The sequence below is a fragment of the Podarcis erhardii genome, assembly GCF_964252035.2.
Source record: "Podarcis erhardii genome assembly, chromosome: 3".
NCBI lineage: Eukaryota > Metazoa > Chordata > Lepidosauria > Squamata > Lacertidae > Podarcis > Podarcis erhardii.
The window spans coordinates 107,126,657-107,198,390 of record NC_138507.1 but is presented as its reverse complement, the minus strand read 5'-3'; the positions used below and the strand labels follow the sequence as shown (position 1 = coordinate 107,198,390).

Below are 71,734 nucleotides of genomic sequence, written 5' to 3'. Positions count from 1 at the left end.
TTTTTTCTTTAAGAGAGGACATCAACTCCTACCACTCCTCTGACTACAGCATCAGCCTTCTGCTAAGCCACACCAGTCCCTGTAGGGTGGAGAGATGCTGCACAGGCCAGTCAACCTCATGCCAGGTGTGCCAGTCCCCAAGATGTCTCCCAACACTGTGCAGGCTGGTGTAAACTTCCACGATGTCACGCTGGGCCCCCGCAACACTGGGGGGCTGGGCCCTCTTCCAACAAGTATTGAGGGAGCTGGAGACACCTCCGCCATCTAGAGTTGGCATGCCTGTCCAACACTCTAACCAGTACACCAGACTGTCTCTCGCCAGTGAGCCCCCTCAGACAAATTCAGAGCAGAACCACATTGCTCTGCCCATCTTTACTGCAGACTCTGGTCTCCTCCTTGCATGAGGCAAGGCTGGGACCTGAAACTGCCCTCCCCCCCAAGCACGTTCAGTGTTGGCGAATAGGTTTCACAGCAGCCAGCTGAAGCGAGTTCATTGGCATGCTGCAAACCACTGATAAGTATAAATACTGTTCAACATTTCACATTAATGAAACTAAGTGTTGTGCAGGTCTGGATGATAATAGACATCAAGTTTTCATTTGGAATATTTTAGGAAAGAACCCCACCGGCAATTGCTGCCAATCCAGAAGTGGGGGCAGGGAGAGATTTGCCCAGAGAATATTTTAGCAGCTCATTAAGCGCAGCTGCATTTTTCTTTTGCCACATTAAAGGAATTCAGTCAGCAATTAACCAAATTCACGACAAGGAATTTAAATCTAATATATGTGTTTTCTCTTAGCAGCGCTTTCCAGTGGCTTCGTGATAAAGGTGAATACATAGGTGGTAATTCAGGTGTAATGCCGAACCATGATTCAGTACTATATGTGAAACTGCACCGGCTGTCAAACCACAGTTTCTGGGGTACTGCAATTCACAAAGCAGTTACGGGTTCGCCTCAAGAGGGTGCTAGACCATGAAAATGAGAGTAAACCTAGGAATGCTTGAAGCTGAAGAGAAGGGAGAGAAAATGAGAGAATCAGCTTGCCTGCTCTACATTTGGAAGCTCAATTCATGGTGTGTGCTCTTCACCATGGTTACTACAAACTATGGTTTGGCATGATGTCTGCTGTGAACCATGGGTTGCAATGTGTGGGAAGTGTTGGCATGCAATTCAGCTTGTACTGGAGGGTGATACATCTGCATGAGAAAGGGGAGATAGCAATAGGAGCTCCTAAGCTTCCTAGACTGTTCTCCTTCAGAGTTAAAACTCTTAGGGCTGCTGATCTCTCCTTCCTTCCTTCCTTCCTTCCTTCCTTCCTTCCTTCCTTCCTTCCTTGCCATGCCTCCCTCTTGAGAGCCGACATATTTGGAGTTCTCTCACTTTACATGCAAGAGCAAACGTTGTTGTTGTTGTTGTTGTTGTTCATTTCATTTCTATACCGCTTAACATTTTTAAGGGAGGGATTTCAAAGTGGTTAACAACACATTAAAACATAAAATAAAACAATCCAGAACAAAACATTGCTGAAGAAAGTAAAAAATAAAGTATACATTCAAAGCAACATAATTAGCATGATTAAAATGCTGGCGGATTTTCAGGAGAACTGGGGGGGGGGGGGAGAGACAGGGAAGGAATTGCAAATTGGCACCGACATGTGGAGAACTGAAGATAGGAGAAACTGAAATTAGCAGGAGCCAATGTGGTGTCCTCCAAAGGACTCCAGCTCCCACCAGCATGCCCAATGGTCAGGGAAGTTGGGAGTTGTAGCGCAACAACAGATGACCCTCTTGGTCCCTTCCAACTCTACAATTCTTTGATCGGTGAAGAATCTGGAGGGCTGCAGGTTCCCACCTCTGCTGTATCATACGGAATCGATTTTGTATCGGATCTGCTGTAAATGTTTGGAATTGATTTTAATTTAACCGGCTTTAGTCTGATGATTGTACTGTTTCACTACTGCTGCACACCACTTTGGGACCTCTGGTGAAAAGCAGCTTGTGAATTCTATTAAATAAAATGACTATCTCCCTAATGTGGTATTATTGCCACAGTGATAAATCTACTATGATGTGAGTGAAGCCTTTTCTTTTCTTTTCTTTTTTCCGAAAAAGAAAATATTTTGCTCCCCCATTACCATGGTGACAGATGCACTGCCTTCTGGGAACACAATTCTTGTTAAATGTCACTTTACTCCTTGCCAATTGCAAGCAAATGGGGAAGTGAGTGACAGTTATAGTTAAAATGTCACTCGCAAGGTGTTTGGCCAGCACACTCATGCCTGCGGTTACTTTATATATCTGGTGAATCTGTAATGCAGATATGATGACACATTTACAAACACGCCACAATAAATTACAGAATTATAGAGTTAGAAGGGACCCCAAGGGTCATCTAGTCCAACCCCCTGCAATGTAGGAATATCAACTAAAGCATCCATGACAGATGGCCATCCAACCTTTGCTTAAAAACCTCCAAGGAAGGAGAGTCTACCACCTCCCAAGAGACTCTTTTCCACCATCAAACAGCTCTTACCGCCAGAAAATTCTTCCTAATGTTTAGTTGAAATCTCCTTCCTTGTAACTTGAAGCCATTGGTGCAGGTTCTATTCTCCGAAGCAGGAAAAAAACAAGTTTGCTCCATCCTCCATGTGACAGTCCTTTAGATATTTAAAAATATTGTATGTCCTCTCAATCTCCTCTTTTCCAGACTAAACATGTCCAACCGGTCCTCAGAAGGCTTGGGTTCCAGACCCTTGGTCATCTTGGTTGCCCTCCTCTGCACACGTTCCAGCTTGTCAACATCCTTCTTAAATTGTGGTGCCCAGAACTGGACACAGTATTTCAAGTGTGGTCTGACCAAGGCCGAATGGAGAGGTACTATTCCTTCCCTTGACCTGGACCCCATACTTCTGTTGATGCAACCTAGAAGAACATCAACCACAGTAGAACACGTCTCCCCGATCCCAGAGAAGAGATGTTATTCCACCACTGGAAATAACTTCAGCACTTTTACAACTGCTTATGAACATCTACAGGTTAAAGCTATGTGCTGGTGATGTGTTCCACGGAGTTTGGAGTAAAGCAAGATTTTCACTATTTAAATGACATCATTAAATACCTACCTACCTAGCCTACTGCTTGATGGATTGAACAGTGTTCTGCATGATAGGGGGGGGGGGTTGTAACATGGTCTCAGAAGAATCACTCAGGAAGACTTAAGCCACCTCTTTGTGTACATTTAATGTCCTAGTAGGCAATCTGTAAAGTAGGTGTGCCATTAACTTTCCTGGCTTTTTCCACATTGCCGTTGAAATCTTGTCTCTTTTGTATTAATATCCTCAGAGCACAAATCAAATATCCAAATATGAATACAGGAATTACCATTAGCGGCTGAAGCTAGCTAAACAGTCAATTATATTTCAATATATTTGATTGCAAGTAGGCAGGCTTTATTATATGAATATTAATAAACGCCATTTGTTCCAGTCTTCTTTCCCCCCCCCCCCGCCCTTCTTAAATGTAATGCGTAACTATGGAAACCTGCAAACCCAGTCAGTTCAAGTTACACACATGCAGATGCACGCACAGCGCTAAGTAGAGGAAGAGAAGAAATTGTGTTTCTTGGCAAAGTTTTGACAGCCTACAAAAACTGTAGAAATCTTCTGAGCACAGGCTGTTGAACTAGGTCTGGGTTTTAAAGGAAGCGGAACCCACACTAGAATGTTGCAGTATGGTGTGCTCCTGTTCAGGGTTCCAGACGCCAACCCAGCCTTTGTTGTTTTTGAAAATATAATGTTTTATATTTTATGTATTTTCATGTTTGCATTGATTATAATATATTTAGGATTGTAGTGGGATTAAAATGGTTATAAGCCTCCCTGACCGGTGTACAAGTCCTGGAAAGCAGGGGGATAGATTTTTATGCGACTAAATCAAAACTTCCTGGGGAAGCAGGTTCCTATTATCCCCATTTTGCAGCTGGAGAACTGAGGCTGAAAGGCTCTGACATGCTCATTTACTGATTGAAGTTCACAGCGGAGGAGTACGTGGGGCATCTGTCTCCAGGGTCCATGCCCACCACTATCTGTGCTACTCTCATTGGTGCAGTAAAACTACATACATATAAAATTGTGTGGTGTCATATGATGATGTCTTCTTCTTCTTCTTTGGCAATCACTCGTAACCAAGTAAGATTGTCTTCCATAAACACGGTTTTAACAATGAGTCCGTAAGTGACTGTGGAGGCCAATTCTAGATCCACACGTCCTTCCACAGTGGGGACATTGGTTTCCAGGTGGGAGTTGATCACGGTGTGGATTTGCCAAGCGTTCCTTCCTCTTAGCACATTTCTCCCTTGCGTCCTGAGTTCGAGTGTCTTCAAAGCCCATGACACCTTTGGTAAAGGCTGTTCTCCAACTGGAGCTCTCGCAAGCCAGTGTTTCCCAGTTGTCAGTGTTTATACTACATTTTTTTAGATTTGCCTTGAGACAGTCTTTAAACCTCTTTTGTTAACCACCAACATTACGCTTTCCATTTTAAAGTTTGGAATAGAGTAGTTGCTTTGGAAGATGATCATTAGGCATCCGAACAACATGGCCAGTCCAATGAAGTTGATGTTGAAGAATCATTGCTTCAACACTGGTGACGTTTGTTTCTTCCAGTACACTGATATTAGTTTGCCTGTCTTCCCAAGTGATGTGTAAAATTTTTTGGAGACGCTGTTGATGGAATCTTTCAAAGAGTACCTATTTATCTACTTGCACTTTGATGTGCTTTCGAACTGCTAGGTTGGCAGGAGCAGGGACTGAGCAACAGGAGCTCAACCCGTCGCGGGGATTCGAACCGCCAACCTTCTGATCGGCAAGTCCTAGGCTCTGTGGTTTAACCCACAGCGCCATTCGCGTCCCTGGACCTGGGTAGAGCAGGGTTCAAATCCCCACTTGGCCATGAATCTAGGCCAGTTACTGCCTTTCCACCTAACCTGCCTCACAGGGCTGTTCTGGAAATTAAAGCAGAGGAACCATGTACATCACCTCGAGCTCCTTGGAGGAAAAGATGAGGTATTAATGCAGTAATTTTGAAGCTGCTAATGTGAACAAACCTTGAAATCCTGGCTTGGCTAATGCCGATGAGCTAGATGAACCATTGGTCTGGCTCAAGAGAAGGCAGCTCTGTGTTCCAGTGTTCCAGCTTGGGGAACTGGGTCTGGCAGGCACCACACCCCTTCTCTTATATGCCCATGTTCTCCTAATTTCCATGGAAACAAGCTAACTAGCAGGCTTCCCTTCATAAAGAAATTGCCTGCGCTAGGAAGCAGCAGCAGCAGCAGCAGCAGCAGGAGATAACCTTGAATGCTGTTTGTACCTCTGACCATGAATGTAAATAAAACCCAGCCAGCTGCCTAAGAGATACAGCAGGTCTCAGAGGACAGCACTACAGAGAATAATAAGTCACATAAATGCATTGATTTTTTTTTTTATTAAAAAACAACAACAACAGCCCACAAACAAATGCTAGTAAATGATGTTTGAGGTCACGGAAGACACTCAATGTTAAAAAAAATAAAAATAAAAAGCCTCTGGGATACTACTCATTCCTGCCTCGACAAGGCTCTCTGCTAGAAAATTAGTTCCATAAATTGAAATTGATTAATAAAAAAGAAATTGATGAATAATTCAGGCTCCCAGTACAAAGCACAATTACTTTGAAGTCAGCCCCATTAAATTCAGTGGGACTTACCTTTCGGCAAATATCCGTAAGATTTCACTGTAAAAATGTAACAACTCCTCCAGGGCAAATAGATAATATTATCCGTAACCCGAGCAGCCTCTTTTCTGATTTAACCTTAACAGGGAGAGTACAAACTAATCAGCTTTCATGGTGTCACTCAAACTCTGGGTTTATTGCCCTCATTCCTACAAACAGGTCTTCCATGGAACTGATGTGGAATTTATGGACTCCTCTTAGTGTGAATATAACCCTATGTTTTATTCTCATTTCCTTATACAGTGGTACCTCAGAAGTCAGATGGAATCTGTTCCAGAAGTCTGTTCGACTTCCAAAACTTTCGGAAACCAAAGCGCGGCTTCTGATTGGCTGCAGGAAGCCCCATCAGACGGCCAGGTTCCAAAGAACATTCAGAACACTCACTTCCGGGTTTGCGGCTTTCGGGAGCCAAAAAAATCTGAGTACCAAGGCGTTCGGGGGCTTAGAAAAAAATCATGGTGGATGGAGCTATTGATGGCTGTTAATCACAATGACTATAGCCCAGGGCTGTGGTTCTATTTGATAAGATGTCAGAATTCAGAGTGGGAGGCGACTCTCAGGGTCAAACTTCGATATCTCTGCTAACCTTGGAGACCTGGCTCTAGATAAATCCATTATGCCAATACTTTGTCCAGACTGAGACTACATCCATACCAAACATTTAAAGTGCTAGGATAAAATTTTAAACAGACATGACTTCCCCCAAAGAATTCTGGGAGCTGAAGTTTGTTCAGAGCATTGATAAGACACCCCCTTCACAGAACTACAATTCCCAGAGTGGTTTTACAATCCCTTTTCAAAGGGAACTTTGGGGAATGTAGCTTTGTGAGTGTTAAGTTGTGGGCAAACATATCAGACGACACAGCGATTCTTCCAAGCAGCTCTTTATTTGTAATCTGGAACAGAACTGAACTGAGGAGCTCAGTCAGCGTGCTTATATAGAGCTCCAGAACAATGTAACTGTTGCCATTTTCTAAAACTATCCAATCAGTGAACATCACTTTCGATCCTTCATTTGCATACAAACTATCCAATCACTGAACGTCACTTTCGATCCTTCATTTGCATAACTATCTACAGTATCCCCCTGCTGGCCCAGGGTGAGAACTTCAGTACATAACAGTAAGAGAAATAGAGGTCTCCCAATAGCTGGATTTTCCCAACTCTAAACTGTTATGCAATACTGAGAAATGGCTTTTATACAAGCAGATAGTGCAGGAACCAAACCCTGCAAGCTTATGCGAACTTAGGCTAGGATTCCCTAAAGCAAGTCTCAAAATTATGTTCTTAACCAAGAGGAAAAGCATAACAGCATATATAAATTTTACATCCAAGATGGAATTAGGTTAGCCGATACCCTACAATCAAGCAGGTTTCTCTGTATTTGCCAACTCTTTGGCAATCAGTAGAATCAATGAACTCAATTCTCTCATATGAATTTGCACCCGCAGAGGAGCTGAATGAGCGGGATAATTGCCGTGAATTTCTATCACTCTCTAATGAAGGATTTCAAACACAGTGTTAAAGAGAGCATAATTTTCAATTATTTGCAAAGGCTGAAGCAATTGACTGTGTAACACTATTAAAATGATTCCACCGTATTCCCGATTTGAATAACTTCACAGTTCACATAGCGACACCTGGGCAGAGGTGGTCCAACTCACAGCATATAGGAGACAATTAGAGAGTTTACATGAGCCATCATGTTGCTTTTTAAATAAAAGATGATTAAGTTACAGACTAACCCAAAGCTTTTCTTTAAGCACGCCCGCGCACATAAGGACCATACAAAAAGAAAGATGAGCTGAAAAGTTCTTGTAATAACTTCTTTCATTCCTGGGGGTCATCAGTAAAGCATTTCGTAAGATCACGTTGTTCTTCACCACTTATCTTTTTTTGATGCCGCAGTGATTGTTCTCGGAAACATTGCAATTTCTTCCCTGTGACATTTCTCCTGTTTCTGCCCAGATAGGAAGCATGGTTTTCTTTGGCACTTCTGAATTTGCCACTACATTACATGTGTGGGATGTATCTTCACTGAAGCAGTCAAATACAACATTTCCTGTTTCCTAGAGTGGACTGGTCCCATCACCTCCTGGCAAATGGAAGGGGAAGGAATGGAGGCAGTGAGAGATTTTACCGTCTTGGGTTCCATGATCACTGCAGATGGTGACAGCAGTCACGAAATTAAAAGACGCCTCCTTCTTGGGAGAAAAGCAATGACAAACCTAGACAGCATCTTAAAAAGCAGAGACATAACTCTGCCAACAAAGGTCCGTATAGTTAAAGCTATGGTTTTCCCAGTAGTGATATATGGAAGTGAAAGCTGGACCATAAAGAAGGCTGATCACTGAAGAATTGATACGTTTGAATTATGGTGCTGGAGGAGACTCTTGAGAGTCCCATGGACTGCAAGAAGATCAAACCTATCCATTCTGAAGGAAATCAGCCCTGAGTGTTCACTGGAAGGACAGATCCTGAAGCTGAGGCTCCAATACTTTGGCCACCTCATGAGAAGAGAAGACTCCCTGGAAAAGACCCTGATGCTGGGAAAGATTGAGGGCACAAGGAGAAGGAGACGACAGAGGATGAGATGGTTGGACAGTGTCTTCGAAGCTACCAGCATGAGTTTGACCAAACTGTGGGAGGCAGTGGAAGACAGAAGTGCCTGGCATGCTCTGGTCCAATGACTAAACAACAACAACAAAGAGTGGAAACACAGGGGAATGTTGCTCCAGACATGGAGGACTTCCTGTCATACCTGCTCTGGAGCATCCTCCCCCTGTGTGTGAACAGGTAGATGGGCGTGACCCTAGCAGACCCTATAAAAGAGCTAGTCACACAACCATCTTCCTCTTTTTTGCCTTTTCCATTTTCACCTTTTGGACACCTCTGCTGGCTCTTAGCCAACAGCACATGGCTCATCCTTACAGAGGATGGACGCCACAAGGTAGAAAGTCTGAGGCCTGTAACTGTAACTACAAGATAAAGCCTGCCTTCCAGACAATACTGTGAAGTGAATGTAAGTAAACTTTATCATTACTTTTAAAAGAAGACTGTGGTGTCGTTCTTGTTTTTAAGAGAGAACTAAAGGGAAATTTACCAGGAACAAATCCAGTCTGTACAAGCCAGACTGGATTGCTCAACTCAAATGATTCTCACGAATCCATCAACTTGCTTCCAGCAATGTGCAAGGGAATGTGCTGTGCTACTAGCTCACTAGTGTGAGTGAGGAAGGATAATATTTAATCAATATATCCTCTCCTACTATCCACCCCATTCCCACAGCATAGTCAATGGTCAGGGATGATGGGAATTGTAGTCTGACAACATTTGGAGGGTCAACAAGTTCCCCATCCCTGCCTTCAGCAAAAATGCAGTAAGAAGTTTGCAAATGGAGTGGTGATGTTGGGCAAGGGATGGGCATTTTGGCTCAGCTCTAATGCAAATAATAATAATAATTAATAATAATAATAATGCAAAGGGAACCAACAATCATCTCATTTTCATTGTAGCACAAATCACAGGGCAGCCTTTGCACCCAGTCCAACAAATGCTTCACTTGCTCAAGTCTCTTCTGCAACTTGGCCCAGGCTGAGATGTTCAGAGATCACAGGCTCTGTTGGCAATGTTCTGATATCCCTGTGAAGTTGTTGTCATACATGGAATTTGAAGAGCTTTTCATCTTAGGAAAGTGGGTCAGGTCCCCTGCATGTAATAAAAGTTAGAACGCATTGTGGAAATCTGTTTGGTTCTTTAAAGCAAAGGCCTATATTTATAGATGCACTGATGGCTAAGCCTAGTGTCCTAATTTTGAAAGGACAGCTCATCAAAATCACTCACACACACCATACCCTAAAGTAAGGATGCCTTCCAAAGCCAAATAATATACTGAATTTATGAAGCATTCTCCAAAGTGCAGGGGAGTGGGGGAGTACCTTTTGGAAGACCGGTTTCCACACCAGATGTTTCCCTCTTCAGATGTTTGACCAGCTAGTAGGACCAATGAGATTAGGGGTGGATGGAGCCCATCCATGAGTTCCTCGCTGAAAATGTTTGACAGATCCTTGAATGAAATAAATCTGGTCTCCCCCAAATGGGATGGATTTTGGAATGTGGTGAAAGTTCTCCAAGCTACCCAAAGCACTGAAATGGCACCAGAAGCCCCTGAGAACGACAGGTTAGTTTTTCAGTGGCCTGCAAATGTGACCAGGCTGTCCCCTTGGCTCCGGATCACACCTTATTTTTGAACCACACTAAGTCTCCCCCAGGGAGGTGGGGGACTCGCCTTCGATGGAGGTTTTAAAGCAGAGTTTGGATGGCTATCTTTCAAGGATGCTTTAGTTGAGATTCCTTCATGGCAGGGGGTTGGACATGGTGACCCTCAAGGTCCCTTCCAACCATAGCTGTCAACTTTTCCCTTTTCTTGTGAGGAATCCTATTTGGAATAAAGGAATTTCCCTTAAAAAAAGAGAGAGAAACATTGACAGTTCTGCTTCCAACTTAAGGTTGCCATACAGTGGTGCCCCGCAAGACGAATGCCTCGCAAGACGGAAAACCCGCTAGACGAAAGGGTTTTCCATTTTGGAGGCGCTTCGCTAAACGAATTTCTGTATGGGGTTGCTTTGCAAGACGAAAAAATCTTGTGACTTCCCACGGGTTTTTTCCGCTTTTTTCGCCCTTTTCCTAAGCGCTAAGCCGCTTAACAGCTGATCCGCTGATAAGCCGCCTCTCAGCTGATCGCTAAAAGCCGCTAGACCACTAATAGTGCTAATCCGCTAAGCTGTCAATGGGCTTGCTTCGCAAGACCAAAAAACCGCTAGACGAAGAGAATCGCGGAACGGATTCTTTTCGTCTTGCGAGGCACCACTGTATTTCAAACAGTGAAAATCCAGACAGACAAGTTGTTGAGCTTTTTTAAAGCAAAATCACACAAAAAAAGTTTTTGAGCTATTTTAATGAAAAATCGGCACTACTGACATGGGCTGCCGTACATCCGGATTTTCCTGGAGATTTCCCCCAATTTCTGCCCGGGCACTGCTGCCAACTGCAGTGTTTTGGATATGTCCAAGAAATCCCAGACAAATAGCAACCCTCTTCCAACTATGGAAGATATCAACTATGGAAGAAATCATATTCTATGATTTCACTATTCCAATCCACCAGAAATCAGCAGGTTCCAAACCAATCAAGAAATCAGTCAACTAGAATTTAGCTAGAGAAGGTAAGCCTCAGTAAGTATGGCCAATGGTTAGGAATAGTTAAATTATGTGACAGATAACAGACTTGGACAACATTCCGGATCGGAACGGAGTCAGAGGAAGCTGCGCTGATAAAAAGACAGTTGGGAAAATATATATTAACAAAGCTGTATTCGACAGATGAAAGTATATGATGTTTGACATGATTGAGAATTGTGGACTCAGGAACGGGAATTATAAAGCGTCAAAATCGAGATGTGGGAAATATGGAAACAACGAGAAGAGGCAGGACTGGGATGTGGAGATATGCTTCAGATATCCAGACCGTGGGGAGCCGTGAAAAATTAATAATTATAATTTGGACTATAATTTGGTCTTTTTTTATTTTTATTTTTATTATTTTAATTGGAGTATTATGGTTGGATATATTAATTGGATGTTTTTTATTGGAAAATCAATAAAAATGATTTTTTTTTAAAAAAAAAGGAATAGTTAAATTATGGAGTCATTTTCCACAGGAGGCACCAAATCAATGGAGGATAAAGCTCTCCACAGCTGCTAGCCTGATGACTATGTTGTACCTCCACTGTCAGAAGGCAGGATTGCTTCTGAATACCCGTTGCCGGCAATTGCAGGTGGGGCAGAGTGCTGTTGCACTAACGTATGTCCCACTTGTGGTCTTCCTACAGGGACATCTGGTTGGCTACTGTGCAAACAGGATGCCGGACTAGATGAGCCATTGAGCTGATCCAGCAGCCTCCTCTTCTTATGTTCTCATGGATGGATCCAACTACAGCTGGAGGACAACACATTGGCTACCTCTAAGCTTGAGTAAAATTCAGACCACCTTTCCTTGTGATTCGGAGTGTTGTCTGTGTCATGGAATTCTACTCAATATTGATCCAGAGCAGATCTCAACATAGAGTTAGCAGAGTAAAAGCTTAAACATGTTGCAGCCTTCCCCCAAAAGATAGACCAGAGGCAATCATATTTCATCCAGCAGAGCTTTACTGCTACTGAAGGCAAATGAGCATAATGGTCACAAATCCAATAGGCACTGTCCATAAGAAATCCATTTGCAGCAGACTTAACTTAAACCTACAACATAGTAAGTCTAAACCAGCCTTTCTCAAGCTGTGGGTCCTCAGATGTTGTTGAACTACAACTCCCATCACCCCTAGCTAGCAAGGCCAGAGCTCAGGGATGATGGGAGTTGTAGTCCAACAGTATCTGGGGACCCACAGGTTGAGAACCAGTGGAAACCTTAACACTAAGAATGCTATGTACAGAACACAAGTATCAGAGGTATCTATTGGAAAGGGCTTGAGACACTGGCAATGACGAGCAGCTACAACCCAATTCCAAATTGTTACAGGAAAGCAAGCCCGCAGGCCAACCTGTAACATATCACATAGGTATCACAGATCCCAACACATGCCACGTTTGAGAGAAAGATGTGTTGCGTTCATTTTTATTTTTATTTCTTTAGTAATTCAGGCTATCAACCCAAATCTGTCACATCAAGGCATATACATTTTCAGCTTCTTGACAGGGACTCTGAATTGCAGTGCAAGGAACTGCCAATTACACAGAACCCAAACCCCCACATTGTACAAAATATGTCTTTGTATCTTCTGGTCCTCGTCCCGTTATTTATTAGCTCGAGATCCAAGTGTTTACAAGAGGGCCTGGATTTAAAGTACAAATCATCACATCTCACAGAAACAGATACTAAAAATTATGTGTGTTTTTCTTTTGTAACATCTAATTTTACAGCGTCATCTGCGCAGGCTGGGGGGGGGGGGAATAAAGGTTTCCTTGTAGGTCCCATTCCACAAAATAGCATACTGGAGCAAGTGTAAGTGCCTCAGGACCTCATAAAGGCCCAGGACTCGTCTGCCTCAGATGTGGTTCTCCATCCCCATCATCAGAAAAATAAGCCGTGAGTGTACATGTGCACGCACACAACACCACAATAAATGGTAGCCACACATCACTCTTAAGGACCTACCGCTAACCTGATCATCACCGTGCAACAGAGCCATTCTGGATTCCTTTATAGGGCCTTCCTCATCTTTTTACTTGCTAGGGTTCATTTGTGGCACCTCTGGTGAGTTCAATGAGCTGAATGTATTACTCCACATCAGGGTGAAGGCAAACGTAACATTTAAAGAGGGGTTTGATGGTGCAGTTGCTGCCCTCCAAACATTTTTCTGTCCCAAGGCGAGTTTCCCCCCCCCCCCAAAAAAGTATGACTTCCTATTTCAATTTGCCCCAGAAGGAATCTGCTGTGATGGGCACCAATTAGCTAGAATCTTTGAGACTACCAGAACATTTCTTCCTCTCCCCACACCATCCCTGGATCAATTCTGCAAGGTTTTGGTTTTTTAATGATCTGGCAGGATAAGGTGGTTATGCACTCCCTAATTCCAAGAAGAATCCCATGGCAGCACTACATGGTTTACAGAGCACTTTTCTCCTGCACTGGTGGGGAACTTGAGATGATGTCCACTTACCTGAGACCAAGCCCCTTCAGTGGGACATAATTCTGAGCAGACCTGCATACGATTGCACTGAAGATTGCTTTGGAGACTTGCACACCCATGCATAAGATTGCATCGAAGGCTTACAGATTTGCCTTATTTGCAAATTATTGGCTTCAGTGAAGGCAAGCAGGAGATCCACTACATCATCTCAGGTCTCCTAAGAGACTGTTTTCAGCCATCTCACAGCTCTCTCCTTCCGTCCCTCTCTCTGGGACCCACTGTAGATTATTATAGTTTAGATAGACAGACTGGCCACATTTTCTTTTTCTGAAGAAGAAGTAACCACAAGAGCTCCGTCTGGACAGAATATTGGTGCTAATCTGGATCGCCAGTACTTTCTAAATGGGGGCCTGCAGCTGCTTTTTTCTTCACCATAAAAATTTAACCATGATTTGTTTTTGTTTTTCAAAGTATGAATAGCACAGAATGTAGTTTAACTCTCTGTCTCCAGATTCAAAAACTGGCAAGCTGCTCTGGCACTCGACATGCTGTCCCGTTGCGCCAGAAACGGTTTAGTCATGCTGACCACATGACTTGGAAAGCTGTCTGTGGACAAAGGCCGGCTCCCTTGGCCTGAAGCGAGATGAGCGCCGCAACCTCAGAGTCGCCTTTGACTGGATTTAACCGTCCAGGGGTCTTTTTCCTTTACCTTGTCTATTATTTTATCGAAAGTATTTCAGTGGAATCAAATAAAGGAAAAATAAAAAGTGCATTAAAAGGAAAAGGAAAAAATGTTTAATATATCATTATATATGCAAGCAACTCTTTGACATCTGGTGGGAGGGCATTCCACATTGCAGGTGCCACTACCAAGAAGGCCCTCTGCCTGCTTCTCTGTAACCTCATTTCTCACAGTGAGGGAACTGCTGGAAGCCCCTCGGAGCTGGACTTCAGTGTCCACAATAAACAATGCAGGTGGAGATATTCTTTCAGGTATACAGGGCTGAGCCATTTAGGGCTTTATTCCTCCATGTGTTAAGAGAATTGATCCCAAACACTAAATAACAGGATCTGGGGCTACGATCCAGTCATGTAGATTTAAATTAAACCTCCTGGTTGGTCTGCAGCCTCCGAGACCACTACCTGCTACCCGGACCAAGGGTACTGCCTGTTCTGCAGTCAGCAGGCCCTGCAGGGCAAATGATGACTTCTTAATAACTGAAACTTCGGGAGGTTTCTTTTCATTAGCATCAAAGCAGCAGTTCGTTCTAACACAGTTTGCACTATCGAGCCGCTAAAGGGTGCTTTAGCATTCCAAATCTGCACTGGCAAAAATTCTGGGAAAGGGAAGGGAAACAAGGCCCCATAAACTCAAAGCACATTATTCATGGCTTCCTGCACCATACATTTAAAGCACACTTTATACCAAAGCGTCCTGGGAACTGCAGCTTCTTAAGGGTGCTAAGAGTTGTTAATAGACCCCTTATTCCCCTCACACAGCTGCAATTCCCAGAGTTCCCAGGGAAGAGGAGGTCAATCGTTAAACCGCCCTGAGTGTTGTAGCTCTATGAAGCAAGGGGGGGGGGTTCCTCCTAAGAACTCTCAGGACCCTTAACAAGCTACAGTTCACAGCATTCTTTGGGGGAAGCCATGGCTGTTTAAAGTGGCATCGTAGTCTTTTTAACAAACACACATTGCTCCCTCAAAGAAACCTGGGGTTTCATTTGTAGCTGCTCTTCCCAAAGCAACATGTGAAGCTAATCAGCTATCCTTTGAAACCCCCCGTTATGAAATTCAAACTAAAAAATACATACAGAAATGCATGCATGTGTGTGTGTGTGTGTGTGTGTGTGTGTGTGTGTGTTAAAAATGCATATATTCAATGAACATGACATGCAAAAAATGTGTTATAGTAGGATAAACTGCATACAAAAATGTGTATATTTGGCAAAATTGCACTCAGAAATGTATATGTGCGTGCACACTGTTGATTAGGAGATTGTGCGTATTAAAATGCTGGTGATTTTTTAAAAAGAACAAACTGAGAAACAGTTGAGTTGAAATTGGCATGTCCCTCCATCCCTCCTAGGTGGAGCTAATGGGAGATGGCAGTCCAACGAAATCTGGAGAGCAACAGATTTCTCCTCCCTGTATGTTTTAGAAGCCTTCCTCTAGCTCTCTCACTATGGACCGATCCACATGCTGAAGTTGGCTGAGAAGAAGAAGAAGAAGAAGAAGAGTGTGGATTTGATATCCCGCCTTTCACTCCCTTTAAGGTGTCTCAAAGTGGCTAACATTCTCCTTTCCCTTCCTCCCCCACAACAAACACTCTGTGGGGTGAGTGGGGCTGAGAGACTTCAAAGAAGTGTGACTGGCCCAAGGTCACCCAGCAGCTGCATGTGGAGGAGCGGAGACACGAACCCGGTTCCCCAGATTAGGAGACTACCGCTCTTAACCACTAGACCATACTGGCTCTGAGGTGAAAAAGAGATGAGAAAGTGCTATTGTGCCGCAGTCCTGCTAGCGGGCTTCCCATAGGCATTTGGGCTTCCCATAGGCATTTGGGTGGGCCTCTGTAGGAATGGGATGCTGGACTCAAGAGGCCGTCAACCTCACCTGGTAGGGCTCCTCCCGTGTTCTGAGCCTGCACATTGAAAATCAGTCGATGCACCTCCTGTTGTGTATGGAGGGAAAGTGTATATCTAAATAGAACCCCTTTCGCCTCCCTAAAAGTGTAGCCTGTGAGGGCAAAGCATCCAAAAACGGGATAGCAGCAGAAATGCTATAATCCAGATTGTAATTTTCCATTTCTGCAGCCAATGTCTTTTCAGCCTCTCGATAACAATGCACGTTGGTAACGGTTGCTACCATGCTTTCTGCATCATCTTTACTTTTCATTCTGTGCAATTTTTCAGCTTGTTTCAAGAACAAAACAGTTCTTTGTGATCATATTGTAGAGTCTTAATAAACAGATGCTGCACTCCAGGGGTGGGGGGCAGCGGCGCTGTGGCTTTTCTTTAAATTATGAAGAAGAGCGTAACTTTTTAGAAACCTTTGTGCCTTTTTCTGAAAATTAGAAAACTGTTGCCTCTGGTGAACTGCTCCCAAAGCTGGCTAATCCCTTTGAAAGTAGTGAACGGGCATCTGCTATTTTCTCTTCTTGTTAAAGGCATTGTGTGTTGAAGGAACAGCAGCGCACCTGAGATACTTCTGTGATGAACCGAGAGCGATGAATGTGCAAACAAAGCTCTATGAAAAGATCCCTGGTGAGGTAACAGCCATGCGAGAGCATCTGTTTTGCATGCTGAAGGCCCTAAATTCAATCCCCTACATCAGTCCAGGGAGAAACTCCTGTCTGTAAATCCTGCCAGCCAGTGTAAAGCAATACTGAACTAGATCCAGTGGTGTCCAAACGTTTTCTAAAGAGGACAGATTTGATGAAGTGGAGGGCCGTGAGGGCCGACCAAAGAGCCAACCAAAGTTGTTGACCTTTTTTAGGACTGAGGTGGTTGACCTTTTTTAATGATTTTTCCCCAAAGTTGTTGAGCTTTTCTTAGGGTTGAAGTTGTTCAGGTTTTTTTAGGATTTTACCCCAGGAAATAAACTGCCAGTGCCACAAGGGCCAGATTAAACCAACCAGTGGGCCATATTAGGCCCCCAAAATGGACTTTGGAGACCAATGACTCAGTATATGGTCTTTTAAGAAGTCCCTGCACAGGGCAAAGGGTAACTACAGTAACTATCATGCATGTTCCCTCAAGTCAGGAAGGCAAAAACTTTGATGAGAACTGTTCCTTCTACAAATAAGCCTTAGGACATCAACCCCCATCATCCCTAGCTACCAGTGGTCAGGAATGATGGGAATTGTAGTCCAAAAACAGCTGGAGACCCAAGTCTGGAAGACCCTGTCTTAAAGTTATGGTCTGGGAAAGGCTCCTAGGGCTGGAGGGTGGGGCAAGGCAGGATGGAAAAGCCATTGCCTGGTGGCCAGCACAAAATCTCTCTTCCCCATTGTTATGATTTAAATAGAAATACAATACATCTCACCACAGGTAAAGGTAAAGGGACCCCTGACTGTTAGGTCCAGTCACAGACGACTCTGAGGTTGCGGTGCTCATCTCGCTTTATTGGCTGAGGGAGCCGGCGTACAGCTTCCGGGTCATGTGGCCAGCATGATTAAGCCACTTCTGGCGAACCAGAGCAGCGCACGGAAACACCGTTTACCTTCCCGCCGGAGCGGTACCTATTGATCTGCTTGCACTTTGACATGCTTTCGAACTGCTAGGTTGGCAGGAGCAGGGACTGAGCAACAGGAGCTCACCCTGTCGCGGGGATTCAAACCGCCGACCTTCCGATTGGCAAGCCCTAGGCTCTGTGATTTAACCCACAGCGCCACCCGTGTCCCTGTACATCTCAATATAGTGGGGACTATATGCTGCTCAGTCAGTTATCAGGTGCTGAGAGCTGGTGGGCAACATCAAGGCCTCTCCAGCTCTCCCTTTGTGAGTTCTTTTTGTTCCGTCTCAATAGGCAATGCAGTCAAATGCTGATATCTTCTGTAGAACAGGACATATAGCTGCTCTACTTCCGCTTTCTGCATCTGTCCTTAACTTTACATTCTCCAAAGGCTTATTAAAGAAGGGGAGCTTGCTAGTATTAGAATTTTCTCCAGCTGCTGGGGGGGGGGGGGAATCCCACAAAGTACTTGAGATACAAACATTATGTACTCTCACGGTTTGCTGCTCCTTAATAGGATAGGTTGGTCCACGTCCTTTCATTACTGATCTAGCTCAGGTAATAAACCTCGGGGCTCCATTAAGTTGCTCCATCGCACATTACATCTCCCTCGCCAGCATGAGTTTTCTAGCTTTCTGCAAAATCTCTCTTAAGCATGCAAGATGCCACTCCAAACTCAACTTCTCCTTTTCTCTCCTTTAATCTGAAGTTAATTTACGACACCACACACAAATCGTGGAAATTATTACTTTTGCTAGAGCCTCATTACCGCCTCTTGATACTTTTACTGGTTAAACTTCACGCCATTATGTAAAATACCGGGAGCAAAGCGAGGGCTGATTTCCTTAATCCCTTTCAGGCAAAGTCTCAGCTGCATCAACGAGAAATGCGGTTCCACAGGAGAGAACACACGAGGCAGCTAAATTAAGATTTGCTTTCTTCGCCATTCAGATGACAAAGTGAGGATTATCTTTCTCGCTTTGTGAGCCTCGCCTTTTTATTTTATTTTTCAAACCACAGAAAGAAAAAGAAAAGGTTCTGGTTGGTTTCTTGAGGCCTCCTACAACGACCGTGATTGCAATTACTGAATTAGGCGACCATTTGCTTTCTTTCCTGGCGGCAGTATTCCTGCAAGAAACGTAGGGGAGTAAGGGGAGAAATTCAGCTTCATTCATATATAAACGTAAAGTTACCAAATTCAAATTTCTCAAAACAGTATGTGAAATATAACACAGGTATCCTTCAAAATTTGCACTTTTCCAAATTTTGCAACGTGGTTCTCCTGCCAAGCAATGTGAAATGCATATACTGTGGCAAATTGTGTGTACAATGAATATTTTAGTGAAAATAAGATGTACCATCATATAAGGGGAAATTGCTTTGCAAAAGGTGCATTTTAGGCAAAATTATACTGTTACAGGCCACCCCAACCTCTGCCTATTGGCAGCAAAATTCCAAAGGTCTTGGCACTTAACCAGGAGGGCTTGTGTTCCTTGGGAATGAGGCATAGCAGAGACTGCCGTGTCTTTATGCAATATGGCTTATTTTACACATATTTAAAACTTGAGTTTCAGTGGAAGGAGTGCAGCAGAACATTGCACCGCAAGGGTATCTATCACCTGTTTTTTGTAGTGGTTAAGAGTGGTAGACTCGTAATCTGGTGAACCGGGTTCGCTTTCCCGCTCCTCCACATGCAGCTGCTGGGTGACCTTGGGCTAGTCACACTTCTCTGAAGTCTCTCAGCCCCACTCACCTCACAGAGTGTTTGTTGTGGGGGAGGAAGGGAAAGGAGAATGTTAGCCGCTTTGAGACTCCTTTGGGTAGTGATAAAGCGGGATAGCAAATCCAAACTCTTCTACTTCTTCACTTCTCTTATAGGTTCAGCAAGCTTGGGTCCCAAGCATCAATCAATCAGCCAGCCAGCCAGCCTCCCAGGTCTCTGCGTGCAGCCTCCTCCAGCCACATAGAGTCCTGCCCCTGCCGTCTTATTCCCAGAAACCCTTGCTCCAAAACCTCTGTTTTAAAAGGACACCTCTTTTAATGTGCTGACATCAAACCCCTTATTATACTGGCAACCTCCCTCTTTCAGTTCTTCTGTTTCTGTCCACTTCTCAGCTGGGGGAAGGACAATATCTGCCTGGTCAGTTGTTCTTAATGGCTGTCTTTGTGTTCTTAAAGGCACTGCTATCTGCAAATGGGGTAAATTACAGTGGCGTAAATGATTCTGGCTTCTTCTGGTTTTTGGATTGCTCTGCCAGCCACTGGTGCTACACTGACTCTCTTTAAAATGCAACCGTAAGCAAGTTTGCCATATGTCCTGGACATGTACAGGAGTCAAATGGCGAAACTATTGGGGGAGGGTGATTCAAAAAACCAGCAAAATGTCTGGGTTTTTGCCAACAGAACCAGGAAGCATGTATTCCCCCCAAAAAAGTTCAACAGTTTTGAAGCTGACTTCCCTACCTGAAGACAGCAAAGCATTACACAGCTATTCATCTTGATATAGAAAAGATTGCTCTGCCAGCCAGTCACCTCAAGCATCTGCCATAACAAGATAAAGAAGTTAAGCAGACATCCATTCAGGCTGGGGAAGGGATTGTGTGAAACAACCAGTTTGCAACCGGCACTTTTCGTTGTCCAGTTACTGGACTTTGTTCTCCCCACAGCTTTTGCCAGTTGTGTCCATTAGAGCAGAAACTTAATTAGATACACATAATCTAAGACTAGTTATAAAAACTAAGTAACCAGGGAGTTGGGGAGGAGTAGAAGGAAATTATCTGTTATAATTTGTGATGGACCAGCTATATATATAGTTTGATGGACCAGCTATATATATAGTTTGATGGGTGTGGGTGTGGCTGGAATGTGGTTTGTTTGGTTGTTGTTGTTGTTTTGCTTTTGTTGTTTTTAAGGGATGGCATCCAATTTCGTTGCACTTGTGCAATGTTGCACTTGTGTAATGACAATAAAGAATCTATCTATCTATATATATATAACAATCACCTAGCACTGCAAGCATTAAACATATTTTTAGCACAAGCACTGAGTTTATTACCACAGATTGATGCAAAAGATCCAGAGTGAGGAAGATAACCTCACATTATCCATCTGTTTTCCAACAAAATGTATTGTTATGGGTTTGTGGGGGTCCTCATACAGTGGTACCTTGGGTTACATACGCTTCAGGTTACATGCGCTTCAGGTTACAGACTCCACTAACCCAGAAATAGTACCTTGGGTTAAGAAATTTGCTTCAAGGTGAGAACAGAAATAGTGCTCCTGCGGCGTGGCAGCAGCAGGAGGTCCCATTAACTAAAGTGGTGCTTCAGGTTAAGAACAGTTTCAGGTTAAGAACAGACCTCCGGAACGAATTAAGTACTTAACCTGAGGTACCACTGTAATGCCTGGATTTAGTAAAAGTTGGAATTGATCAAGGTTTGATTAAACTTTGCCAAACACGGAAACCCACTGGATCGGCCATTAGCAGGGAACAAAGGTACAGTATGGGTGAGTGGGGCCCTTCCTTGCTGGGTGCTAGTGGGCAGAGGCAAAGGCCAGGATTTAGGGCAGGGGTCACAACCTTTTTCAGCTGTCCACCGTCCCTCAGACCATGTGGTGGGCCGGACTATACAGGTATTTTGGGGGAAAAAAGAACGAATTCCTATGCCCCATAAATAACCCAGAGAGGCATTTTAAATAAAAGGACACATTCTACTCATGTAAAAACATGCTGATTCCCGGACCGTCCGAGGGCCGGATTGAGAAGGCGATTGCTCCGGACCTGGCCCCCAGGCCTTAGGTTGCCTACCCCTGGTTTAAGGTTTCAACTTTGAATGACAGGCTGGGGGGAATCCTTGGAGTCAGTTAGCAGGGAGTAGGAGGAGCAGAACTCCAGGTGAGCTGCGGAAGACAGGTTGTAACTGACACACAGGATAGTTTTTTGCAGTCCTTGATTTGTTTTTATATGATTTTATGAGCTGTGTTACTGGGTTTATGTTGTATTTTTGTTTTAATTATGCTGTTCACTGTTTTTTTGTTCAAAACACAAAGAGTTTTAAAAATAAGAATGGGGTTTATGAATGTTTTAATTAAATAAAAAGCCAGATAAACAGTCCAGGCTCCCTTGCACCCCTTTTGATCCTGCTTTCAAAACACTCCAATTGAAAAAGAGCCTCTTAACGACACTGCTCCATCTACCTCTTTGGCATTTTCCACGTTACCTTGCGCGAGCAGCTGCCCCTCACAGCCCCGCACATGGGAGATTCCAGGAGCGGCTTTCCGAACCACTCCCGGAAGTGTATTGAAAACCACAAGCGGCTTGTTGACCCCCTTTGGGCTGTCTTTACCTAACGCGCGGAGAGGAGTCTTCGGGTCCTAACGGGAAGGCCCCCTCCACCGGGAAGGAGGGGCTGTCCTCAGTACTGCCTGCAGCGTACTCTGAAAATATGGGCAGGCGAGTCGAGGTTCGCCCCTTCCCTCATACCTCCCTGACCGCCGTGCTGAGCGCCGCGAAACGGAGCCTGTGATGGGCGCCGCGTCCTGGAGATTTTAAGATCTCGGGCAAACGCGCGGGCACCAAGTACGGTGGCCGAGGAGGATCTCCGCCAAGATGGCGGCCGCCATAGCTGTGGTAGCTCAAAGAGCCTGCAGCGCCGGAGCCCTCAGAGCCGCGTGGAGAGGTGAAGCCCCCTTTTTACTTATTCTTGCTTCTTCGGCGGGGTCGGGATGCTCTTGGCCTCCGGCTGCTCTCGCCCTTCGAGGCGGCGGCTTGTGTCCCTCGTACGTTCCCCTCGCCTGACTCTGCCCAGATCCTGCCGCCTCCCATCGCCGCCGCCTCGGGCCTTGTGGTCCTCGGTGTAGCGCAGCTGCCAGGCAGCGAAACCCCAGACTGGGCCCCGTCACGAGGGTTCCCCACTCGCAAGCGACCGTGCAGATAGGATCGCACGTGTACCTGGGAGTAAAACCCCATTGAGTACAACGGGGCTGACCGTTGAGAGAATATGCAATATATTTATCAGTTGTTTTTAATGGTGGGTTCCCCCTCCCCCTGTTTTAGTAGCGGTTCTTATTTTTATCTGTAAGCCGCCTCCAGCCCCTGCTGGGGTGGGGGGATGTGGTGTTGCTTAGTCGTGTCCGACTCTTCGTGACCCCATCGACCAGAGGACACCAGGAATGAAGGGCATAAATGAAGGAGCCATTTGGCGCCTAGATTATATACAGTGGTACCTCGGGTTACATGAGCTTCAGGTTACATATGCTTCAGGTTACAGACTCCGCTAACCCAGAAATATTACCTCGGGTTAAGTACTTTGCTCCAGGATGAGAACAGAAATCGTGCTCCAGCGGCAGCAGGAGGCCCCATTAGCTAAAGTGGTGCTTCAGGTTAAGAACAGTTTCAGGTTAAGAACAGACCTCCGGAACGAATTAAGAACTTAACCTGAGGTACCACTGTATCTGAGTTTCTAACACTCTGCTCTGTTGAACATAGCCCCCCCCCCCCCCCGCCCACCCGTAAACGTACATAGTTTTTCTCTGCAGGAGGCTGACACATTATACCAATGGTCCATCTAGTTCAGTAGATGTGGGGCCCTCCAGGTGTTTAAGACTTATAACTTCCACCATTCCCGAGCAACAACCACACTGACTTGCAGCCAAACGACCCCTGGAGGTCATCACATAGGTAACCAATTGGCTATGCTGGCTGGCAGTGGATTTTCATAGTTTTAAACCTAGGTCTTTTCCAGCCTTCCTTGGAGATGCCAGGGACGTTTAAACTGGAATGTTTTGCATGCAAAGCATGTGTTCCCTTCCTGTCTCCTGTTCAGATCTCCCCCAGCTGTGAACTTAAAGCTGTGACCCACAGCTGCTGTTGAGCTGAAACTCCCAATAGCCCCAGCAATCTTATATATGCTGACTTGGGAGTAAACGGCTCTTACGTGACTGACTTCTGGGTAGACGTTTACACCGTTAAATCATTTGAGAGTCTTTCTCCAGTTCCGTTAATGCACACTACCAACATTCACAAGCTATGTTATCTCTGCTTTAAATGTCGCCACACCCATTCTAGCTATTTTTGGAGAATGATACACCCCAACCTGCCTGCTTCCAGATCTATAAAATTGCCGCTTTTCAAGAAATGAACTTTGAAACTGACAAGGTTTTCCTAGTCCATACGCTACATGAAAAAGTTCTGTTCTATAGTCGTGTCTCTCTCTTTTAAGGTTGCAATCCTAACCCCACTCAGAGTAACCTCTGCTGAACTCAGTGGGATTTACTTCTGAGTTCACATTATGAAGATTGAACTGTTGCAAACAAGTGACAGAAAAAGAACCTTGTTGCATTTGAATCAGACCTAGTGTGCGATCTGATATTGCCTAGCTGCCACTGTAACATGAACTGGAATAAAAACTATTTGAATGCATCTGTTCACAGGAGACATAAATAATGTAGGATTTAGAACCCTTTCCACATAGTCATTGATTAATTAAAGAAAAACTTGATGCAAGTACATTTAATACTGCATTTTTGCCATTCAACAGCTGCTGCAAAAGTGGGAGAGGAGCTCAGAAGCACTTAAAGTAGCCAATGAAATCTGTGCTAGAAAGCCACTTGAGTAAATGGTAGAAGTGAAGGACTATTCTTAAGTCTGAAGGTGATGCTGGCATATGGGTTTGCCCTAAGGCACCTGCTTGCCTATTCCTTCAGTAGGAGAACCTCCGTTGCTTTTATGAGCAACATTTGCTTAAAATTGTAGGCTTATATTTATATATAAAAATATTACTACACTGCCCACTCCCTTAAAATATTGATGCGGTTTGCAACAGTGACCCTGCTCCTTCACATACCCTTCTTAAGAAATTGCAGTTGGAGAGGCTTGGACCTTTTCTTTACTTAGGGTAGGAGTGGGCAACCGTGGAGCCCTAAAGCGCTGCATGCAACATTAAAGGCCTCAGGTGGAGAGCAGGCCTGGCAGTGGGAAGGGCCTGGGACTAATCTCCACTCCAGCACTGCATTACCCTGAATTCACTCCAATGCACAGCCTTCCTCCCCTACTCCTTCCTGCTCCACCTCAGTGTGTGGAAGCTTCCTTCCCTGTCATCTCACTTAGTGGTTCCCAGACTTATTTTCCACAGACCACTTGAAAACTGCTGAGGATCTTGGCAGACCCCTTAATTGTTTTTCTGCCTGTTGCAGCAACTGTATTTTTATTGCTTCTTTTGTATATATTATGTGGAATTCAAGCTGTAATACAAGGGTCTGGAAACCAAGCCTTATGAGGAATGGTTGAGGGAGTTGGGTATGTTTAGCCTGGAAAAGAGGAGACTGAGAGGAAATATGATAGCCATCTTCAAATGTCTCAAGGGCTGTCACATGGAAGATGGAGCAAGCTTGTTTCTTCCTGCTACACCAGTGTGGTGTAGTGGTTAAGAGCGGTAGTCTCGTAATCTGGGGAACCGGGTTCGCGTCTCCGCTCCTCCACATGCAGCTGCTGGGTGATCTTGGGCCAGTCACACTTCTTTGAAGTCTCTCAACCTCACTCACCTCCCAGAGTGTTTGTTGTGGGGGAGGAAGGGAAAGGAGAATGTTAGCCGCTTTGAGACTCCTTAAAGGGAGTGAAAGGCGGGATATCAAATCCAAACTCTTCTTCTTCTTCTTCTTCTCCTGCTCCGGAGGGTAGGAGTCAGATCAATGGCTTACAAGAAAGGAGGTTCTGACTAAACACCAGGAAGTACTTTCTGGCAGTAAAAACTGTTTGACAGTGGAACAGTCTCCCTCAGGACGTGATAGACTCTCCTTCCTTGGAGGTTTTAAGCAGAGGCTGGATGGCCATCTGTCATGGATCCTTTAGCATTGCAGGAGGTTGGACTAGATGACCCTTGGGGTCCATTCCAGTTCTATGATTCTACGGCATAAGATATGATGCAATAAAGATACAATTAAAAACCAATCTGAATGTTTAATGTGATGGGTATGCCATCTCCTGACTTCAACCACAAATCCACAGATCACCAGAATGAAGCTTACAGTTTGGGAACCTCTGGACTGGTCAGTAAGCACAGGGGACAGCTGAAGAATGTATAGATCAGCTATTTCCAGTGCCAATTGGCTGGGACAGAGTCCTTTATAATAATAAATAATAATAATTTTTTATTTATACCCCGCTCTTCCTGGTTCAAAAACCAGGCTCAGGGCAGCTAACAACAAATTTTAAACACTTTAAAACACTTAATTATAAAAGCAGCATAAAATGCAGTATAAAAGCATGAATTCATGAAAACAGTAAAAATCAAAAATCAGTTAGATAATCCCCAGGGCTAGCTGGCTGAAATGAGCCAGCGAGGAGGCCAGGGGAGAATTTGCTGTGGGGTCTCAGAGCAGGTGATCTTCATAAAAGGGGAGGGGGAAGGAAGAGAAGGGAAATAAAAGATCAGGCTGAATTCAAATTAAAGGCCAGGCAGAATAGTTCTCTCTTATATGCCCAATGGAAGAAGGTTAAATCCTGAAGGGCCCTAGTCTCATGGGACAGAGTATTCCACCAGATTGGAGCCATCACTGAAAAGGCCCTGGCCCTGGTGGAGGATAGTCTGACTTCCTTAGGGCTTGGGAGCTCTAAACTATGGTTATTCATGGACCTTAAGGTCCTCTGCAGGGCATACCAGGAGAGGCGGTCCCATAGATACGAGGGCCCTATGAGTCCCATGGATTGTCCATATGCCACTTGGGGAGATCTGTTATTGAGTGCCTGAGGCACCCCTGAGCTAGGATTCTCTGAAATAAAGGGCACCCATTAATTTGAGGCGTTGCCATATTTTGAAGTAAAAGGCATTTGAGCAATTGTGTCCCTGAAAGGAGGTGAAACATGCACTATGCAGGGTTGTGATTAACCGGGTTGTACATTCCCTTGGGGCTTCTTGTTCAGTGTAATTCTGTTTGTAATGCGATTTAGCATTTTGCCTTTTGGGATTCTGTTCAGATAAAAGATACAGAAAACTTGAGGTGAAGGAGTTTGTTGCCCGCAAGAAGATTAAAATTAATAGGACTGGATGTTTCTAGAGCTGCAATCTTGCAGCTTAATCAGGTTTCTTTGTACATTAACTTTCCCAGAACATTGCAGCTGTTTCAGCCCAGGTGTTTACTGTTCACAGTCATGGTGAAAGGGAGCAATTTATAGACAGGCAGGAGCTGCGGGAGTTCCTCCACCTTCCTGTGTGGTTATTCATCAGCCATAACTATTTCTGTTGCTCCCATATTAGTTCTGCATGTTGGGCGACTCACTATAAACCAGTAGATCCCAGTTGTGTTTCAGAGAATCCCAAAGCTCATTGGGATTCCAGGATTCTTCCAGTGAGAATATCACTTTCTTCAGTGCCAGCTTTGCCAATCCATTCTGTCTTCCTGCTTTAATGTGAAGCCACAAAGAGCAGTCCTCTTCTTTGAAATTTAATCCAAAAATGGGTCTTTGAAACTTGCTGTGAATCTTACCCTCATTTCCCCCACCCGAAACCCAGTCATGCCTTGTCCTGGTGTTGTAGCTAACTAACTTTAATGCAAGTCTATTTTTAAATATCAGCATTTCTGTATTGCAGAAGTTGGACCACATGACCCTGAGGGTCCCTTCCAACTCTACGATTCTGTGATTCTTGTAACTTATTGAAGGGTTTTGTTAACATGGATCTTGACATTTGAACTTGTTCTGTGAAGTGTTTTGATTAGTGTTGCTATTTTCATTTATTAGTTGCTCTTTTCAGAAAGGTGAAACTCAAAGTGACTTACAGAAACAAACAGTAAATTAAAGCATGAAAGCCAAGAGTAAAAACAATCTAAAATGCTCACCAATGAGAGATATATATAAAAGAGCAGATCCAGCTCAACCCTATTCCACTAAGTCAAAAAATTATGGAGCAATGACATGAGTGAATAAGAATGTGGGGGGTTTTCTGCCTGTCACCTAAACATGGATTGTGATGGCACCAGGTGTAACGCCCTAGGGAGAGCACTCAGCAAGTGGGGAGCCACCACTGAGAAGGCCCTTTCTTGTGTTGCCACCCTCAAATTGTTCTAAGAATAGAATTCATAGGGTTATTGTATTACACACAAGCCTCATGGGTTAATTTATTTTTTGCTTGCTATTTGTTTTTTAATTAATGATTTAACAAAGAAAGTATAATGCTGGAAAAACGGGGGGGGGGGGGACTAGGAGGGAAGAGAAGAATGGAAAAAAACTGAAACAATAAGCTGTTATTAAGATACAATAACCATTCATACATCCATCTTAATTTAAACATATACATTAATAAAAATCATCCAAATATCTAGGTATGTAGCCACATAAAATCGATGTTGATTAAAAAAAATGTCCTCAAGTGTAGCAAGGACTGTGAGGCCCTCAGAACATTGTGTAACAGGCAGTATGTGTTTATCCCATTATTATTATTATTATTATTATTGTTATTGTTATTATTATTATTATTATTATTATTATTATTATTATTATTATTATTATAAATTGTATACCGCCCTTCATCTGTAGATCTCAGGGTGGTTCACAACATAAAAATACAATATAAGAAACAAAATACATGATAAAAACAAGGAGAAACAAACAAAAGCTAGTAACGCCCCCTTCCCCCACCTCACGGTGGCCATAAGGGCTTGCAAAATCTGCTTTTGCTGTCCTTCTGCTAATCGCCCGTGAGTGCGATCCTGATAAGGATCTGGCCCATGAAGCCCAAGAGGTTCCCCACTCCTGGTCTTAAGGTTGCCTAACTATTAATAGCATGGACTTCTTAGCAGGAACTTATACAAAACAGAGGCCATGTGGATCCGAAAACACTGTTGATTAAGAGGCAAGTGCTTGATTAACAAAAAGTCTTTAATTGGTTGACAACCCTAGTTAAGACTAATGATGATGTTTACTGTGGTGCCTGGTGATGTAGCACTGAAATCAGTGACCTGCCGGTGTTTATAACTCTTGTGTTTATTATCCAGTAGCTCCTTTACCTTCTAATTGGCTTTCTGTGCATTTTCCCATCCTCATCCAGCTAAAATCAATTTCTTTATTGGGCATCTGTTGTAAACTGTTGTCTTTGCCTCATTTCTCCGATTCTGCTATCAGACTTCTCATTGGAATTGGCTCCCTCTCCCTCCATCATGATAATTCTGTTGAAATTGTTTTCACCGAATGCTGTTCGCCTTCCATCATGTCTTAATAAGGGTTAAGCACCAGGCAGTTGGTTTCAGTGCCCATTGAGAGCTGGCTGTTAGGCCAGGTGAACCAGAAACTCAAGCGTAAACCACCAACAAGGATCATGGGATGGTGCACCACCAAGGGCAAGCAGTGGGCATTCATTCATTTACCACATTTCCCCCATTTTATCATTACAACAACCCTGTGAAGTAGCATAGGCTGAGAGACAGTGACTGGTGCAAGCTCACCCATTGAGCACTGTGGTTGAGTGCAGATTCAAGCCCTCATCTTCCAGGTCCTAAGCCAGCACTCTAACCCAATGTTTCTCAAACTTGGGTCCCCAGCTGGACTACAACTCCCATCATCCCTGACCACTGGTCCTGCTAGCTAGGAATGATGGGAGTTGTAGTCCAATAACAGCTGGGGACCCAAGGAAAGTGTTTGGATTGACATAGGCTCCAGAAGCATTGGTTTAATACACCAGGCTCTGCTAAATGCCTTATGGCAGAGGTTTTCAACCTTTTTGAGTCCATGGCTCCCTTGACCAACTACATTTTTTCTGCGGGACCCCTGTGGGGCTCAGGAGTCCAGCTATGTCACCCCTTGCCTGCAGAGCTGGCAGCCCCTCACCCTTTTTCAAACACCCTCCCTTGTGGAGTGTTCTCTCAGCCTCCTCTCCCTACTGCTTGGGATTCCTCCAGGCAGCCACTGCTGCCACCCCTAGTCTCTGAGCTGCCTGCCGGCAACCTCCGGCCAGCTCCAAGAGTCCCAGAGGCACCATTCACCTGTGGAGCTTATAGCCAGGGCTGCTGCAATAAACAGTTGTGCAACCCTTTAGGAGGCAGAGATGCGAGAAGGCATCGGAGGAGGGATGGAAGGAAAGAGGGACAGAGGCCAGTGTTGCTCAAGGCACCCTGGGTACCTTATGGGGATGATTTGACACTGGGGATGCAGCATAAATCAATCAGTTAGATTAATAGATCTAAAGCCTATTAAGATTTCTGTTAATAAATCTAAAAATAGTGTCCCCAATGAATTAGGCAGCTGGGGTTTCAAAAACCATTCATCATTTTTAATGCAAAAATGGCAAGCGGCAGGATTGTCTTAGAAGAGCCATTCCCTCTTTCCTAAGAAGGCATGTGCATGCACTTGTCCAAAAAAACAAGCAAAATGTGCTTCCTTTTCTTCTTCAGAAGTATTATCTTATTTACGTTAATTTAATTTGTCAGCTAACATTTCTTTAACTGGGTGACAGCCCTGTTGGTTAGGCTAACCTCTCTTTGCTTCTCTCCCCAGGCTGTGCCTTGATTCCAGGGTCTGGAGTCAATTGTCAGTATGCTACCTTGGCATGTGCTTTCCAGACGCATTGCTACATTTCTGGCCCCCGCGACGTGACAGTGCAGCCATGCAGGCGCAGCAGCTTCTTCAATAAATGTAAGTCTTGTAAACAACAGGTGCTGCGGCTTATAACCAGAAACAACATTTGCGTAGCTTTTCTCCCCTCTCAGGCCACCATCCTGTATCCATTTAACCTGCCCATTGAAGCCCTTGAAACTGAGCCTACCTAACTGGGTACCAACTTGATTTCAGTAGGAGGGAGTTGAACACATACTTAGGCTGCACATGTCCTGATGTGCTCACTCGGGACATCATGTCTTCCATGGAAACCATGAATCATAGAATCATAGAGTTGGAAGAGACCACAAGGGCCATCGAGTCCAACCCCCTGCCAAGCAGGAAACACTATCAGAGCACTCCTGACATATGGTTGTCAAGCCTCTGCTTAAAGACCTCCAAAGAAGGAGACTCCACCACACTCCTTGGCAGCAAATTCCACTGTCGAACAGCTCTTACTGTCAGGAAGTTCTTCCTAATGTTTAGGTGGAATCTTCTTTCTTGTAGTTTGGAACCATGAAACTGTCTTAGTGCATCAGGGGCCTAACGTGTGGCCAGAGATGAAATTGCTCAGATTCACGCAGAATTGGATGCCAGAATGAGTCTTGAGGAAGCATCCGAAGCACCATCTGGTCAGGTTATTGTGGATCAGTTTGATTTGTGGCAGTCTGAGAATGTGGAGGTGCTAGCAGCAAGAATATTATTGGCACAAAAATGGAAGCAAGAAGAATTACCGATGAAAGAAGGATGGCAGATGAAATTGATGGACTATGCAGAATTAGATAAATTAACAGGAAGGATTTGAAACCTATGAGACCAGAGATTCTTAGAAGACTGGAGTAAATATATGAACGATTTGAAAAGTAACTGTAATGAACAGATTATGCTAGTAGGACTGCAAGACGTTTTGTAAGGAGGAATATCTGAAATATTGCAAGAAAGACTATGAGGAGAATTATTAGTTAATGATAATTAAGAGTGATAGAGAAATTAAGAAATGCAGAATAAGTGATAAAGAACAAAAAATCATCAGAGGTGTTGACGGAAGTCTAAAATATTGTATAAGATACGAAGTTATGTTATATGATTGTTGGAAATGATATGTTAAAAAAACCAATAAAAATGTATAAAAAATTTAAAAAAGAGAATGTGGAGGTGCTATAAGCCCCTAAGAAGACTTGTGTGGGCCCACAAGGGCTGAGCAACTATCACCCAGTCACCAATATCCCCCTTTTAGGCAAGGTGTTGAAGTGGATAGTGGTGATCCAACTGCAGGCACGTTTAGTCCTGGGCCCTTTTCAGTCTTGCTTCATGCCAGGATAGGGTACCAAAGCTGCCTCAGTTGCGCTTGTTAAAGCCCTTAGGAAACGGACGGAGAAGTGGTTTTCTTTGACCTTTCCTCAGCTTTTGATACCATCAGGAAAAGTACTGTTGGATCAGGCCAAAAGCCCAGCTAGTCCAGCATCCTGTTCTAACAGTGGCCAACCTAGAGGCTTATGGGAAGTCCAGAAGCAGGACCTGTGCCACAACACCTATTTTTTTATTCCCAGCAACTGGTATTCAGAGAATGCTTCCTCCAACAGTGGTGAGAGAACATAGTCATTAATATATATAAATGCAGTAAGTTGATCCCAACTCTTTATTTATTTGCTTATTATTTGTATTCAGCGTGGTTCACACTTTAAGACAAGGGTTGGGAACCATTGACCCTCCACATGTTGCTGAACTGCACAGAGGCGTAGCGTTGGGGGGGGCAGAGCAGCAGTGTCCCCAGGAGCAAAATTCTGGAGGGGCGCAATGCTCATGCCCCCTGTCCCCTGGGCTTCCCAAGCCAGAAGGATGAGAAAGGCATGCAGCCACTGTCACCAGCAGCCATGTGCCTTGCAGGTTCCGCACACCCCATCCTCTGGCCGGCGCCTCCACCCAAGCTGCCCAGTCCACTAAGGGGGCACAACACTTTCTCCGCTCCGGGCATCAGCAGCCCACGCTACACCACTGGAACTTCAGCTCCCATCATCCCCAGCAAGCATAGCCAATAGCCAGGGGTGATAGGGGTTCTCCTGCAGCAACCTATAGTGAGGCAAAGTTTCCCCACACCTGGTTTAAGATAACATTTATTACACCCAGTACACAAGTGTGAAGGGAAGAGGAAAAGAAGTGCATGGAGGCACCTTTGCATGTGATTGAACTTGGAGAGGAGGAGCAAAATAACAGATGGTCCCAGCTGAGCTGGCAGAGAAGAAGAAGAAAATTTTATTTATATTCCGCTCTCCCCAGCCGAAGCTGGGCTCAGAGCGGCTAACAACAATAAAAGTACAGTGGTACCTCAGGTTAAGTACTTAATTCGTTCCGGAGGTCTGTTCTTAACCTGAAGCACCACTTTAGCTAATGGGGCCTCCCGCTGCTGCCGTGCCACCGCAGCGCAATTTCTGTTCTCATCCTGATGCAAAGTTCTTAAGCTGAAGCACTATTTCTGGGTTAGCGGAGTCTGTAACCTGAAGCGTATGTAACCTGAAGCGTATGTAACCTGAGGTACCACTGTAACACAGCATTCTAAAATCAATTCATTCTAAAATTAATTCAGAATCAAATTAGTGGCAACCATTGGGCTAGAATTCTATGAGAATTACCAAAGGAGGTGGTTAGACTGTGCTTTGTCCAAAGGCCTGGTGGAAGAACTGTGTCTTGCAGGCCCTACGGAAAGATGTCAAGTCCCACAGGGCCCTAGTCTCTTGTGACAGAGCGTTCCACCAGATTGGGGCCACGTCCGAAAAAGCCCTGGCTCTGGTTGAGGCCAGCCTAACCAAGACCATGCTTTGGATCGATTGGATAAGCCCTCCTGGATCTGCCCAGAGCCTTATCTAGAAGCGGCACCCTGTTTTCGGAGTGGCCAACCAGATGCCTATGGGAAGCCCTCAGGCAGGACTTGAGTGCCACAGCTCTCTTCCCCCTATAATGCCCCAGCGGCTGTCATTCAGAGGCATGCTGCCTCAGATCTTGGGAGGTAGCATCCAGCCTGGAGGTGCTATCCAGCCATCACAACGTGTTATCAGTCTCTTGTCACAATCTGTGCCCTTTTGCTTTGTGATATTTAACTGTAAGGAGCCGAATGCCTCGTGCATGCTTTGCTTTCCATGATGAACATTTGAAGGCCCTCTTCTGTGTCCCTGTGGCTAGTTAAGAGCTCAAGAGCTGGGAATTTGGGGGAAATCACACGAAGTGATCAATGTCCTTTGACGCCGGCTGGGCACTGTCACGGTATGAGGTGTTGCAGGAGACTGGAAGGAGCACTTAGCGGCATTGTCACCACAAGCTGTGAATTGATTCCTTTCTGTTTCCATTCCTTTCTGCCTTGACTGTGGAAGATGGAGAGGCAGCAGGGTTGGGGAGGGAGCAAGGCTGCTCCCTTTTAAGAAGTGATGGTTCATGTGGCTGATGGGAGGAGAGGAAAATAAGTTAGATACAGGATGCCAGGGGAGGTGAGAAGAAAATAAGAGTCCCTGGCTGGGTTGGGGTCTGAGAAGAAACTGTTACTGAAAAGGAAGCTGAGCAAAGAATAGATGGAGGAAATCTGTGAACCAATTTGCAAGTAATTTTTGACACAGGCTACCCTCATTGTGGCGCTGTGGGTTAAACCGCAGAGCCTAGGACTTGCTGATCAGAAGGTCGGCGGTTCAAATCCCCACGACGGGGTGAGCGCCTGTTGCTCAGTCCCAGCTCCTGACAACCTAGCCGTTCGAAAGCACCTCAAAGTGCAAGTAGATAAATAGGTACCGCTCCGGCGGGAAGGTAAATGGCGTTTCTGTGTGCTGCTCTGGTTCGCCAGAAGCGGCTTTGTCATGCTGGCCACATGACCCAGAAGCTGTATGCCAGCTCCCTCGGCAATAAAGCGAGATGAGCTCTGCAACCCCAGAGTCGGTCACGACTGGACCTAATGGTCAGGGGTCCCTTTACCTTTACCTTTACCTTTACCCTCACTGCAGTCATTCTCGGTCTGCATACGTCTCTGCAATCACATGGAGAAAGACCTGTCTGGGCCTAGCCTGAGCTTTCTGGACCTGCCCCCTCATTATAGTAATCTTAATAATCTTAACCTTGAGGAAGGGGGACAGAGGGCAAAGCCAGTTAGGAGGGAAATTCAGCAGAACATCTGCTCTGCATTCAGAAGCTCCTCAGCATCTCCAGGTGGGGCTGTGAATGCCCTGCTTCTGAAATCCTGGAGAGACACTTCCGGTCAGGGTAGACAGCATTGAACTATATGGGCCAATGGTCTCCGTATGAGGCAGGTTCCTATGTTCCCATGAGCGGGTATTGAATTTGGTAGCCACTCGTCTGCTCAACTTCAGCCCATCTTCATAGCCGTGTTTCCAGACACACACTCATGATTTGGTAGGCATTCATATTCAGCAAGCCATGATGATGATGATTCAAGATTGTTGTGAAGAAGATGTGAGCTTTATCCATCCAGAGCATTAATAGGTCAGGCTACAGACCCAAGATGCCCGTGACCTCGTTTTTGATCCCTGCAAACGGTCTCTCAGCGACACTTCAACACTTTCTCAAGGCACAGTCGGCTTGGCATACCTTAGATTAAATGACACCTGAGCATGGTTTCCCCACCCTACCCCCTTGAATTGCTGCTGTTAAGAATTTGGATGAGTTGTGTGCAATATCTGTTTCAGTGACGGCTGATCAGCTCTGGAAAGGCGTTTTGGCAGAGAGCGGTGCCAGTGGAAGGAAGGGAAGAGGGAAGAGGACCAAGAAGAAGCTGAAGAAGGATCTCAATAGAGGCCAGATCATTGGCGAAGGTAAATCCACAACATAAGCAAGAGGCCAGAAACGTCTTCATTCATATTGGGTCCCACTAAGAGTGAACTCTAGTTCCACTCCCATCAGCACTCAACACCAGGCTGATTAGATGTGAAAGGGAGGTATTTTCATGCTTGGGGGGACCCCAGAGTTTGCAGAAGTAATGCATATAAATAAGTAATACCTTTGAAGGTGACTCGGAAACTACAACTAATCCAGAATGCGGCAGCTAGACTGGTGACTGGGGGCGGCCGCCGAGACCATATAACACCGGTCTTGAAAGACCTACATTGGCTCCCAGTACGTTACCGAGCACAATTCAAAGTGTTGGTGCTGATCTTTAAAGCCCTAAACAGCCTCGGTCCAGTATACCTGAAGGAGCGTCTCCACCCCCATCATTCTGCCCGGATGCTGAGGTCCAGCGCCGAGGGCCTTCTGGCGGTTCCCTCATTGCGAGAAGTAAAGCTACAGGGAACCAGGCAGAGGGCCTTCTCGATAGTGGCGCCCACCCTGTGGAACGCCCTTCCAGCATATGTCAAAGCGATAAACAACTACCTGACATTCAGAAGACATCTTAAGGCAGCCCTGTTCAGGGAAGTTTTTAACGTGTGATATTTTATTGTATTTTTGCTTTCTATGGTGGCTGGGGAGTGGCTGGGGAGGCCCGGCCAGATGGGCGGGGTATAAATAATAAATTATTATTATTATTATTATTATTATTATTATTATTATTATTTGAAACCCTATTGAGGGCACACACACACCACACACACACACACACACACACACACACACACACACAACCAACCAGCTCTGGGAGGACATAATTAGCCACAGAATGCTAAGTCTAGGAGGTGTGTAAACAAGAAAGTAAAAAATACTCTCTGTGCAAATATCTGATTCTGCGTGTGTGCACAGCGAGGTTTGGGTACTACAGTGGTACCTCGGTTTACAAACACATTGGGTTACAGACTCCACTAACCCAGAAGTAGTACCTTGGGTTAAGAACTTTGCCTCAGGATGAGAACAGAAATCGCACAGCGGCGGTGGGAGACCCCATTAGCTAACGTGGTAACTCAGGTTAAGAACTGTTTCAGGTTAAGAGCAGACCTCCGGAATGAATTAAGCTTGTAACCAGAGGTACCACTGTAATTCCGCATGTTTGTATAAGTGATTTTTTTTTCACATAGCAAATCTTTGTAAAGCGAGACCTTTGCGTACTGTATTTTTATTTGTTTTGAAATACATCCGGTCCTCCAGTCCCAAAATGGGACACCCCCACCCCCAAGTTGGCTAAATAAATGTTGCTTATTGCTTTTGGTTTACTGAGTTCATCCTCTTCTGTGTTCTATCTCAGTGCACACTTGCTTTGTCAGCTGAAGCAGGTTATATATCCACAAACAGAGAAATAAAATGTATTTATTATCAATATACTTAGTGCACGCTGTTTTCCTTAATTGTAGTTTAGCTCCCCACCCCATTCAACCTAAAAAGCAGTTGAATCTTAACACCGGACGATGCTTGTTGTACAGCTTCAGCTCATTTCACGGTTACGGCTGTGATCTGGGAAGTACCCTAAGTCGTTCTTGTGCTCTCCATCTGCCTTAGGACGCTCAGGTTTCCTCTGGCCTGGCCTCAACGCTCCGGTACTGAAACAAGGAGCGGTCCAGACCATTGATCAGCGGGATAAAGAGGAGCAGGAGAAGGTGCAAGCAGAAAAGCTCCGTCTGCGGGAAGAGTTTGACAGGAAAAGAAAGATAAAGGTGAAGAGGGAGAGAGGATGGACTGGAAGATCTTGGGGAGGTATCAGCCTAGGACCCCCGGATCCAAGTCCTACTGGAGGTAAGATAACTAGGTGCATTCTAGTTGTTTTATTTGTGCATTTCATAAAACTTATTCCATGCATGTCTGTGTAGCTCAGTGGTGCTTTTCTTAAGGCACTATTGGGGTTGCTAATAACTCCCTTAAGAAAAGGTTTCTGTGAGCTACAGTTTGATCAGGGATGGGGAACCTCGGGTTCAGGAGGTTATGTATGGCCCTCCAGGCATCTCTGTCCAGCCCTCAAGACTCTCTTCTGTTAAATAAATCACAATGCAGTGTAATGTGTCATGTGTTGTTGTTCGTCCGAGGTTGCATTTACCTAATTTTAAGGCCTTCTAAGGAACACATGGTTGTTATTATGTCCCAATATGTAAAATCACAGAATTCAAAGAGAGGGTACTTTCTTTTTCGCATGACTATCAATTGTCATCTGAACTTATGAGTACAGTGGTACCTCGGGTTACACTTCAGGTTACATACGCTTCAGGTTACAGACTCCACTAATCCAGAAATAGTACCTCAGGTTAAGAACTTTGCTTCAGGATGAGAACAGAAATCGTGCTCTGGCAGTGCGGCGGCAGCAGGAGGCTCCATTAGCTAAAGTGGTGGTTAAGAACAGTTTCAGGTTAAGATCGGACCTCTGGAACAAATTAAGTATTTAACCTGAGGTACCACTGTATCTTAAAAAAAATATGTGGGCAACCTGCCTGACTGCTTAACGCAGTTTGCAATGGACAATTGAAAAATATACAGATGAAACAACACCAAGAAAATATAATAACAGGAACCTAGGAAGCTGCCTTATACTTGGCCCATCTAGCTCCATACTGAATACACTAACCGGCAGCTTTCCAGGGTTTCAGGCAGGAGCTATCCCCAGTCCTGCCTGGAGATGCCAAGGTTTGAACCCGAGACCTTGTGCATGCAAGCTCTTCCACAGAGCCGTGGTCCGTCCTTCGTCAGCCTAAAGAGCCATAGAAGGCTGTACAGTGACTTGGGCAGTCAATCTGTTTAACGCAGAAGTACTTCTCTGGCTGGCAGTGATTTTCTAGGGTCTCTGGCAGACAATTTATCTTCTTGAGCTGGAGCTGCCGGGGATGGAACTCAGGAGCGACTACATGCAAATCATGCGCTCTGCTGCTGAGCTCTGGCGCTTTGGGTTCAGAGAGGTTTCTGGCATTTTAGAGCGATGTGTTTGATGTGACATGCCGCTTGCCATGCTCTGCCTGCCTGCCAGTGGGAGTTGGCAGCCTTGCAGAATGCTGTCCTCATTTCCAGCACATCCACTGCAGCCTCATCACATTCCTGGAGCAAGTCCCTAACACCTGCAGTGGGCAGAACTGGGTGGGAATGGGTGCTGTGCGGCCAGCATTTAGAAGCCCGGTCTGTGCAAAGTACTTTGGCTCAGTGCTGTTCCCTTAACGCTTCAGAGATGTTGCAGTGATTGCATCTGACTGATTACAGGCTCCCCACCCCGGCAGCCTTTTCAATTGAAATGCAGAGCAAGATGGCTGTTAATTCTGAGACATGACTTGATTTGAAGTGCCTGGGGTGGTCGTGCATCTCCCCCCCCCCAAAAAAAAAAACCCCACAACTTCCCTCTGTCGCTGTGCGAGCAACATGTGTTGGATAAGACCTGAGCCTGTTTATTTGTTTGATTTGCATCCTTGCAAACCGTTTGATAGTTGGTCATTCAGCATGCTCGTTTCTAAAACAATACCCTGCTCTGGTGTCGGCACGGTACATGTGAGCCGTTTATAGCCTGGCTGCTCCTGTTAGACCTTAAAACACTCGGCGATCTACGCCTGACTGCTCAGCCAGCTTACGGTATCCCTTTGGCCGATAGCGTGTGCAAGGAGGCAGCTCTAAATTTAGCCAAAAATGTCATTGTATGCAATCTGTTCGCTTCCTAACATGGCATGCTAGTTTTAACACTTTGCAGAGCTTTTAGCAGTGGGAAATCAGCAGAAGCACAATAACATTGGGACTCACCACGTTCATAAAACTGCCTTCCTTGTCTCTCCCATTCTTCTTCCCTTTGCCACAAATGCAAACACACAAGCGGAGTTGAAATTTGGGCCCCATCTCCTCTATACCTTTTTAAGCACCATTATGCCACTTCAGAAGGACATGGGTGGCGCTGTGGGTTAAACCGCAGAGCCTAGGACTTGCCGATCAGAAGGTCGTGGTTTGAATCCCTGCGACGGGGTGAGCTCCCGTTGCTCGGTCCCAGCTCCTGCCAACCTAGCCGTTTGAAAGCACCTCAAAGTGCAAGTAGATAAATAGGTACCGCTCCGGCGGGAAGGTAAACGGCGTTTCCGTGCGCTGCTCTGGTTCGCCAGAAGCGGCTTCGTCATGCTGGCCACATGACCCAGAAGCTGTATGCCGGCTCCCTCGGCCAATAAAGTGAGATGAGCACCGCAACCCCAGAGCCGGTCACAACTGGACCTAATGGTCAGGGGTCCCTTTACCTTTACCTGTGCCACTCAACAGTCATGGCTTCCCCCCCCCCCAAAGATTCCTGGGAACTGTAATTTGTTATGGGTGCTGAGAGTTGATAGGAGAGCCCTGGTTCCTTCACAGAGCTATGCTTCCCGTAGTGGTTTAATAATCAGTCCCTCTTCCCTGGGAACTCTGCATGGCTTGATCATGCTTGAATCAGACCTAGGAAAGGTAACATTTTATACAGCTATATATAGAGAGACGATGCATTTATGTGTATGAGAGTTGTACATCTCTGACTTGCATTTTCTTTATCGACAGAAACATACGAAGATTTCGACTCCAGAGTGATTGAGGTAAGCGCTGCAAAACATCTGCAAGGATTCACACCTTAAACACAAAATGCTTCTGGTCTTGCCATCCTTTGCCTGTAACTCACTAGTAATGGGAGCTGGGGAATTCTGAAGTAGCGTTATTACAGCTGCGGAGAAAAGTGTGCTATTCCTTTGGCTCTGCCACAGCGCCCAGTTCAAAGGACTCTTGGATAGAGTTCAAAGGCTGCAAAGCTGCAAAGTCAACCATTAGGTTAGCCACTAGAATTATAGAATTGTGGGGTTGGAAGGGACCCAAGAGTCATCTGGTCCAAGTTTGAGAGAAAGAGAGGGTTTTCTGCAAATGTTTTTTCTAATTTGCATTCTTTTACCCCGGTAACGAAGCCATGAACAAAACAACTTTTGACTCTCTGCTCTTGGAAAAGCAATAAGTAGCGTGGAATCCATCCTACCTTTCCTTTGCCTTGTTTACATATGTGTATTAGCTAGGGATTTCTTCTACCTGGTGCATTCATGTCATCCAGGGACGAGGAATACAGACCCAATAACCAAATACAGCCCTACAGGCCTCTCTGCCAGGCTCTGTGGACTCTCTTCAAACCACATCTCTTCGCCAGTCATGCCTCTTTCTTACGCCCATCATCTTACTTCACACCCTCCTTTGAAAAATTATGTGATTGTTTATATATAGACGTTTTACAAACTATGCATTCGGAGGATTTTATTTTCATTTCCCTTGCCTGGTGTGTCATATGTCCCTGACGAACCCGCCTTTCACTTTCAGAAATGCCAGTGCAATGCTTTTTTTAAACTTCCAATGAGTGACCACTTGCCCCTGTTTGAATGCCAAAGCATTGCTTTTGTGTGCCATCTAATCGTTCTTTTGCCCAGAGCCAGGATTCGATTTGCATGTGTAATCTATGGGGATTTGCAGTTAGCACAGCTCCTGTATGATGTAAGAGTAAAGGGACCCCTGACCGTTAGGTCCAGTTGTGGACGACTCTGGGGTTGCGGCGCTCATCTCGCTTTACTGGCCGAGGGAGCCGGCGTACAGCTTCCGGGTCATGTGGCCAGCATGACTAAGCCGCTTCTGGCGAACCAAAGCAGTGCATGGAAACGCCGTTTACCTTCCCGCCGGAGCAGTACCTATTTATCTACTTGCACTTTGACATGCTTTCAAACTGCTAGGTTGGCAGGAGCAGGGACTGAGCAACGGGAGCTCACCCCATCGCGGGGATTCGAACCACTGACCTTCTGATCGGCAAGTCCTAGGTTCTGTGGTTTAACCCACAGCGCCACCTGCGTCCCCCTGTATGCGGTACTTGTTTGCAAACGTGTACGTCATAGGTGTATTCCTAAAAAAATACACTGTGTGAAGTGTTCCTATTGCCACTAGCTCATGGCTTACTATTAGTGAAGATACTCATATTCTGCATTTCAGATTTCGTAAAACATTTTGCAGCCTTTCTGAACCTGCTTTCTTTTCCGTCGCCTCTTTAGAATGTGTGTTGAGATTTTTCTTTTGAGAGCAGCTTGAAATTGCATCCCATACGTAATTAACTTTTGTACTGAGGTCAGCAGATTGTTGAACCCAGGGTTAGAGCGTTTTCAATAGCGTGCCAGTTTTTGCTTATCGCCACTGGGAGGAAAGCCGAGGTGCTCGCCGAAGGCACCTAGCAACAACTCGGATCACAATTCCATGTGGGCTGAAATTTGAATTTCAAAGCAGCATGAGTATCCTCCGGCAGGATTTCAATTATTTCTGGGGTGGGCAGATGGAGGAATTGCAATAAGTGAAATGCAGGGTGCTGAAGGAGGCCTGGCACCTTAATTGCACTTTCAGTTCTGTAACTACAATGCAATGTGCTGCACTTGGTTCTTGTTAGAGTTGGTGGAGTGAGTAGAACTGATTGCCACCAGTAGGCTGGCAGGGGGTGAAAACTCACATAAGAAGAGCCTACTGGATCAGGCCAGGGGCCTGTCTAGCTCAGCATCCTTTTCTCTTAGTGGCCAACCTGTAGGAAGCATGAAGGCAGGACCAGAGTGCAGCAGCACTCTCCCCTCCTGCAGTTTTCAGCAGCCGGTAAAGGTAAAGGGACCTCTGACCATTAGGTCCAATCGTGGCCGACTCTGGGGTTGCGGCGCTCATCTCGCTTTATTGGCCGAGGGAGCCAGCGTACAGCTTCCAGGTCATGTGGCCAGCATGACTAAGCCGCTTCTGGAGAACCAGAACCGCGCACGGAAATGCTGTTTACCTTCCCGCCAGAGCGGTACCTATTTATTTACTTAACTAAATGAAACTTAACTAAAGAAACATTGCCACATAAAAATCAGCTGCTAAAAAATACAAGGAAAAAATCCATAGTAAAGGACTAAATCCAAGCATCCACGAAAGATCAGGAAGCAAAATAATTAAAAATGAAAATGAGATTAAAAGTATAAATTTCACCTTTTTTTAAAAAAAAAAACAAAAACCTGATTCACAATGAAGCAAAAGAAAATCAACTCATTCTTCCCCACCACCATTAATCAATCAATCAATCATCCCATTATCGTGTGGCTATCAGGAATGTAGAAAGAGACAACAGTTAATGTTGCCTTGTCCTGTGTGTGAACTTTCTGTTCAGGGTACAATTCAACACATCCTTAACCTTCTTTCTTGCAATGCGTTGACTTTAATGTTACGCAGGTGTAACATTACTGAGGCCCAATTTGTGGGGTGGTATTGCAACTAAGTTTTACTCAGCGTAGACCTGTTGGCAAGTACAGTCTCAAAAAGTAACATTTCTAAAACCCTCAGTACTGTCTTTCTCACAAAAGTGTTTTGTCAGTCACACTAAGCAATTTTCCTTTCTTTTTTTCCTGTGTAAAAACATTTTAACTTGCATGTTTCTTTAGGGACAACTCAAAACATCATTTCTGAAAAGACTGTGTGTGAAACGACCCACAGAAAAATGCAGGAATATATATATACAGTATCGCAAACAACGAATTCAGGCGTCAATCAAAAAGGAATTGAAGAATAATCATTAAATTCCCATCTTTGGGGAGTTAGTTGAGGGTGTATCTCAGAAGAACAAATCCATTCACAAAAATTAATCCTGTTATTAATTTCTGGTGAAATCTGAATTCATTTATCTGCCCACTTATCCCTTCCTGACCAGGCAAATAGGTGAAACAGACTGGAAGTTGTGGACTCCCCTTCCTCAGAGGTTGGATGGGCATCTCTCATGGATGTTTTAACTGAGATTCCTGCATTGCAGGGGGTTGAGCTGGATGACCTTGGGGGATCCTTCCAACTCTGCGATTCCATGACACCGCTGTGACGTTAACATGTGAGAGTGCTGGAGGTGAAATAGTTAAACAGGTTACCCAATCAAAACCCAGGGGGGTGGAGTCAGAGGGACTATAAAACCAGCTCTGGGAGGGGTGAAGGGGGGAGTTCGTTGGGAGGTTGGTTGGAGTGGATTGGGATAGAGTCTGTGGGTAGGTTGAGTTAGTGTAGCGAAATAAGCTGAGTCAGGAACAGTTAGGGGCTAGGAAGACAAGTAAATATCTGAGAGGTGGTTTAGTGAGTGAGAGCAGGTAGCGGAAGTTATAGGTCTGGATAGGCACTCCATGATTGTAATTGTCCGATACTGTTTATGAAACCACACACGTGTTAAACTGCAATAAATAAACAAAAGTTTATGTTCCAATTTAACCCTGACTGGACTCAGTATTGTACTGGGTGGTGGCAGCGAGAAATAAAGTGGTGGCACAGGGATCAATAGACGGCGAGATGTCCGGGGACCCTGTGTGATCGCCACAACCGCTGAAATTGGCATGCCTCCTTCAGCCTAAGGGTGGGAGCAGCTTATAAAGAAACTTATTTTGACGTGGAGGGAGCTTTAGCGGAAAGATGAGAGGAAGCCGGGGGGGGGGGGGGAGTTCATGTTCAGTCCTTAATCCCTCAGGCAACTAAGCAAGCTGCTACATTTTCCTCCCCAGAGGTTTTAGAATAGCAAGTCGCTTCCAAAAGAGAGGGGCTGTGTTGTGCAAGATGCTCAGGGCCACAGATCCTTTATTGCAGATCTGCTCTAACTTAGTCGTTATTAGAGCTTAGTCGTTTGAGACCTAATTGCCTCTGATGGGCAGTGAAACCTCCCCCCCTTTTTTTTTTGTTTTATATACCTGTAGAGAATCATATTTTTATTGCAACTGTAAAGCTGGGTTTTATTTTCCACCCTAAAAAAAATAATACAAGACATCTCGGGCTGAGATGCTTCGGTTTTAAGATTACTGCGTGCTTCTCTCCAAGTAATAAAGAAGGGTGAGTAATGGAAAGTGACAGGTTCCCAAATACAAAGGGAGTGAGCAGCAGGCGTACGGTAATACAGGGATCTAGGCAACTGTATGTGCCATTCTTTTTATGTTTTAATCGCACAAAGAAATCCAGTGCTGTATCTAGAGAGGTGTCAGATCCATTGCCGCCAGCAGATGATAAATAAGTATCTGAGCATCCATTACTGATTAGAGAGGAGCAGCACAGGAAGTTTAGTGAGTTTAGGCAATCGGTTCATCTAAATCAGTATTGTCTACACTGCCTGGCAGGGATAGAGCATCTGCTTTGCATACAAAAGATCCCAGGAATGTCCAGGGTGAGGAATTAACTCTTTATTGTCAAAAGCCAGGTCCCATCACCTCCTGGCAAATAGAAGGGGAAGAAATGGAGGCAGTGAGAGATTTTACTTTCTTGGGCTCCATGATCACTGCAGATGGTGACAGCAGCCACGAAATTAAAAGATGCCTGCTTCTTGGGAGAAAAGCAATGACAAACCTAGACAGCATCTTAAAAAGTAGAGACATCACCTTGCCAACAAAATTAAAGCTATGGTTTTCCCAGTAGTGATGTATGGAAGTGAGAGCTGGACGATAAAGAAGGCTGATCGCCAAAGAATTGATGCTTTTGAATTATGGTGCTGGAGGAGACTCTTGAGAGTCCCATGGACTGCAAGAAGATCAAACATATCCATTCTTAAGGAAATCGGCCCTGAGTGCTCACTGGAAGGACAGATCCTGAAGCTGAGGCTCCAGTACTTTGGCCACCTCATGAGAAGAGAAGACTCCCTGGAAAAGACCCTGATGCTGGGAAAGATGGAGAGCACAAGGAGAAGGGGACGACAGAGGACGAGATGGTTGGATAGTGTTCTCGAAGCTACCAGCATGAGTTTGACCAAACTGCAGGAGGCAGTGGAAGACAGAAGTGCCTGGCGTGCTCTGGTCCATGGGGGTCACAAAGAGTCGGACACGACTAAACGACTAAACATTGCCAAAAGCGCACTTACAAGTTAGGAAAAGGCATGTCCATCAATCCTACGACATCTCTCAGCTACTCCTAGGTGTGCACCTGATGAGGCAGTTGCAGCAACCGAGAGGTTCGGTCACTGAACTCGCCATTGTCAAAGCAAAGTTCAACAGTGTCAAAGCAATGATTCTTCAACATCAACTTCGTTGAACGGGTCACGTTGTGCAGGTGCCGATTATCGTCTTCTAAAGCAACTACAATGGTACCTCGTGTTACATATGCTTCAGGTTGCAGACTCGGCTAACCCAGAAATAATACATCGGGTTAAGAACTTTGCTTCAGGATGAGAACAGAAATCGCACGGCAGCAGCGCGGCAGCAGCGGGAGGCCCCATTAGCTAAAGTGGTGCTTCAGGTTAAGAACAGTTTCAGGTTAAGAACGGACCTCCGGAACAAATTAAGTACGTAACCAGAGGTATTCCGAACTTAAAAGTGGAAAGCAAAATACTGGTGGTCAACAGAAGACGTTTAAATACTAATCTAATTTTTTAAAATTGTCATATCAACACAGACAACTGGGAAACACTGGCCTGCGAGCGTTCCAATTGGAGAACAGCCTTTACCAAAGGTGTCATGGATTTTGAAGAGGCAGGAACTTGGGGCGAAAAGGAGAAACGAGCTAAGAGAAAGACACATTTGGCAAACTCTCACCGTGATCTACTTCTTCCTGAAAACCTATGTCCCCGCTGTGGAAGGACAGAATTTGCCTCCATAGTCGCTTACAGACTCGCTGTTAAAACCGTGTTTATGAAAGACAATCTTACTCGGCTACGAGTGATCGCCGAAGAAGAAGAAGGTCCTGTGAGGCAGTGGAACAGGAGGGGTGGCAGCAGCAGGAGGAGGAGGAGGTGTGGAAGCCCTTGATTCCACACCAGCCTAACCTCCCCCTCCTCCTGCACCTGCTCTCCAGGCCTGCAGCTTCTCCTGCCTCTGACTTCTCCCATGTCAGTCTCAAACCCTGTTTCTCCCAGTGCCCACTCCTTCCCAGGCACCACTCCTCAGCGTCCAGCCATTCCCTGACAGCAGGGATAGGAGAGACCCTGGTCTGAAATTCTGCAGAGTTGCTGCCAATCAGTTTAGACACTACTGACCTAGGTTGACCACTGTATAAGGCAGATTCCTTTGAATCATAGGGTGAAGAGGAGGACGGCCCCTTTGTGGAGCTACAGGGCACATTGGTGAGGAGCCATGGCAGTTAAACAGCTCTGAAACTAGTCGGCGCATATATTATTTTCATCATGATTGTTTATTTCGTTTATGAATTGCTTCCCGTGAAGCACCTCAAAGCGATTTCACGGTGCAATAAAATCCTATAGAAAGCCATTTCTTATATAAAAAAAACATTGCCTGTGTAAAAAAAAAAAATGCAGTTAAAGCCATTGCATATATGAAAACAGCTTCAAATCCAATGCAGGTAGAGAGTGAGATTTTAAAAATCTCCACTTAAGAGGCTTGTTGGAAAAAGAAGGACTTCAGGGGGCCTCTCTGATGTGTAAACGGGAAGGAGGGCTTAAGAATAGGTGCTGTCACGCTAAAGACCCAATTCCTACATCATAAAGGAAGGATGAGGCAGTATCTGCAGGAGGTCCTCTCCTGCAGAGCACAGCTGTTGGTTGGGAATATAATAAATGAGACATTTATTTCGGTATTTTTGTCCCAAGCTATAGCAGCGTCATTAGCCTAGCTTGGTAGCTAAATGACACATGTGGACATGTTCTCAGCAGAGGTTTGGAGGATGAAATGGAGCAACATGCACACATTTCTTTCCAGCAAGCATCCTGTCCTTGGAAGATGGATGTGATCAGGAAACCTTGTGGCAAATTATGCAAGCCTCTTGTTCTGTTTAGACTCCTTCCCAGTTGCGAAGTGGCAGTTCCAGTGCACCTACGAGACTCCTTCCTCCACCTTACAGGCAGCTCGGCTTCGAGATTTAAGTTTAAAATTTCACACCAAGCAGACTAGATTATATTAAGTTAATAATGAGAGCTGTAACGCACTGCACGGTCTTGCCACCCTGCCCCAATGGCAATTTTGTTAGATTTAAATAGGTGCGGCAGGGCTTTTAAGAACGGCAGGGGGCATGTGATTTTCCTCGGGTTCCTACGCTATTGGCAGGCAAAGCATTATGTTTCAAATGCCTTGGGAGCGAGACATTCGCCATAGGCTGCAGCGGGTAATTAAGAATCCTCTACAGTAACCCAAACTTCTGCAGTAAAAGAGTTTGCACACAATTATCTGGGGTGGGGAGGAGGCTTCCCTCTCAACTTGCTTGCCTCCATTTCTGTTAGCAAGGGAAGGGGAACACACCAGAGTGCTTGAAATTTGGCCTACGCTAATCAGTGTTTCCCTGAAAATTAATTATACCGTAGAAGAAACCCCTTTGTGAACAAAGATGCCAAAGCAGCATTACTAGTGTTTTATGAACAAAGAATCCTAATGCTATCCTTCTGTAAACACTGATTAGCACGTCTAGCTCGTGCAAGAAGATATTAATATTTGCATGCAGGGTTGGTTGTCGTCGCTGGCGTCTTGTTCCGTTTTAAACAGCGGCACAAACTCTTCTCTAATTTGTACCGTCAGACTTTTCTCATTTGCGGCCCAGTGTGTGTGGCTTCGCCCTTGAGCCCCTAAAATACAACTCGGCCAGAAACATCCTCGCCCACCCTTGTGCCCATGACATAAAAGTAGCGCTTGATGGTGGCTTGCGAAATTGCAGAGCTAGCGATTTTAAACAGCAGCTGAGTGAGAAAAGCAAACTTTAATGAATAGTAAGTGAGCCAGTGTGTGGAATGAAAGCACAAAGAAGTCCCTTGGGATTTTGCTCAAAGGCAAATGAAAGGAGAGTATCCTAAGGACCCGGAGGTCTGCTGAGCAATTAAGCAACTGTCCTCTTAGCAATGGCAAATTTTGAAGCTGGCATTTCCTTGGCAGCTGGGCAGCTGCTGTTCTGCAAAAGCATTTGGTGACCGCTAGCCATGATGGTTATGTTTTACCTCCCCTGTTGAAGGCAGTACAGGTGGGCTCTGGGGAGGGTCTCCTCACCCGCCAGAGTTGCCACAGAGCTTTGTTGAGACTCTTCAGGTCTCTCCCCCCACCGCCAATTTCCTGCGCATATGCACAGTTTTGTTCGGTTTTTTACTTTTTTCATTGTATAGCATTTATTTGAATAGTCAACCACTTCTTCTTCTTTGGATATCACTTGTAGCTGAGTAAGATTGTCTTCCATAAACACGGTTTTAACGAGTCCATAAGTGACTGTGGAGGCGAATTCTGGACCCACACGTCCTTCCACAGTGGGGACATTGGTTTCCGGGCGGTAGTTGATCATGGTGTGGATTTGCCAAGTGTGCCTTCCTCTTAGCATTTTTCTCCCTTGCGTCCTGAGTTCGAGCGTCTTCAAAGCCCATGAGACCTTTGGTAAAGGCTGTCATGCAACTGGAGCGCTCGCAGGACAGTGTTTCCCAGTTGTCAGTGTTTATGCTACATTTTTAAAGATTTGCCTTGAGACAGTCTTTAAACCTCTTTTGTTGACCACCAGCATTACGCTTTCCATTTTTAAGTTCGGAATGGAGTAGTTGCTTTGGAAGACGATCATCAGGCATCCGCACAACATGACCAGTCCAACGAAGTTGATGTTGAAGAATCATTGCTTCAACACTGGTGATCTTTGCTTCTTCCAGTACACTGGCATTAGTTTGCCTCTCTTCCCAAGTGATATATAGTGCCTGCCCTACTCCCCAACAGGAGGAAGAAGAGAAGGAGTATTTTAGGGATCCTTGTCAGCATTCACATCACCGTTATCTGATTCTGCCCCAGTAAGAATGATATTTGTAGATACCACCACAATTTCATCTCAGTGCTGTAATTTAATAATAAGACACTGTTAGGACTAAAAAAACAAAAACTTTCAAACATCATAGCCAACCAGGCCACATTTGCCTATGATTTCACCAATGTAAAACCACATTAGCACTTCAGTAGTCACCAAGGGACGCGGGTGGCGCTGTGGGTTAAACCTCAGAAGTTACAGATAGGTAGCTGTGTTGGTCTGCCATAGTCAAAACAAAAAATTCCTTCCAGTAGCACCTTAAAGACCAACTAAGTTCTAGGTTCTGTGTATCTGAAGAAGTGTGCATGCACACGAAAGCTCATACCAAGAACTGACTTAGTTGGTCTTTAAGGTGCTACTGGAAGGAATTTGTTTTGTTTTGACTATGGCAGACCAACACGGCTACCTATCTGTAACTAAGTTCTTTCGTGACCTCCATGGAGAGACCTGGTCTGAACAAAGACATTGGATTCTTATCTCATTATACATGACAAAGCCATTTTTCACCTACTCACCCCTTGCTTTTTCCTGTAAGACCTATTGCAGTCGTTAAGAGTCGTCAACAGGCTCATCACAGCTATCTGCCAATCACCCATTCCCACCACCCTTCTGAGTAATACCCCTCCCCACCTTCTCACTATATAGAAGGGTCTGGTGACTTCTGTTTCAGTGTATCTGAAGAAGTGTGCATGCACATGAAAGCTCATACCTAGAACTAACTTAGTTGGTCTTTAAGGTGCTACTGGAAGGAATTTTTTGTTTAAACCTCAGAAGGTTGGTGGTTCGAATCCCCGCGACAGGGTGAGCTCCCGTTGCTCAGTCCCTGCTCCTGCCAACCTAGCAGTTCGAAAGCATGTCAAAGTGCAAGTAGATAAATAGGTACCGCTCCGGTGGGAAGGTAAATGGTGTTTCCGTTTGCTGCTCTGGTTCTCCAGAAGCGGCTTAGTCATGCTGGCCGCAAGACACGGAAGCTGCACGCCGGCTCCCTCGGCCAATAAAGCGAGTTGAGCACCGCAATCCCAGAGTCTGTCACGACTGGACCTAATTGTCAGGGGTCCCTTTACCTTTACCTAGCTACCAAGCCATTCCTTAGAGCTTCCTTGACAGCGAGCTGTTTGATGTGGCTAGACTGCATGCTCTTCAGCAATCCTTTCATGCCATCAGTAGCCTTAGGAATTTCAGCAGGAGTTGAGGGAGCCAGTACCAAAAAGTGGCCAGGTGAGGCTTTGAATAAGTGATAGCAGCAGAGACAAGCTTGGGCCCTTGGGTGATGATGGCCATCAGCAGCTTCTGCGCGGCCTGCGCCATCCTGAGAGCAAGTCCTGTGCATGTGCGCAGTTGCGTGTGAATTGAACACGTGTAATTGGGTGGATGCCTGTATGTCCCTGAACTCCACTTGCTGGGAATCATAAATGGAGAGAATGCTGTTTCACTCAGGTCCCGTTTTGGGGCTTTGCACTATGAGAACAATGCTGGACTAGATTGGGCCTTTGGCCTAATCCTGCAGGGCTCTTTGTATATTTGTATGCTGTAGTTGCTGCTACTATTACATTTATAGCCCACTTTCGCCTCCAGGTCCCAGGGCAGGTCACAACACTTCAAACAAATTACAGTCATGGGAATAGGATGGGTCCTGAAAACCCCTAGCTGAGGAGCTAAGCGTTCACTCCCTCGGCTATGTTTTGAGATTTTGGGTCTTCTCTCTAATGAAACTTCCATTTGTGCAGAGGGTCTGGTGTGTGTGTGTGTGTGTGTGTGTGTGTGTGTTTTCTTTGATTTTGCCAAATCTTGAAAGCTTAATGCTGGTGGGAACATCTGAAGGGCAGAACAGCATGTTACGGGAGAAATGGGAATAATGCTAAAAATGAATTCAAGCTGAACCCGCAAATGGATATTTTTCCTCGACAGGCTGTCTGCATGGGGGTGGGAGGTGGGAATCAATTTTGGGGTATGCTTTGATTCCAAACTGTGCCTGCAGATGGACAACTTCAAAGGGGTGCACTGTCAGCTCCAAACAGCTGAGTGTGTGTGTGTGTGAGAGAGAGAGAGAGTGTGTTCTAGTGCTTTTGCTAGAGCTATATCTGTGAGGCACAGCGAAATCAAGAATTTGGGCTGAGCCTGAAATGCAGAAGGTGCTGATTTGTCAGCTGAATGCTCAGTAGTTGTACCAGGCATGCCCAATCCAAAGAAAGCATTCTGCTGACCAATCACAGGTGCTGATGTTGCAACCCTGTTTGGTTCCTCTGTGGCTCCTAAACATTCCTGGTTGAAACTCCAGAGACTCTGATTAGTTGATAATAAACCCTTCTGTTCAGATCCCTCCATTTCTCTTTTTCATTGTTTGAAATGGGAGACTGAACATGTCAAAGTTTATTGAAGGTGATAACACGAAGCAGCACTTAACCTGCTTATTAGTGTCAGCGAAAGCTATAACCTGCATTTTCATAATCATTCCTGCCTGCTTCCCCTAATTAAATATAGATTTCTCCCCATGTTCTCCAGAAGGTGGAATAAAACAGTTTGAGCAGTAACCTTAAAGTAACCTTTTGCTGTCCAGAGATGTCCCTTTTATAAACCTTGTTTCTCCCTTCACATTTCTGCAGTGCTGGTAAATTAAACCTTTTGCCAGTGTTTCTCAACTTGGGTCTCCAGCTCTTTTTGTCATAACAGGACAGCCATGCCAGAGCCGCTATCATAGCATTGTAGACTTGGAAGGAGCCACAAGGGTCATTTATTCCAACTCCCAGCAATGCAGGAATCTTTCACCCAACATGGGGCTCAGACCCATAGCCCTGGGATTAAGAGTCTCATGCTTTACTGACTGAGCTATCCATCCTTCTGCCTCTGATCTTCACACCGTGAGACATTAAAGAACCCTTAGGCTATATTTGCTGAGTTTAAAGCATGGAGCCTGTTAAGAGGAAGAGTCACCAACCAACACCGTTTACTGTTGACTCTGGGAGCCCTTCTGTCAGGATCTGTGAACCACAGTGCCAAATAGCATATGGCCTGCAGCGCCTTCCTGGTGTGTGGCTCTCCTGTCAAAGGATAATAATAATAATAATAATAATAATAATAATAATAATAATAATAATAATAATAATTTATTTATACCCCACCCATCTGGCTGGGCTTCCCCAGCTACTCTGGGTGGCTTCCAACAAAATATTAACATACCATAATGCATCAAACATTAAAAACTTCCCTAAACAGGGCTGCCTTCAGATGTCTTCTAAAAGTCTGGTAGTAGTTGTTCTCTTTGACATCTGGTGGGAGGGCGTTCCACGGGGTGGGTGCCACTACTGAGAAAGCCCTCTGCCTGGTTCCCTGTAACTTGGCTTCTCGCAGTGAGGGAACCGCCAGAAGGCCCTCAGCACTGGACCTCAGTGTCCGGGTAGAACGATGGGGTGGAGATGCTCCTTCGGGCATACTGGGCTGAGGCTGTTTAGGGCTTTAAAGGTCAGCACCAACACTTTGAATTGTGCTTGGAAACGTACTGGGAGCCAGTGTAGGTCTTTCAAGACCAGTGTTACAGGGCCCTGGCGGCCACTTCCAGTCACCAGTCTAGCTGCTGCATTCTGGATTAGTTGTAGTTTCCGGGTCACCTTCAAAGGTAGCCCCACGTAGAGCGCATTGCAGTAGTCCAAGCGGGAGCTAACCAGAGCATGCACCACTCTGGCGAGGCAGTCCGTGGGCAGGTAGGGTCTCAGCCTGCGTACCAGATGGAGCTGATAAACAGCTGTACTGGACACAGAATTGACCTGTGCCTCCATGGACAGCTGTGAGTTCAAAATGACTCCCAGGCTTTTTTTGGTCAGCAAGCTGAGCAGTTGTGGCATGATTAAGTGTGTGTGTGTGTGTGTGTCTCCTCCTCGCCCACCCCCCTTTTCACAGCTCGAATAAGGTTGTTACACCACATAGCACCATACTTAGAATTCATTGACTTGTAGAGTTAGAAGGGATCACGTAGGTCCTCTAGTCCAAACCCCTGCAATGCAGGAATCTGTGGCCCAACATGGGTCTCGAACCCACAACCCTGAGATTAAGAGTGTCGTGATAACAGCTGAGCTAGGTACCAAATGAAAGTCACATAGAAAGGAGACAGTTTGATTTTCCTTCAGTGGACAGACCATAGCAATGCACGTTATCCTCACCCCCCTTTTTTTTAAAAAAACAAACCACCATAGCTTATACTTACATAGGAAGCTGTCATAAGAATCCAGCTTCCTTTTCTCACAGTGCCCTTGGGAAGCTCACACGCAGGACCCGAGTGCAAGAGCACACTCCCCACTTTTCACAACCAGCAACTGGCATTCAGATGCAAACTGCCTCCCACAGCAGATATGTTCCTGTACTCCAACTTTGTATTCTTCATATGACAATATATGTGAATGAGAATATATATCTGTACAAGCTGCAAAATCGATATTGCTTTGCAGTGGGGCATTTTAGCTGCTTTTGTCTACTCTAGAATGAGAGAGGGGGAGGAAATTCTGCCAGAGCTCAGTAGGTAAAAAAAAAATTGCATTGTTTGATGTCAGGACAGTTGATGTAGTAACAGTCCATGGCTGCCTGTGCACATTATCAAGCTTGAAAGGCCTTTACAGAGTTTTAAGAGAGATGTGATGGGTCTGATTGTGATGGGTGACTGGGCACATTTCCCTTCAGAGCTGCACAGAAACAGCTGACAGGAGTAATTTTGTGTGTATGTGGTTTTTCCCCTCCAGTAGCCTGACTCGCTTCCATGAGCTGCTGTTGCCACCTTCTGGAAAAAAGGAGGAAGTCTCGTTTTCCTGGATTTGGAAGTAAGGAAATCCTAGTTAAGAGGAAATCTGGCCAGTGGTTAAGAGATCAAGAGCAAACCTTGGAATCTGATCCTCACAGCTGACATAAATTCTTCCTCATCTGCCATAACTGTGGTTAACAGCAGGCAGCTGGACCTCTTAACTAGGGTTTCCTAACCTTCAAACTCTGATTGACCTGAAAAGCTTGCTTAGCGTTAACCGTGATTGACACTGTCGCTTCCAAAATCTGTATTAGGGCAAATCATTTTATTAGCGTAACCAAAACATTGCAGAATAATGTGGAAGGTTTTGAGTTCTACAGAGTTCTTCTTTTGGCTAGATGGTAAGCAGAGCAAGGGGGATGTGGCCAATGTTGAAATTGTGGAGTTTGCATCCCAAGGGCTGTGATTGACTAAATGCAATGTTGGAAAGAGATAGACGGTGTTCGTATGAGGTTCTGTTAGGTGCTATGCAGGCTGCTGGATGGACCTGCAGAAGCTGAGCAGGAGGAGCAAACAGCTGTTGTTTCCAAGTGTCAGTCAAAGGTTGATTCCCCCACCCCTATATTTGAAAATATAAAAATCTAGCTGTTAGCCCGGTCTGCTTCAATCCTTAGGTCATACACATAGGTTTTTTGGTAGGTGGAGAAGAGGAGCAAAGAGAAACCAGGCTGCTTGTGTTGTTGTAGAAACTAGGTAGTTTTTATCTTGTTGCAGTTGCTATTGTGGAGTTATTGATGTAACCCTTGACTGTGCCTTGAGTTGGGGGGGGGGGTTCATGCTGGAGAACCTGTGATCCACTGTTCTGCCCCCAGTTTCCTTATGCTGCTCCCAATCTCTTAGCCAGCGTTAGGAAATCGAGAGCAGTACTCTTTTGCAGCAACCCAAGTTTGCATAGAGGGGTTTTTCAAAAAGCTCCTTTTTCTTGCCTTGGGGGTTGTTTTCCTCCCATAAATCAGCCTGTGAACTTCAGATACCCACCAGTAAACGCTTAAGAAATAAAGGTGAAAGGCTTTCATAGTAATAAAACCCAGACTTCCCATGGATCTGGGTTTGTCCAGATAGCTTATCGGGAGAGCCAAATGCAGACTCTCCAGTAGCAGAGTACTTGTTGATTCAGCTGTGCTCCTGTTGAAACAACACGGTGATGCATGGATCTCATTGGCAAAGTTCAGCAGATAATATCTGCTGAAATCCTCCCTCGGGTTGATCATTTCCTTTACTTTTTCCTCCCTCCTGCAGCTACAAAGAATGCACGTGCAGCCTGCTTCATATCAGTGCATCCATTTAGGCGTGGTGCCCTGTTACGGCATCCCTAGGCAGTGCAGAATCCTAGAAACATGTCATCATCGAGAACGCTTCCGATGTGCCGTGTTTTGAGGGGGAGGTGTTAACTTTATGGATACGGTTGCTGGGTGCTGGATGAAGCCTGGAGTTTGGTTAGTTTAATTCAGCTAGGAAACGTGTCTATTTAATCTGAATGATTCAGCAAGTGCTCCTTCCAGTTCCGTTGCACAAAGGCTGGTATTGGAAATGGTGCATTGCTGGTGAGTAAGCAGAGAAGATCCTAGCACCCAATCTGCAGGAAGCAGAGCATGTTTTACACTTGAAAATAGAAGGGTAGTAACAGTGAGGTTCTTCATTTCCTTCAGTTGGTGAGAGGGTAGTGACCATTTTGGTTTATGAAAGATACTAGCAGCCTCATATCTACCATTGCTTGGGAATTCAAAGAAACACAAAAATCGGTGATTAAAATCGGTGCAGTTTTGAAAGGTTCGGCCTGCCATCTTGGTTTAGAGTGGGGCCCACTTGTATCTAAATATAGAGGGGAAACATACTGCTTTATCTCAGGAACAAAAATTCTCAAGAACTGTCCAAATACTTAGCCAACAAGCAGCCAACTTTCCAAAATATATAGCAGATGTACTGTGCTACCAATTTCTCTTCGTTATTTTTAGGCTCATACATGAATGAATCTTGGGGAAGGGGAAAAGTAAGTAGGTGGTATTTAGCTAGGCTTGACAAAGTTTGGCCCATTGACATTAATAAACATTATTAACAGGTCCATTAATTTCAGTGGACCTACTCTGAGTAAGACTTCGCTGAATGCCACCCAGTATATACTGATTATATGGGGAAGCAAAATATGCAGCTCAAGTATTAACACTGCTCAGAAAACCAATATGCAATTTACCGTAATTTTTACAAACAATAATTATGGCGTGCAAAACTTTTAACTATTATGCAAGTCTGCTTTTATAGTCCAACCTAGTTAAAGGCTTTGCTGTGTTCCAGCTATATAATAACTTATCCTAAATATTAAGGAAAGAGAAAACAAATAACATGATCACTACTTGCCCAAGCAAAAATTCAAATGAACCCATTTCTGTGGGTTTGGAGAAGAGCTAAGAGATGAATGCAAGATGCTACAAGTAATCCAGGTGGAATCCTGTGCGCAATCCAGATTAAGGGGGAAAGGTTGGAAAACTGAAATTGTGAGTGTAAACCTCACCTGGGAACAAGCAAAAGCCAGAAGCCAAAATCTCTTCCAAATTGTTTACAGGCCAAAGCCCCAAAGGACTGATTTGTAGGAGAATGGCCACAAACAGCTTCAGAACTTGAAGGGACAGGTTCAAAGTAAGACATTGTTTCATCTAGCAAAAAGGCCTCAGAACAAGCCAACCTTGATCAGAAAAGCTTGGAGCTAAGCAAAACGACAGACAGACAGACATGCGCTCTGGGATCAGTGATGAAGGGTGGCCTATAAAATCTAAATAAATACGTTGTCTTTGTTGTTCTGGAAATCTGGTGGCAGTTCTCTAACTCCCATCAGTTGCATTTTAGCACACAAGACTTAGCCGCTGCCGATTCAAGCAGAATCTGTTCTGCCAACTGAAAAATAAATAAATTGAGAACTCCTCCCTCAAATGACACAGCACGTTAACCTGTCGCTAGGAGAGCACTCTAGGAACATGTCAACTTAGAAAGCAAAATAGAGCAGGGTTTGATGTCTCGCCGCATTATTGTTTTTATCCTGCGCAGTGATATTTCTTTAGCACACTGATTAGAAACGAAGTGTGAAGCTTGAGTGAAGTATTGCAGGGAAGAGAACTTCAAATGTCTCGCATCTGGTTTCTTAACCAAGCAGACGCCTTAGCAAAGAGAAGTTATGGCTAACCATTGAACCGGCCTCACAGAAATCAGACGAAAGGCATCCACCAGCCTGCTCTCCTGCCCGTACATCCATGCAGGGTCCTGGATGACTTTAAAAAAGAATAAGAAGAATTCTGTGTTGCATTTAGTCTCAGTTCTGCAGGTGGAATCCTGCAGCCCTTATAAGTTGTGCAGCTGAACAGATCTGATTGTTTTCCCTTGCTTTTGTTTCATTCTGAACTGATATGTTGGCGACCATGAAAAGAGGTGTGTTGATGCAGAGATACGTTAAAGGGGGTGTGTGGATGTGCACAGAAACACTCTGTGGGTGGTAAAAGAGACAGACACGTCCATTCATATAATTTATTCTTATGCCTTCATTCCACAAGATGGTATCCGGAGGGGTTTACAGCATCAAATGGACAACCGTTCCCAGGTAACACTATAAACAGGTAGCACTATGCAAATAAAAGTTTTAAACCTGGGATGGGGAACTTGTGGCCTTCCTGGTGTCGTTGGACTTCAAGTCCCATCATCCCTTGGCTGGGGCGGATGGGGACTGGAGGGCCCCAGATTCCTGCATCCCTGGTTTAAACTAACCTAATCATTTAATCTTAAAAAGCAGAGACATCACCTTGCCAACAAAGGTCCGTGTAGTTAAAGCTATGGTTTTCCCAGTAGTGATGTATGGAAGTGAGAGCTGGACGATAAAGAAGGCTGATCGCCAAAGAATTGATGCTTTTGAATTATGGTGCTGGAGGAGACTCTTGAGAGTCCCGTGGACTGCAAGAAGATCAAACCTCTCCATTCTGAAGGAAATCAGCCCTGAGTGCTCACTGGAAGGACAGATCGTGAAGCTGAGGCTCCAATACTTTGGCCACCTCATGAGAAGAGAAGACTCCCTGGAAAAGACCCTGATGCTGGGAAAGATGGAGGGCACAAGGAGAAGGGGACGACAGAGGACGAGATGGTTGGATAGTGTTCTCGAAGCTACCAGCATGAGTCTGACCAAACTGCGGGAGGCAGTGGAAGACAGGAGTGCCTGGCGTGCTCTGGTCCATGGGGTCATGAAGAGTCGGACATGATTAAACGACTAAACAACAATCATTTAACACCAATAAGGAGAGAGAAACAAGGCCTAACATGGAAATAAAATGCAATGCACACAAGGCCAAATAGATCTCCTTACCATTTTAGGAAGGCAGCATAGGACTCTCCCATCTGCCTGTCCTCCCCCCCACACCCACCCCTTCAGAAAATGACAGTGCTCCCAACAACCCACCCATATCAAGAGAACTGTCAAAATGATGAATCTTGATTTGCAAAGAGGCAGCATCCATCAGAACAGTCTTGCTGCAAACATCCTCTTTTTATTTTAACTTATCAACAATCTTCAGCTTTGCCTGCATTTTCTCTCTCTCGCTCTCTTTTTCAGTTGAAAAATGTATTTAATATGACAGCCAAGGAAGGAAGGAGAAGATCTGTCAGTGCCCTGGTGGTGGTTGGAAATGGAAATGGAATTGCTGGTAAGTGAGCACTTCATTCTCAGGGGGCAGCTTCTGTTCATTTCATAACCGTAGCAACCCACTATTTTTCTATAACTTCTTCTTTTCAGTTGCCTTTCTGTTTCTTTGGTGTGTGCGACTCCATCCAGGGTTTGTGCTCTGTGTTGGCCACAGCCCTTGAATGTGTGCTTTTGTCTATCATCTTCCGTATCTCATGCCCAAGTTATTTTCGATCTTCAGCACCCAAGGGGTGGAAGGGGGAGAATTTCTGCAAGGGTGGAAGGAGATAGAACACAGTATTGCCTGAAGCGTGGAAAGGCCAAGGAACTGGTCAGGATAGGAGGGTTTTGCCCCCGAGTGGAAGGCTGTTTCCTGTCCTCTGACTCGAAGGGACACTTTGGCCTTTGCAACGCACAAAGTTTGGCTGCCCCTGTTTAAAAAGGCCGCTGCTAAGGGGGCTTTTTCCTGACTGTCAGCAATTTTCTTTGGAACATTGTTAAATACGAACTTAGCAAGAAAATAACACTTCTCTTGCAGCAGCTTCTAAAATACACCATCAGACACCAATTTATTTTTCCTCGGAGAGTAAGAATCTAAGGCTGTTGCCAAGATTACAGGCTAGCAGCAAAGCCACCCTCATTGGCTCTGTTCTCGAGATGTAGATTAATACAGGGTCCTTTGCTTTTAATTTGCAGAGGCCATGTGTCAAGGATGCTTTAGTTGGGATTCCTGCATCGCAGGAGGTCCCTTCCAACACCACGATTCTATAATTACGCTCTGTGGTTCCCGGTGGCACTCTGTTCCATGAAAGCCAAGACTTGTGCCGTTTAATTGCACGGAAAGTAGATTGATCAAGGAGCCAAGGGCACATTTAGTAAGGTTTTTTCCTCCCTTTTGCTGAATTCTGGCAAGCCGTTCCACAGACAGAAGGGAGAGGTGAAGACTTTCGCAACTGCCATATGATTCCTTGAGCACATTTCTGGACAGTTTTAGCGTCCTTCGGGGGGGGGGGGGAGCCAAGCTGAAAATGCAAAAGCACTTCAGGACCGCCACTTGCTTCGGTGGGGCGAAGTGCGGAGATATGAGGAGGCCTCCTTGTTTGCAAGTGCTTTGCAGATTTCTGTGTGCGGCATTTGTCTACTAACCAATCTGTTTGCATCCCTCAGGTTTTGCACTGGGAAAAGCAACGGACAGGATGATTGCATTGAGGAAAGTATGTCCTTTGAAAAGTAATAATAATGGTGGTGGTGATGATGATGGTGTTGGGATGCGGGTGGCGCTGTGGGTTAAACCACAGAGTCTAGGACTTGCTGATCAGAAGGTCAAAGGTTCGAATCCTTGCGACAGGGTGAGCTCCCGTTGCTCAGTCCCTGCTCCTGCCAACCTAGCAGTTCAAAAGCATGTCAAAGTGCAAGTAGATCAATAGGTACCGCTCCGGCGGGAAGGTAAATGGCGTTTCTGTGCACTGCTCTGGTTCACCAGAAGCAGCTTAGTCATGCTGGCCACATGACCCAGAAGCTGTACGTTGGCTCCCTCAGCAAATAAAGCGAGATGAGCGCCGCAACCCCAGAGTCTGTCACGACTGGACCTAATGGTCAGGGATCCTTTACCTTTACCTTTAATGATAATAATAATAATTTATTATTTATACCCCGCCCATCTGGCTGGGTTTCCCCAGCCACTCTGGGTGGCTTCCAACAGAATATTAAAATACAATAGTCTATTAAACATTAAAAGCTTCCCTAAACACGGGTGCCTTCAGATGTCTTCCTTCAAATCTGGTCTTCCTTTACTTGGTATTTATGCATGAAATGCACACAGTGCCGTGGTTCTGTCCTGGCATGAGAACATACTGGGGGGACGGAATGTAGCTCAGTGATGGGAGCACCTGCAATGCTTGCAGGTTTCAATCCCTATCATCTTTAGGTAGGACTCGGGAAGGTTCCCTGTCTGAGGCCCACTGCCAGTCAGCGTAGATGGTGCTGTAGCTAGATGGACTAATGATCTGAATCGGTAGAAGGCAGATTCCTTTGTTCCATGTGAAGGACACTGGAAACGTAGGCCAGCCTCAAACCAGCTGGGGATCTGTTGCTCTCTTTTGCCAAAGGAGGGCATAGCTGTGTTGTAGATTGCCTTCCTCCTCCAGTTCCTGTCCTCCCTCCATGTATACAAAAAAAAAAATGAGCTTGAGGATCTTCTATCCTTCGGGAGCAGCTTTTCAGGGGCGTGCCGGCAGCTGTTGAGGGGAGCAAAAGAAGCGGAATCCCTTTTGGAACACCAGGACATCTTGCCCGTTGTTCCTTTTAGACCCCCAAATAGCTGACATTGCCAGTGTGGGCAGGTAGGCTGGCAAGTTTGGTTGGGCATAGTCTGTGGTACTTTATAAAAGCATTTTGATCCCTTTTAATTTATCAAGCTAATTACATTTCAGGTCGGTACGTAACTGGCAGAAATAGCTCTTATTTTTGAGCCGCTTCCTTTTTATCTTAAATTCGATCTCGCCATAAAATGGAAACAGTCATCTGACATAATCATTTCTTAATGAAAAGTGTCTTCTTGGATTTTTTTCCCCCCTAGGCGAAGAACAGAGCTATCCACTATTTGCACTATATCGAAAGATACGAAGATCACACAAGTAAGTTGCAAGATTTTAGACTCTACCTAAGGTTTTAAAAGCCAGCTAGTTGCATTAATTCTGCTTATAGAATTGTAGAGTTGGAAGGGACCCCACAGGTCATCTAGACCAACCCCTGCAATGCAGGAATCACAGTTAAAGTATCCCTAACAGGCAACCATCAAAGCTCTGATTAAAAACCTCCAATGCAAAAGAGTCCATCGCTCTCCAAGGGAGTCCGTTCCACTGTCAAAAAGCTCTTACCAGAGAAAGTCCCCCCCCCCCCATGTTTGGTTGGAATCTCCTTTCTTGTAAGTTAAACCCATTGTCTCATGTCCTACCCTCCAGAGCACCCACCTCCCTCAACTGTTCCTCATAAGGCTTGGTCCCCAGACCTTTGACCCTCTTGATTGCCCTCCTCTGCCCACGTTCCAGTTTGTCAATATCCCTCTTATTCAATCGTGGTGCCCAGAACTGGACACAGTATTCCAGGGGTGGTCTGACCAAGGCAGAATAGAACGGGACTGTGACTTCCCCTTGATCTGGACACTAGACTTCTGTTGACGCAGCCTACGTAGCTTGCCATTCCTTTAGTCTGCTTGTCTCTAAAGCTCAAGTCCAAAAGTTTGAATGAACATGCAAATCACAGAAGCGTAGAGTTGGAAGAGGGACCCCAAGGGTCATCAAGTCCAACGCCCTGCCTTGCGGGAATACTGGTCCAGTTCAGATGCCCCTGCGTCATGTACCATACTCTGAACATTAGGCACTTGAAAGTGAATTGCAGTACTACTTCCAGTATCAGAGGTACAGTGAGGGGGGGGGAGTATTTGATCCCCTGCTAAATTTGCCCGTTTGCCCTCTGACGAAGAAATGACCAGTCCATAATTTTAATGGTAGGTTTATTGTAGCTGTGAGAGACAGAATAACAACAGGAAAACCCCCAGAAACCCAGAAGACAAAAGTCAGAGATTGATGTGCATTATAATGAGTGAAGTAAGTATTTGATCCCCTATCAACCAGCCAGATGTCAGGCTACCTGGTGTCTTCACTGTATGTAACGAGCTGAGATTAGAAACACCTGCTGTAAGGGGGAGGTCTTACCTGTAATCCCAGCTCATTACAGTACCTGTACAAAATACACCTATCGACTTTTCCCCCTCACTGTAGTTTACCTCTGAACGCCAGTTGCTGGAGAGTGGGCTGTTGCCCTTAGATCCTCTGTCCATGCTGAGCTAGAAGAGCCTTTGGTCAAACCCAGCAGCCCTCTCCTTACTATAACATTTACCTTTTCTTCTAGTTTATCACGATATCGCAAGCACTGTTAAGAAAACAACCATCCGGATGAAGAAGCAGAACAAGGGTAAGTGAAAGCTGCAACCAAGGCGTAATTTAGAAGTGTTCTCATCCAAGTCGGTGTGGTCAGTGTTCTTTTATTAACATAACCTTTCCTGTAATGTGAAACAGTCGCTCTGTCCGGATTGAAGCCCGGCACTCTCAGTTTTTCAGCATTTCTAATTCCCCGATAAGTTCAGTGGGTAGGCGGCAGTGCTGAATGTGCAGAACTTAGGTCAGGAGTGCTGTCGCAAGCTGACAAATGGAAGCATTAAGAATTCCCATATGTGGAAGGTTGGGGTGGCAGTGGAAGTTTTATTGCTCATCCTTGCCGATGCCTCGGGCATCATTCTGTTGACTGTGAACTCCTTCACCTGTGCAATGAAACGATTTTTCTCTTGCTGTCTCTTGAACGTTAATTCTGCTGGAGTATCTTGTGGAAGAAGGAAAAAGGGGAAGGCGCCAAATGCAAGAATATGGAGAAAGGGTTTATTGATCCAATGCATTTTTCCCCTTTTGGGCTCTTTCTTCTGGCACAGCTGATTTAGGTATTTCAGAAATGACTGAAAAATATATCTCACGCCTTCCCAAACTGTGAAGGGTCATACAAATGGAGAGTCACACAAACCACACCAGTGTAGCTCTGATTGTAAAGCGAGTGCCCCCACTCCTCTTAACCTCACGAAAAAAATACTCCAGAGCAAAACACAGCCCTCTTTCCTTTTCAGGGTTGTGTGTCTGTTGTCATTTTGCAAGGGAGCACAGGAAAATGCAGCATGTGACACTGGGGTGTGGGATTCAACTTCCCGAGAATCTCTTTCCCTCCTTGTTTTTTGCAGGGGAGTAAAAAGCCAAATTCTAATCCTTACGATTGCAAAAAACAGACTCGTAAGCATGTGAGCACTGCCTGCTGAAACCCCAGATACAAGAGAGGTTGCTAAATAAGATTTCTATTAGTTGGCCATGGGTAGAGGGGCAGTTCTTATGGCCTCCCCCAAGACTAGCAAAAGAACCAATTGTGTAAATTGTGTCATTGCCACCAGTTGCAGAATTCAGGTTTTCTTTTTCTTTTTTAAATTCGTTTTTATTAAATTTTCCACTTTATCAGTCCAATCAAATCACATTAAATATTCCAAATTATACATATCAAATAATCCAAATAATCTTCCAAATTATAATTTTTTTAATAGGACTTCCCATGCTTCAGGTTCGGAGGGCTCTGATCATCTCATATCTCTACTGCTTTTCATAGTCATTTCCGATGGTTCCTCTAATTCTTTCTGTTGTTAACCTGCAGAATTCAGGTTTTCCTGGTGCAGGTGTTGGATTGCCTGGGTAAGAAATTTGCACTTCCTAAGAACACAAGGCGAGTCTGCTGAATCAGGCCAGATGCCTGTGGGAAACCTGGAAGTGGGACCTGAGCATAACAGCACTCTGCTCGCTCGTGTTTCTCAGCACCTGGTTTTCAGAGGCATATGACCTCTAACAGTGGAACCATTACAACACACCCACCATGACTAGAAGCCACTGATAACATGAATGTGTCTAATCATCTCTTAATAAGTTTTATTTATACCCCGCCCTCCCCAGCCAAGACCGGGCTCAGGGCAGCTAACACCAGGTATAAAAACAATTGATTAAAATACAACTTAAAAGCAATTGATTAAAATACAACATTAAAATGCAGCCTCATTTCAGTAGAAACTCAAATCAAAAACTTTTTGGGGATGAAAACATCAAATCTTCACCAAGGCCAACTATCCAGACTGGTCCTACATGGGCCAGAAAAAAAGCCAGGGAAGTGCCCAAATAGGAGTTCCATCATAGAAGGAGAAAGGAAAGAGGAAAGAGGAAAGGGAGGGAGGGGATCAAGTGAAGAAGTACTTTCTTTTATCAGTGTTTTTAGGTGGGTTTGGATGCAAGAAGGAACCTCAAGTCTCCTTCCTTTCTGGAGCATTACATTGATTGTTCCTGCAGATTTACAATCTGTTACCATTTTAAATGAGAATTTGGGGGGCTGGACTAGATGATCGCTTGAGTCCCTTCCAACTCAACAATTCCATGGTTCTGTGCTGGGGTTTTCGCTTAGAATGACCCAGCCCTCTTTAAGTTGTGCTAGTTCATGTGACTCAGGCCAATAAATCTTTAAAAAAAACCCAAGTGTGATCTAATGCATTTTATTAAAAAGCCATTAAGACAGCTCTTCAAGATTATTCCAGTCTGCAGGGCAAGCTCGGTGCTCAGCAAATGGAGGAAAGGAAGTCTATTAGCAGGCCACAGGCTTTGCTGTGCTAATATTTCCCTCTTTTTCCCCATCTTTCCACACCCCCCACCCCACCCCTATAATTGAAAAACAAGCGATAGCCATCTAAAGCCATTTGCTCTGCTGTTTTGAGAAAGTATCAATTTCATGCTTGGAGATGGAATCAGGTTTTCGACATAATTACGTCTGAGCGATATCTGAAAAGCTATTTATCAAGAGTTTCATTTGGTAGCGGTCCCACATTTGCCATTTCGGAAGCACCGCGTTTTCCATCCTTGGACTCAAAAACTGCATTTCTGCGGGTTACTTCGTAGCGGGTGTGAATTGGCCTTCTTGCATGGTAAACGGTCAGCTGCTGCCCCAGGTTACTTTGCGATAGGAGCTAAATATTTGCACCTGGCCGGAGGCAGGGGTGGAGCTAGAGGTTATGGAAAATTCTTTTCTTTCCTCAGCACCAGAGGTAAAAAGGTAAAGGGACCCCTGACCATTAGGTCCAGTCGTTACTGACTCTGGGGTTGCGGTGCTCATCTCACTTTACTGGCTGAGGGAGCCGGCGTAGAGCTTTCGGGTCATGTGGCCAGCATGACTAAGCCGCTTCTGGTGAACCAGAGCAGCGCACGGAAACGCCATTTACCTTCCCACCAGAGCGGTACCTATTTATCTACTTGCACTTTGACGTGCTTTCAAACTGCTAGGTTGGCAGGAGCAGGGACCGAGCAATGGGAGCTCACCCCGTAGCGGGGATTCGAACCACCGACCTTCTGATAGGCAAGCCCTAGGCTCTGTGGTTTAACCCACAACGCCACCCGCATCCCATTCAGCACTGGAGACACGCACCCAAATTTGTGCATTTGCCGCTTTGTACAGGTGTGGCAGGAATAGGGGGTGGCCCTCCAGATGTTCTCACATTCCCAGCCCCAACCAGTATGGTCAATTGGTAGGAGATGGCAGAGTTCAAGAACATCTGCAAGGCCACAGATTCCCCCCTCTTGGAATGAGGGCTTCGGTGTCCCGTTTACACTGAGCGTGCTCTGTGTGGGCCACTAGGGATTTCCTGTTTTCCATTCATAACATTTTTCAAATGAAGAGAGCAATGCAGCCTTCACTCATGTAGGGATCAGTTGTGCACAGCAGAGAGCCTAGCTGAGATTTGTGCCCAGGATGCATCGTTCAGGTGTCCTTTAAAGGACCGGGCTGTTTTCACAGCCTGGCAAAGAGTTACTTTTGAAATGAGTTAGGATCCTAAGAAGAATTGAAGAAGAATTACGATCCTTAAGGAAGAATAGATAGGTTCTTATGCCAGGCCAGGCTGCTTGTTCCACCTCCCCAGTATTGTCCACCCTGGCTGGCAGCAGCTCTCGAGAGTCTCCAGATAAGGCTTTTCTGCTACCTGAGACCCTTTCAACAAGAGATTCTAAGTCCTGGACTTGAGACTTCCTGTGTGTGCTCTGCCATTGATCTCTGTTTCTCTCTCTGTGCACTGAACTGGGGTCTGTTTCTCTGCAATTTCCAAACTGGTTCTAGTCCTTCTTTCTGGAGCAACAGAGACCAAGTCCACCCCATCTTCTGCATGACAGCCCTTCAGATATTTGAAGAGCACTGTCATGTTCTTCTCTCCCTTTTAATTTCTTCTTTTCTTTAGGCTGAAGATATCCAGCTCGTATCAGCCTGCTTACCTCCAGCAGCTGTGCTGTATTCTTCTGTCTCATAACCATGCCTTGAAAAGCAATCTTCGTATCGCCGGCATTATGGTACCTAACACACATCCTGCAGCGCTTCAACGGGAAATAGTGGCAGCAGTGTACAAAACAGGGCCTATGTTATACCTATCTCTGTGGGCTTCAAAGTGACGGGGAGAGAGGCTTAGAGCTCCCTTCCCCCCCAAAGGTGAAAATGAATTGCCGAAGGATCTGGGTCTGATGGCAATTCCCTCAGCCTCCTGTAGGACCAGTCTTGCAGAATAAAAAGCTTTGAGCAAGTGGCATATTCAGATGACAAATGAAAGCAGCGCAGGGAGTTTGCTTAGCGACAGAGCAGTGACCAGCGCTTTCAATAATAAATCGCCTTGCTCCCGTTAACAAGCACGTTGCCTCCCACCCAAATGAATGAAGGAAATGAATGCCATTCAAAAGCCAGTCGCTTTGGTGGCAAGCGTCCCATTTTAAGCTTCTTGAAAGCTCAGACCTATTCTCACAGCCTGCACTGTTCTGCTTCTCATTTCTAGCTACCCAGACTGTAACCGAGATCAGCTCAATGGGAGTGTTTCCTCCGCCAAAGCACAGTTATTTCAGAAGGGCAGTCCTCCTTTTGCATCACTTGTGGCTGATGCCTTTAAGTAGTGCCCTTAATTGGAGGCCTATAAAAACCTTGCTATAAATCTCATGTTGTGCAGTTGGTATAAATGAGGGAAAGACGTGCACTTACTTAATCTCTATGCTGAGCAATATTTGGATAGGACTTTGCTCTCTCTTTCTCTCTTCCTTCTTGTGATGGGATGAGGGGACTGCTTGTGCGTAAGTGTTTAAGCCCTCAAGGGTTTGCAGTCAGTTTCTAAACTCTCCCAGTTCTCGGAGCCATGGGTGCATGGCTACCTCAATCGCTGGCAGAATCCGTCAGTGGGCGCTTCCAGAATTTACGCCAACATAAGAGTTCCTTGACGGAAACTCTTCTTCTGGATTCTCTGCGTGACAGTTTCCTTCGCGGAGTAGGCGTCCCCAGCGGAGGTCCTGAGCCCTCCCCGCTGTTCTCACTGGAAGTATCTTGGAGCCCTTCCTCCGACTGAGTTTCTGCAGGAACTCTCCCTCTCCCCCTGCTGGTTCCTTCCTCAGCATCCGAGGGTCTCCTAGCCTCCTTGAGCCCTTCCACCACCTGACTCTCCGATGGCAGTTCCCTGACACTTCTCTCCTACACCTCCGGAATAACAAAGGTGACACAGTGCACCGTGCCATGGCCTTCTGGCTTGAATTAAAACCTCAGGCCTTAAGGAAGAATACATAGTTTCTCAGTTCCTGTGGTTCTTGTTCTTTCCCTGTCTCGGGTCTGCTCAACAGACTGTGTGCATCTCTGATTAGGGTCTGATTCTCTGATGTGTAAGAAGGTCTAGTCTCCGAAGCTCTGCAAACTATATTTGGGCAGGCGGTAGTTCAGTGTGGACTCGGGTATAAATAAAGTATGATTCACTTAACTGATGTTCTGGCCCACAGTTTAAACACTTGTGCGAAAGCGTTTAGTGACAGCAGGGGCGGAGAGAAGGTAAATTGGGATTGACTGGGCAGTTTCATCAATTTTTGGAGCCCCTGACCAATCTGTACCCATCTCAGATTCAGGTGCAGATTGTGATGGTTCAAACTGGTGTGATTTGTAATGTAATTCCATGCCAAAAGCAATTGTTTAGTAATTATTTTACTAGACTGCTTTAATGCTCACTAACTGCTTCCCCCAGGATATGGTCTTCACTGCCACCGAGCTATCATTACCATGTGCAAACTTATTGGGATTCAAGACATGTACGCCAAGCTTTATGGATCCAGGAATTTACTCAATGTCACCCGAGCGCTCTTCAAGGGATTAGCAAAACAGGTAAGACATGCCCGGTCTTATCCAGGGTGGCTCATGTTTTGTTACAGTACAGTCCTATGCATGTCAATTGGAGGGGCAAGACTGCCACTTTGCATTCTAACTTGCCCTCTGCCAAAGAGTTTGCTATCTATGGTTACGAGATGATGCCCTGGGGGTTGGGATCATGCATTGCGTCATTCTATCATAAACTGTTAGTACAACAGCCTGGCAAGAGGCGAGCAAAGCAGCTGCAGTCGCCTCTCTGGGTTTGCACTAAGCCATGGTTGTGTGCAAACCAGTCCAGGGTCTGAGGGATCATGTACTCATTCCTTCCTGAGAAACAGACTCTCACAGTTAAGGCTTATTAGGGCATCAGCTTAATCTTTATTCATGCTAATTGAGCTGATCACGAGACTTGAAAAAACAAGACCGAATGATTTTGCGTTTCTCTCTCTCTCTCTTTTTTTTTTTTTTTTTGCAGAATATTTTTTATTAATTTTTAGTGAACATACATACATTCATATATTACATATATAAGTTACATATTTAAACTAGGCTCTGCCGAGCCTCAGACTTCCCTCCATTCCTTTGGTAAGTATCAAATAAATTCTGGAATCTTGTATTTTACATATCATATTTATCTACCATACACTGAAAGAATTATTCCAACCCTACCAGTGTCTTCAAAGATTTACAATTGTTTCTTATATACATCAAATATTTACTCCAATTTTCTTGAAACTTCTGTTCGTCCTGATCTCTTAATTTCCCTGTTAGTCTAGCCAGTTCTGCATAATTCATCATTTTAACCTGCCAGTCCGTTATATTAGGTATTACATCCGTTTTCCAATTCTGAGCTAGCCTATTTCTGGCTGCTGTTGTGGCGATTTTGCCTTTCTTTGCTTTCTTTCTGGTTTCATATTACCTGGATATTTTTTAGCTCATTGTTGCATCCATGAGGGCTAGCAACATACATATATTTAATAATAATAATAAAATGTGAGGTTATCTGTGTCTAGCAGGTGCCTGTTTTCTTTCCAAAACAGTTTCTGAGTTGCTGGATCCTAAAGCGTCCCTTCTCTTGTTTAGAAGAAAAAGGTGACTTGCCAATCTCGCCACTAAAGCCTTAGAGCCAACTATGCAGAATATCTACATGGTTACGGCTTGAAATTGGATGGATCAGCCAGTGTGGTGTAGTGGTTAAGAGCGGTGGACTCGTAATCTGGGGAACCGGGTTCGCTTCCCCGCTCCTCCACATATAGCTGCTGGGTGACCTTGGGCCAGTCACACTTCTCTGAAGTCTCTCAGCCTCACTCACCTCACAGAGTGTTTGTTGTGGGGGAGGAAGGGAAAGGAGGATGTTATCCGCTTTGAGACTCCTTAGGGTAGTGATAAAGTGGGATATCAAATCCAAACTCTTCTTCTTCTGCTACTTGTGGCTTAAATGTTTGTCTTTCCTCTCCCCTCCCCAACTAGGAAACTCACCAAAACCTAGCCAATAAGAAAGGCCTCTACGTCGTAGAATTCTGTGAAGAACGCGGCCCGCTTCCTATCGTCGTCGCAAAGCCCCAGGGGGCGATCAGAGAAGATCCGGAGCCCGAGGATGAAGCTCTCAATGTCAAATTGGAGTTCAGTGAAGTGAAGGCAGCGCAAGGAATGAAGAAGAACGTCTGGGCAAATGTGAGAAGAACAGCTTCGTAGACGGGGTCCGTATTTAGATGCCCGAAAGCCGAGGAAGATGTACCATCAACACAGGGTCATAGAATTCATTTCTAAGATCAATGCGGTGTGAAGGTTTCATTCTAATTTAGGGGCTCAAAACAGCTTGGCTGCCTCTCTCCAGTGGGCAGTTCTCTGTTGAGTGCAAGCGACGGATGCACTAAGATTGCAATTTCTTAACTGCATCTGCTTTATTGCGACTGACCCAGGCCGTGGAGGGGTGGGAGAGCTTGCAACCAAGAGGTTGTTTTCCTGCGTAACTTGGGGTGGGGGTGAACCGTCAAACAACATGGCAAAAATAAAGTTGTGAGAAAATCCTGTCCTGCCTACTTATTTGTTTCACAGCATTTATATACTGTCTGATTGTTAATAAAACCTCTAAGTGGGCCACGCACAACATTTAAAACTGTTGTTTAAAGACGGACATTGAAGACGTTTGCAAGATAACTAAAGTCAAAAGTTAGCATTAAAAGATTAAAACACAAGTTGGCATTCTACGTTAATTGACTGAACAAAAATGTTTTAAGCCAGCACCAAAGAAAACACAGCAAAGCCCCTCACCCCCCCCCGCCTCCTGTCAATCAGCAGGGAGTTTCAAAGTTTGGGCACTGCCACACTAAAAAAACTAATTGCACAGTGTTGGAGGCAACCCAGATTTTGCTTCAAGGCACCACTATTTTAAAGAAATAAAATCCACAAGCTTGCCAGAAACATGCCTTGTACTCAATTGTTTTAAATGTTTGTTTTGCTATTGGGATTATAGTTCCATTTGTGTTTCTCAAGCTGGTCTCTGACCGTAATAAATTTCATGCCTTGTACTCAAGAAAAGCACTACCAATCCTGTTAGCGGTGTAAGAAAGGGGGAGATAGAAAACACCTGAAAGTCTGCTCTTGAAGGAATTCATTTCAAACAAACAAAAAACAAGACCTATTGTTAAGAGAGAGGTTGGGCTACAGTTGTAATAGTCGTTCCAAAATGCATCCACCACGATCCAGCAAACTCTTATAAATGCAGGTGATTTGAACCATGTATATTGGGAGCTTTCCCATCCGCGGTGGAAGCCTCATTAATTTCAATAGAGGCAGAAGGTCTTCACAGATGTTCCTGTAGGCATGCAGCCTGCGCTGCACTGTGCTTCTGGATTAAGATGAATGAGAATAATAGCTGTTTTTACGGCTTCCCCCATTAAAGCAGCAGCGGCAGGGGATCAAGGGTTGCCAACCTTTTTGGGGCCGCTGGAATTTCGATGATAAAGCGCCTGCAACAACAACAAAAATGTGTGCTGTGCTGTATCCAACAGATACTGGGGCAGGGGAAAGAGAGAGAGAGAGAGGACCACAAAATGGGATGCCCCATTAACGGGGGGGGGGGGGGGGGGAGAAGTCACCTCCATCAGCTGTGGCTTCCCCTTGCTCACAAACAAGCTCCTTGCACCTCTTCTCTGTTCATAATGGCAGGGAAGGTGGGAGTCAAAACCTGGCATCCAATAGGGAGTGGGGCATTTTCGATATCGGAGATGCTGAGAAGCAAACGAGAACTGAGCAGGAGGAGCCAACAGTGGGTTTTTGAGGGGGATAGGTCATGGGTAGGCAAACTAAGGCCCAGGGGCCGGATCCAGCCTAATCGCCTTCTAAATCCAGCCCACGGACGGTCCAGGAATCAGCATGTTTTTACATGAGTAGAATGTGTGCTTTTATTTAAAATGCATCTCTGGGTTATTTGTGGGGCCTGCCTGGTGTTTTTACATGGGTAGAATGTGTCCTTTTATTTAAAATGCATCTCTGGGTTATTTCTGGGGCATAGGAATTCGTTCATTTCCCCCTAGATAGATAGATAGATAGATAGTCCGCCCCCCCCCAAGGTCTGAGGGACAGTGGACCGGCCCTCTGCTGAAAAAGTTTGCTGACCCCTGGGATAGGTGCACGAACTTAATAGACAATTGGTCTCAAGAAGCC

The 71,734-nt window shown here is 45.2% G+C and overlaps 1 protein-coding gene and 1 long non-coding RNA gene across 2 annotated transcripts; one reads left to right on the top strand and one right to left on the bottom strand.

Moving 5' to 3' along the window:
• Positions 1-18,400: 18,400 nt before the first annotated feature.
• LOC309338143 lies at positions 18,401-22,109 on the bottom strand. The gene is made up of 3 exons (XR_014154756.1): positions 21,887-22,109; positions 20,153-20,230; positions 18,401-18,817 (listed from the first exon to the last, which is right to left on the bottom strand). It is a non-coding gene; the product is annotated as an uncharacterized lncRNA (long non-coding RNA).
• Positions 22,110-22,233: 124 nt separating this feature from the next.
• On the top strand, positions 22,234-70,096 carry MRPS5 (mitochondrial ribosomal protein S5). Its single transcript, XM_081854897.1, has 11 exons — positions 22,234-22,368; positions 30,174-30,311; positions 34,955-35,080; positions 36,690-36,923; positions 39,666-39,700; positions 58,223-58,313; positions 59,459-59,505; positions 60,870-60,927; positions 62,204-62,266; positions 67,944-68,080; positions 69,536-70,096. Exons 1-11 carry the CDS (start codon positions 22,299-22,301, stop codon positions 69,758-69,760), a joined length of 1,224 nt encoding a protein of 407 aa, XP_081711023.1. The 5' UTR covers positions 22,234-22,298; the 3' UTR covers positions 69,761-70,096.
• Positions 70,097-71,734: the final 1,638 nt, after the last annotated feature.

Coding starts and splice junctions, on each gene's coding strand:
- MRPS5 (XM_081854897.1), top strand. CDS start 22,299: ATGGCGGCCGCCATAGCTGTGGTAGCTCAAAGAGCCTGCAGCGCCGGA. Junction 39,701..58,222: donor TCGACTCCAGAGTGATTGAG/GTAAGCGCTGCA, acceptor TCTCTTTTTCAG/TTGAAAAATGTATTTAATAT. Junction 62,267..67,943: donor GATGAAGAAGCAGAACAAGG/GTAAGTGAAAGC, acceptor TGCTTCCCCCAG/GATATGGTCTTCACTGCCAC.